At 41.0% G+C, this 56,553-nt stretch overlaps 1 protein-coding gene, 1 long non-coding RNA gene and 1 pseudogene across 4 annotated transcripts; 1 reads left to right on the top strand and 2 right to left on the bottom strand.

Annotated features, from left to right (window-relative positions):
* Positions 1-9,351: 9,351 nt before the first annotated feature.
* Positions 9,352-11,576, bottom strand: LOC122229879 (annotated as a pseudogene).
* A 1,023-nt stretch (positions 11,577-12,599) lies between these two features.
* Positions 12,600-20,313, bottom strand: TM4SF1 (transmembrane 4 L six family member 1). 3 transcript variants are annotated; one of them, XM_042955419.1, is made up of 6 exons: positions 20,022-20,307; positions 18,502-18,591; positions 18,268-18,413; positions 15,353-15,533; positions 13,392-13,450; positions 12,600-12,801 (listed from the first exon to the last, which is right to left on the bottom strand). In XM_042955419.1, the coding sequence occupies exons 1-5, from the start codon at positions 20,196-20,198 to the stop codon at positions 13,436-13,438; spliced, it is 609 nt and encodes a 202-aa protein (XP_042811353.1). In that variant the 5' UTR covers positions 20,199-20,307; the 3' UTR covers positions 12,600-12,801; positions 13,392-13,435. The 3 variants fall into 3 exon arrangements, with proteins under 3 accessions (XP_042811353.1, XP_042811354.1, XP_042811352.1); XM_042955420.1 differs by having other exon boundaries at positions 12,600-13,450; positions 15,336-15,533; positions 20,022-20,313; XM_042955418.1 differs by having other exon boundaries at positions 12,600-13,450.
* Positions 16,300-29,003, top strand: LOC122229882. Its single transcript, XR_006207168.1, has 5 exons — positions 16,300-16,344; positions 18,019-18,100; positions 20,566-20,799; positions 28,502-28,592; positions 28,928-29,003. It is a non-coding gene; the product is annotated as an uncharacterized LOC122229882 (long non-coding RNA).
* Positions 29,004-56,553: the final 27,550 nt, after the last annotated feature.

The raw sequence follows: 56,553 nt of genomic DNA, 5'->3' as shown, positions 1-56,553 counted from the left end.
GGAAAACCACTATATTTTACTGGGTTTCATTTGTTTGAGACTCTACTTTTATGAAAATAATAGCACTGCTACTCTGTGCTGGAACTAGGGGTGTGAATGTGTCCATCCCAGCCATCATATTTGCATTGTCTCTGCCTTCCTAAAGCACATGCTGGACACATAGTGAGTGATCCCACACTCCTTGAAATGGGTAACATTTCTATCCCAGAAGCCCTTCATGTGCCCCTTCCTACACAACCCATATCTCCCTCCCTTTTCTCCAAAAGTAACCACTCTCCTGATTTTACAGTAATCATTTCCTTACTTTTCTTCATAATTGTATTACCCAAGTGCATCCCCAAACACCGTAATTTAGTTTTTGCTTTGTGTGTGTGTGTGGAGGGCAGATGGAGGGACAGTTGGGATATATCTTACATCAAAGGAAAGGATTTTACAATGAGCAGTGGTTCCCAAACTTGAGTAAGCATCAGAATCACCTGCTTATTAAAACACAGAAGCCTCACTGGGCTCCACTCCCATGTGGGCTGATTCAGCAGATCTGAAGTGAGGACTGAGAATTTGCATTTCAAATCAGTTCCCAAGTGACGCTGATGATGCTGGGCCAGAACCACACTTCCAGAACCATAGATTTAGGGTACATGGGACAGGATCCAGGCCTGCTCTAAATTCATTTGTGAATAACCAGGCTTCTTATTTCCAATAATACTTGGAAATCAGGATTTGATGGCTCCAGAATTTTACAATCATCTGTTTATTTTTTTTCACTACACTGGCAAATGATGATTTGCTTAGCCAGTTTCCTTACATCCTAACAAAAGATTCTAGGTCTGAGATCCTGTGAGCTCTTGTATTTAGGCCATCATGTGGTGCCAAACCATCCCTCTATGAAGGTCAGAAGCCCTAAGGTGGCTGAGTTCTCTTGGATGATTAGCCTCTAAATTTGGATGCATTTTTTTATAAAAAGAGATCAGTAAAATCCTAAGATTCTCCATTTTGAACACAAGCCAGAAGGGAAGGTCTCCATCCCCAGCCACACCAAGTTGTCAAACACAGAAACTTCTCTTTGACATCTTTTCACTTTCATTACATTTGCCACTCCGGCTAGATAGCTGTGCAAACTGAAAGTATGAGTTGGATGGTGGTATAAACCTAAATGAAGACCCAATCTCTTCCAACAGAATTTATATGAGGTAAAAAGGAGAGTACTACAGAGGGAGAAAAACTAATATTTATTTCTGACTTTCTTTGCATCCTTCAGTGTGTTAGGTACTATGATAGTCAGTCTCCAAGATGGCACCCAGTGTTCCTCACCCTCCTATCTTGTAACAGTGTTGGTCTGTGTAACCAACAGAATGTGGCAGGAGACAGTATGTAACTTCCAAGACTAGGTATAAACACCTGCAGCTTCAATCTTTTCATCTTGGGCCTTTCTCTCTCTGTCTCTGTCTCTCTCTTTCACACACACACACACACACACACACACCCCACTGACTCTAGGATCAGCCAGATGCCTTGTCATAAGCAGCTCAATGGAGAAGGCTACATTCCAGGGACTAAAGCCTCCAGCTGACGGCTTCATGAATGATCTTGGAAGTGGATCCTCCATGCCCAGTCAAACCTCAGATGACAGTAGACCCAGTTCCCTTTGCAGCCTCATAAGCAACCCTGACCTAGAACCTGAGTTAAACTGCTCCTGGATTCCTGGCCACCGAAACCATGAGGAAAAAAAAAAGTTTATTGCTTTAAGCTGCTAAATTTTGGGGTTATCTGCTATGAAGCAGTAGATCATAAATACAGGTGCTTTTCCAATTTACTCCCTTTAACCCGCAAATAGTCCTGAGAGATAGCTATTGCTGTATTTCACTGAATCTGATGTCATCATTTGCAAGATGCTTCATTTATTCTGTGATGCATTAATAAAAGAAGGAAGTGCTGTTATTTAAACTGTGATAGGTCTAAGATGCACTCCAATTTCAGGTATGTTACAGTGTGATGAAAATGTGCATCTTAGAATTAATGAAATGTGTTATCTGTATTTTGCAGCAGGGATTTCTTCTCACACATTGGGAAAATGACAGCTTTGTTTTTCATCCCCATTATTTAGCTTGGTGTGGAGTAACCATTTAGTATGTTTTGAATAGAGAGGTCAGCTGTCTGAATGGATACAACCTGACTTCTAGAGCCATGCTGGGCTCATCATGGCTCTTGTTTTTAATTAAAGATCAATAAGGGGAATTTCTAAAAGAGTTGAGCACTCCTAATTCTCGTGTTAGTCAGAGAAAGGCTCTTTTCTGGATTTTTAATCATCACCATCCTCTGCATTTCCTCTTACTAAAGTGCAAATATACTGCTTGTGTCCCTCTATAAAATCAGCCCAAGCTGGCCCAACTCCTTAGAAGAGCTGACATCAAGTGTCTCTTCTCACATACATTATCTGAACCAGACGTTATCATTCCCATTGGACATAGGAGGGAAAATAAGCTAAGAGACATTAAGAAACTTGCTTAAGATAATAAAACTAGAAAGTGATAGATGCAGGAGTGCTACCAAGCTGTTCTCACCGCTACCCCTCCCACATCACCGAGCCTTCTCTAAAGAACAGTAGTGAGGCCTTGTCTCCTGGCCTTAAACGATAGTCACAGCAAAGCAAAAAAGGCAGCCAACCCCCGTGAGAATTTTCAGTAGCCTCTAAAAATGCCTTTTATATGAATAGCCTGCTGTCTTTCATCTTGGGAACACAGAGTGTTTCATCAGCATTATCTCATTAGTCCTCATAGCCCCAGACTTTTCAAATAAATGAGTTAATGTTTGCAGAAAGTCCTTGAGAGCTAAAGACTAAGCACAGTATGAAGGTACAGCTTTGTCCTAGAGCCTGAGCAGCCGTCACAGAGTCTGTTCAGCCTCTGTTGGAGAGCTTTCCTGTGAAAACACCAAACTTTTCAAGTCATGGAGAAGGAGCCAGGACTAGGAGGAAGAAGATCCAGCAAAGCCGACCCTGGTTTGGAGATGGGGTGAATCTATAAAGCAGAGATGACAAAGGGGATTCCATTGGCAAACTCTGATCAATTATTGATGCCCACCTGATGGGCTGAGAAGGATCCTAAGGCCATGTCTGGGCTCACTGGGAAAGAGTTTGGGAAAGGTCAGTGAGGTCTGCCATGGGTGACAGGACAAGTAAGTTTGCAGCATATATTCCAGAAATTTGCCCTTCTTGCTACAGATCAGTGAGCGACTTTCTAAAATCATTTATTAGTTCTAGGAGTTTTTTTGTTGATTCTTTTGGATTTCCTACAGAGACAATCATGTCGGCTGTAAACAAAACCAGCTTATTTCATCTTTCCCAATCTGTATGCCTTTTATATCATTTTTGTCTTGTTTTGTTATATTAGCTAAGACTCCCAGTATGATGTTGAAAAGGAGTGATGAGAGGGGACATACTTGCTTTGCTCTTGATCTTGGCAGAAAACACTCTAGTTATTCACTTAAGTAAGATGTTAGCTGTGGATTTTTGTAGATATTCTTTATCAAGTTGAGGAAATTCCCTCTATTCCTAGTTTGACAAGAGTTGTTTTGTTTTGTTTTGTTATCATGAATGGGTGTTGGATTTTGTCCATATATTGGTATGAGATGTAATTTTTCTTCTTTTTTAGTCTGTTCATGTGGCAGATTACATTAATTGATTTTTAAATGTTGAACCAGACTTGCATTCATGAGCTAAATCCCACTTAGCTGTGATAGATAATTCTTTTTATACATTGTTAAGATTTGATTTGCTACTAGATTGTTGAGAATTCTTACCTCTATGTTCATGAGAGATGTTGGTGCCTAGTTGCTGGGTGATTTTAACATACAGAGTTGAGCTCCTGTTCTAAAGTTCAAAGGAAGAAGAAGTTATATGCAAAGTCTTCACATGTTGGGTGGCTCCTGAATCCCAGAGTTCATGACTTGGGTGAGGAAGATGATGATGAGGCAAGAATTAATGAGAGTGATAATAGAATGGAACTACTATTCTAATCCTTTTATTCATGGACAAAATAATAATAATATGACACAAAACTTTATAAATTACAATGATCTCATATAGGATCTAGTTTGACCATCCTAATGCTGATAGGCAGTTAGAGATTACATTATTATCTCCACTTTGCAAATTAGGAAATTGAGGCTCAGAGAGAAAAAAAATGACTTCTCCAAGATCACCAGTCATAACCCAAATCCCAGGTTCCTGAGTGAAAACCAGCACCCATTCTGCATGGTTCTTTGGCTAATCAAATTTCTGTGGACCTTTAGTTATTCAAATGTGCTTGTTATTTGGTAAAAGTCAAAGTCGGAGTCCAGTTGTCATTTAATTCCCTGAGGCATTAAAGGGGGAGTGAGGGGCATCTCCATGACTCAGTCGGTTAAGTGGCTGACTCAATTTCAGCTCAGGTCAAATCTCATGGTTCATGAGTTCAAGCCCCACACTGGGCTCCAAGTTGACAACATGGAGCCTGATTGGGATTCTTTCTCTCTCCCTCTCTCTATCCCACCCCGCTCAAACTCATGTTCTCTCTCTCAAAATAAACAAACGAACTTAAAAAAAATTGTTTTTAATAAAAGGGGGGATGACTTCCAAAGAAAAAAAGAAATCTTCAGAAAGGAAAATAGAACCACCCCCTTGTGGTCTATGGAAACCATTTCATTTAGTTTGCTTTACCCTCAGAAACAGAGATGATGGGAGAGTAAAAGGTGTGGAGCCAAGAAAAGTGTGGTGCTCAGGGAAGGTCAAGGGAGCCTCTGCAGCCCTCCTCATACTTTCTCTGTATCTGGGTGTGGTTCTCCCACCTAGCACATCTACAAGCTTCCAAACCCTGATGTTCTCATCTGCATAGGGAGTCCTGAAGATGTGAATATGAATACTTCTCTCATTATACAAGATGAGACTCACCATTGCCTCTAGTGTGACACTTCCCTGGGCCAAAGAAACGCCTAATTGCTCACAGATTACCTGACTCACAGGACACCCTAACCCTCTAGCCAGAGGTGCTAAAGACTGAATCATCCAACTTGCCTTTGCAGAAACTGGTTACTAATATGTCATTTCATTTCTGTCTCTTTCTAACCTCAAGCTTTGCCTGCCTCACATCCATGGCCTGTCCTTGCTCCCCATACCTTTACACCCATGCACAAGAGGATGCATAGGTAAATGCAGAGGAAAGTTTCTTCTCAGTCTTTGCAAGGGTTTGTAGGTTACATATACCAGTGCCCACATTCACATACAAGCACACCCCACGATAAACACATTGGGACTTGGAAATGGAGTTGGTGGAAGATCTGGCTTTGACCCTAAACTATGGAGGGACGAAATGACTTATAATTAAGTTACTTATATCTCTGAAATTCTATTGTCTGTCCTACTCAGAGACATCTCCCGCTTGGAGGCCAAGACAGCTACAGTAGAAACTTTCATTTCCAAAATTGTGACATTGGAAATCGGCACTCCTTACAAACCTAGGGAGCTGGGGTCCTTGAAGGACACATAATATTCTCCTAGGGAAGTGGAGCAAGATCCAGAAGGGTGGTAACCCTGCATAGCTATTCAAGAACAGCAGATGTAGATAAAGCACATCAGAGTTTCTGTACATTGAACAGGCAGCAGCTAATTATATTGAGAATTTTTTTTTCTTTCATCCTAAGTTCCTGGTCATCATTAAAAATTTCCTCTGACCTCTATCATCTATTGTCCCTTTACAAGTTTACCATGTTTCCAAATCCGTGATTCTCTTCTTATCTGCTATTTACTTTCTTTCCAAAGCTGCAGCCCTAAGGTCTGTGAGTTAAATAATTTGGGAAGTTTTGAGTTAAACAGGTTTTACAAGAAGACTTCTCAGAGTTTATGGAATGTTAATGGGTGTGGTGAATCTTCAGGAAGATTTGTCTTGTGTGTACTATTTCCCAGACTTTTTCCAAAGAGGTCTCATAGGACATCTGTTTAGTTTAGAAGATGCTGATGAAGTCCCAGAGACAGCTAGTATTTCCTCTGTTGTGGGCTGAATTGTGTCCCCTCAAGAAAGACATGTTGAAGTCCTAATACCTAGTACCTCAGAATGTGACCGTATTTGGAAATACAGTTTTTACAGAGGTAATCAAATTAATCAAGAGGTTATTAGGGTGGACCCTAATGCAATTCAACTAGTGTCCTTCTAAGAATGGGAAATTTGGACACAGATATAGATATGCACAGAGACAAGTCTACATGAAGAGACATAGGGAAAGGATGTCCTTTTACAAGTGGAGGGAATGCCTGAGACTTCCAGAAGCTAGGGGAGAGTCCTGAAACAAATCCTTCCCTAGCAACTTCAGTGGGAGCATGGCTTTGCTGACACTTTGATGTTGGACCTCTGGCCTCTAGAACCGGGGGAAAATAAATTTCTGTTGCTCTGAGCTACTCAGTTTGTGGTACTTTGTTATGGCATCCCTAGGAAACTAATATATTCCCTAGTATCCATTCTTCTAGCTGGTTGGCCAGTAAACCAATTTCATTCTTTTCTCTCTCTACTTATTAAAATGTTTTTTAATTTCTATAATAAGCTTAAAAATAACAAAAATACCCATTCTTCTCCTGTTGTAATGGAAGTGTCAATTTTTAGTGAGACAAATGGCCATCTAGACTAGACGTCAGCAAACTCTTTCAGTAAAGATTTAGATAGTAAATATTTCAGGTCTTGTGGAACATAAGTTAACTTTCACAATTATCCATTCTGCCACTGCAGCAGGAAGGAAACCATAGACACTATGTAAACAAATGAGTATGGCTGTCTTTCCACAAAACATTATTTACGAAAACAGGCAGCAGACCAGATTTGCTGACCCACTGATCATTGAGTACCTGCTACCTGCCGGGCATTATTCTAGGAGCCATGAATACCAGGGTGAGCCACATGGTCAAGGGCTCTGCATACTAGAGCTTGTAAAATATTGTTTACAGCTGGGTCGTCAGCACCTTGTACAGGACAGGGCATGTAGTGGTCAGTTCAGATATACTGAACTCGTGACTGATTGAAAATCCCTTGGATGAAGAGATGAGCCAAACCTTTGGGGTGCTGGGCCAGGGGGAAACTCTGGGTTCCCTGGAATGCTAACTAGAGCACAACAAAAGAACCTCTATTGGCAGTTCGAGTCCTTACCAAGGCAAAAGCAAACAAACCAACACTGGTACTATATGCACCAAAAAAACACGTACAAGAATGATCATAAGAACATATTTCCAAAGATACAAAAGCTGGAAACACCCCAAATATCCATTAATAGAATCAGAGTAAATAAACTGTATTATTTTCAAATAATGGAACACTATACAGCAAAGGACAAGAACTCCTGCTACATAAGACAACACAGATGAATACCAAAATTATTACAAATTGAAACCACCTACCTTCCAAACCCCACTTGGACACTGAGGACTAAAACCATAAACTGCTCCACAGCTTACTGTCTATATTACCATGATTTTATTACTCCATAGTCTTCATTAACATAGCTTTACTATTCCAGGATACTCTTGCCCAGGCAAATAACTTTATTTTTCATTATAGAACTTCCCAAAAGACCCCATCATCTCTTCAATAGAAAACATCAAGAGTTCATATCTCAGGAGTCTTTGAACCTTTCACCTCAAAATCCTTGCCATGCTTTTCCCACAGTCCTAAATGATAGAATTCCTACAAATCCTATTTAAGTCTTCGCACTGAAAGACTCACCTGAACCAGAATCAAAATCTCAAATTCAGCCTTTTCCTTCTCCCTCCAATGAAAGTTCTTTCAAGGTGGTATTCTCCCTGATGGCCGTAAGCAATACATTCAGCGCTGTCTCATGAACAGATTGTTCTGCTGATATTTCAGGAGTCAACATTCAACAACATAACGTTCAGTGAGAAAAACCAGACACAAGGAAAGCATGCTTTATTATTCAATTTCTATAAAGTTCAAGCACAGACAGAACTAATCTATGGTGATAGAAATCGGAACTGTAGTTACTCTGAGTGTGTGTGGTGATGGTAGGTACATACTGTCTCAGAGAGGACACGAGAGAGTTGTCTGAGTGCTGGGAGTCCTACATCTTGATCTAGATGGTGGTTACATGTGTATAAACATATGCAAAAATTCACTGAGGTAGGGGCACCTGGGTGGCTCAGTCTGCTAAGCATCTGGCTTCAGCTGAAGTCATGATCTTGGGGTTCATGAGTTCGAGCCCCAAGTTGGGCTCTGTGCTGACAGCTCAGAGCCTGGAGCCTACTTTGGATTCTGTGTCTCCCTCTCTCTCTGTCACTCCCCCCCTTCATGCTCTCTCTGTCTCTCTCAAAAATAAATTGAAATTTAAAAAAATTCACTGAGCTACACATTTTTGTGTGCATTTTACTACATGTAAAAAATTTACATTTCAATAAACGTTTAAAAAGTTAAAAACTTAACCTAGGTGTCAGAGATTATTGACAGAACTGAGTGTAGTTTTAGAACATCTACTTTAGCCAAGGAATTAAACAATAGGGAGTTAAGTATTCTGTGAGATCCCAACCTGGCCCACTTTTTTAAAAAGTATCTAAATTGACAAAGATGAACAAACACAAAAATTATTTTGTGTTAAAAGGGGAGGAAGGACCATTTTTACTAGCCTGGGGTGGGTGACAATTTCTCTACATAATGTGCTGTGAATCATCTCCACAAACCAGGCTGGACCATGTCCTATAACCCCATTGTTGACCATCCCTCTCATCTCAGAAGAGGAAAATGAGGAAAATTCAAGCTATGCTACAAAAAGCCCTGATAAAAGGCCAATTCTCAAAGTAAAAGCATTTCATTGCTTTCATTTTTAAGAATGGAAAAACAGATATGTAACTGATATTTATAAAAATCTTATTTGGTAGCTAGACTAAGTAGACACCACGTACTTACATTTCCCAAACACAGAGTGGGAATTATAGCCTCCCCACAGTATTTTTAGCCTGTGGTTACTGCCTGTCTCACCTGGCCCAGCCCTTCAGCTAATTTCCTGCACAATTATTCTCCAGAGTTCACTGAAGAATGACTCCTCTGTCCACCGAAAGGAACAATGGTTTTCTCATATACTTGGGGATTTTCCTTCAAAGACTGTGGATGACTCCCTGAATGATTTCAGGAATGAATATTTGTTTTCTCATTTTTGCTTTCTTTCCAAATGTAATATGTGTTTATTGTAAAAACTTTAGTAGGTATAGATAGGCAAAATGAATCAAGACAAAAATCACCCAGAATCTAACCAAAATTACTTTTTAGTGCATATATATAATAAATATAAATATAAATAAAATTTTATTGTGCTGACATTTTACCAAACCAGTTCCTTGTTGGACATTTAGGCTCTTGTTATTTTTCTTGGTATAAATACTACTCCCAAAATTATCCCTGGAACTGAACATCTTTTTGTTTATTTGTTTAGGTTTTATTTCATAATCATAAATTTAACTTTTCAATCAAGCTACACTTAGAGGGGAATAAGGAAAATATGGAACCCATAGAACTGCAGTGAAAGCACAAAGATTATAGGATATTTCTAGTCGATGGGGGTGAAGGGATACCCTCCTGAGCTACAGAAGGAATGGGCTGGTAGTTAAGATAAAACACAAGCCAAATTATTAGATTTGTCCACAATCAGCACTGGTGATCTTCTTGCTGTGCTGCCATTGCTGGACCCAAAGCAGTCTATACTTCCAAATATTCATGCTCTCTCTCACTTTGCCAAAAACCACATGCCGACCACCCAATCACTCAGGTGTGGCAGTGCAGATGAAAAATTGAGAACTGTTTGTGTTGGGTCCAGCATTTGTCATGGACAAGATACCAAGACCTGTGTGATCCAGAATGAAATTCTCATCATCACATTTCTCCCCACAGATGGACTTGCCATTATGGATTATGAAGTCAAGTCACCTGGCACATAAATCCTGGAATAATCCTGTGACAGCAGGAAAATTTATAACCAAATCCTTTCTCCCCAGTGCTCAGAGCATGAAAGTTTTCTACTATCTTGGGAACTTTGTCTGCAAACAGCTCGATGGAGATTTGACCCAAGAGCTTGCCATCCATAGCAATGTTGAAGAACTCGGTGGAGTTGACTGTGGCTGGGAGGCTCAGGGGGCTCCGAGTGGTGGCATCTGTAAGGCTGAAATCAAATATCCTTAATGATTCTCCTAAAATAAATTACTAGAAGTTATAGATATATAGATAGATGATAGATAGATAGGGAGGTAGATGGTAGGTAGACAGATGATAGATAGGTAAATAGAATAGACAGATAGACACATACACACATACACTGGGTTAAAAAGGATATGCAGACCTTACAGATTGTTGCTTTTCTGAAAAGTTGCACCAAATCCCATACCTGTTCCCATGGTAGGTAAGCATCAGAGGAAACATAGTCAAAAGGGTCTCACATGTGTACAAGAAACAAACTGTAGTGAAGGTAATGCTCCATCAATTTCCTCAGACTTTACTTCAAGAGATTCCCTATATCTAGCAAGTTATTTATAAATTTGGCAACTATGGTAAATTTATACTCGGAGGGAACTATCTAACCTTTGGGCCATGTGTGCTATTCAGGTGACTCAGATTCTACAGTAATTGTATTGCTTTTATGTTGCCAGGTGATATAATAAGCTGTTTTGGTACAATCTCTGAGGGAATTTCCAGTCAAATTGAAGGGTTTGGAATATTATAGACCCACCATGTGAGCTATAAATATAAATAAACTAGGGTAGAAGGTGATTTATTTTGCTATTTCCTCTGGAAAATGGCAATGTCTACTATTAAAGAATTTACAAACTAGGGAAAACTTTGAGTCACTCAAACTTCAGCTCTGGGGTGGGATGACTGAGGGTCACAGGGACCTGTCAAAGTCCCCTTTGGGTGAGTGGAGAGGCTGAGTCAGTGTTGGAGGAGACAAGACCCCAGCACCTGGGCAGGGGTAGCAGAAGAGGAAGAGGGGGCCAAGGACAGAAACCAGCAAAGCATGGGTTTTCATGTTAGATTGACCCGAAGTCATATCATAATATGCCTTGGGCATATTACTTAACTTCTCTGAGCTTTGACTTTGTACAGTGGAGACAAGCAACACTTCCTAGGAATGCTGAGAGATTTCAGTGAAATAATATGTGTAGAAACTAAGTATAGTAACTGACCCATCGAAGGAACTCAATAAATGGTTGCTATTGTTACTATCATGATTAATCATTATTATTGTTGTTGCCTTGAGGATAAACTTTAAGAAAAAGAGGTGCTTATACCTGATCATTATGCCTCTTGTTTGGATTTTCTCTTTCAGGGGCTCTTAATCTGGTGCCCAAGAATTCCCAAGAGACCCAGGGATAGATACCTGGGAGAAGGGGTGTTAAACTCCAGAGAGGAAAAAAAAATGCCAATGTTTTTACTAACCTGTAAGGAAAATATAGTATTTCCTTTGTTATGACTACATGAAACAATTCACAGTAGTATCAGCAATGCTGATCATGCTTTGATTAACAATACAAAACATATATGATTATAAACAATATATAAATTATATGTTACTTCTGTATCAAAAGTACAGTTGTTCTTAGACCCACCCCCTAGACCACTGCCTGCCTTCCTGTCTACAGAGGCTGGTGTGATGGAGCTGGCTGTCAGGTAAACTGTATTATAATTTTCAAAAATATTTTGATAAAAATATCACAATATTTTATCAAAAACATTTTGATGAAATATCACAATTCGATTAAAGATCATGCTTTATTTTATGCACTTTTAAATGGCATTCTTCAAAGAAGTCTGTAGTCTTCATAGGACTGCCAGAGGGAGACAGAAGCACAGAAAAGATTAGAACCGTTCCATGGGGAAGCCACTGTAGGGCACCCAGCACACAGGAGGGACTCTGCTGTCCAACAGCCCGAGAAGCTCCTTTATTAACTCATCTATTACCCAGGCCAATAAACATGAAAAGCAGAAAACTTCTGAAGATAATTCCCAATAGATCAGGGAATCCTGTCTCTTGAAAGGGCCTAACTCTGTATAACAGATATAAAATATCAAGGGAGAAAATGTCTGTTACCCTCCCCAGGAGCCTGATGCCTCAGGCATCCAGTAGAAAGCACCTAAGTGGTGTAATGACCCCAAGGTAATGGCACAGCAACAGCAATGCACGGAGAACAGAGAAACGTAGAAGAAGGAGAGGATGAGGGAGAGAAAGTGGGATAAAAAACCCAGAAGACACAAAGCCCTAAGCAATAAGGGCTGCACACCCCTCAGGCTGTTAAAAAAAAAAAAAAATAGGGAGAGAAGTTTTAAGCTTATTTATTTATTTTGAGAGAGAAAGGGCGAGAGCACACATGCACAGCATGCACATGAGTAAAGGAGGGGCAGGGGGGTGGAGAGAGAGAATCTCAAGCAAATGCACCATCAGCACAGAGCCCGATGCAGGGCTCGAACTCAACAACCGTGAGATCATAACCTGAGCCAAAATCAAGAGTCGGACGCTTAACTGACCGAGCCACCCAGGCACCCCAAAAGGGGGAACCTTAAACAAAGGACAGTGAAACTAAACAAGAAAAAAAAACTTGTAGTGGATACTTTATTTTGTTCTATTTAAACCATCAAAGTTGGGGGGTGTTTCCCCATGGTCCTTCTGCCCTTCCTCCCTCTGCCCCATTTTCCCATGATGCTGATGAAACTGCTTTAGTCCGTTTCCCATCTTTTCCTCATCCAACTATCCAGGCCTTTTTCTTTGTCAATACATGATCCTTGGTGCTTGTCTCTGAAGGACAAAAAGTGTTCTACCTGTTAGAGAAACAGGACCTGCCAGTACTCTCGGCAGCATTGCATATTTTGATGCCTTCCTTTAGCTCAGGGCACTCTCAACCAGCCCTCCCTCTCTGGGCAAGTGTCTGTCTCTTATGAAACATGAAACACTTCAAAAAGGCCTCTTGCCAGAGATTTGCAGGTATATGAATGGGAAACACCATATAAACAGTGAAAAAAGACACATCTTTTCAAGTTTTTGGATTTTCTCCTTCACAATCTTAAAAAAAGCAATTAGAAATCTTTCCTTTAATAAACCCAGGCATAGATAATAGTAACTGGAGTGTGATACTTATCCTTATAATGTTTCTAAAAAACATCACTCAGGCCAGAGTTTGTCTCAGCTATGCTGAGGACCGACCGTCATTCAGTCTGTAAATTACCTCATGGATTTTCTCATTCCTAAAAAAACAGTTTGCTACGCTCAAACACTGACATCACATGAAGATGCCAGCTTTTATACACATTTATAAAAGTAGAATATACGGAGTATGATACACTAGTACAAAGTTTTACAAATTAATACAAGTAAAATATATAAATTACAATGAAATAAAGGAAGATCGTGGTTCTGTTGTGGGGTGGTTCTTTTAGCAGTCGTATCGCTGTAAAGAAAATGAAATATGCATTACGTTACAATCAGGCTAAACAAACAACGATGCCATGTTAGTCCTAAAAGTTCCTGTTTTAAGCAAACATAAAGTGGGCTGATCTCCACTACCCAGAGCTTTTGGCCAACAACACTGAGAGCTTGGACAATGTTCCTGAAATGTTTCCTAAACAAACCAGATCCATTGTCCTCTCTTAGGAAAAGCTGCAGGGAAGGGCCATGGAAACCACAGCTTACTGGTGTTTGCTTGGCTTCGAATGCGTTTGGGGTAGGCTTTTAATCTTAGGGATTTAAGAGATAATGCCATGGGAGTTTCACACAGGAGTGGGCTCAATATGGGTAACCTTCCCAATTAAGTGCTACCAAGTTACAGACTTGACTCATCTACACTAAAAACCTTGCCCTCTGAAAGCGTCTTTTGTCTTAGAAACAAAAATAGCAGATCTGCACTGTGGTGTTTGTGAAAAAGCCATCTCTTTGGTGACTCAGACGGGAAACCCCGTGGGACTACTTGCTCCCCACCCCCGCTCAGAGAAGAGGGTCACTCTGGCAAATCACTAGAGCAATTTTGGTCATTGACATATTATGCCTGTCCCCAAAATGCACAAGTGCTGATGTCCAAAGGGGCCTCACCTAATTTAAACTCTGCCTTGTATGAAATCCAAGGCTAAAGATAGGTCACATTAGAGTAAGTCTGAGAGGACTCTCCTCTGCCTCTCCCCAACCATATTGCCTGGAAACAACTTCATATTGAAGGTTTCCCACTGCGCTGTTTTCTTGGAAATTTGGCAGGCTCCCAAGGAAATTATTAATCTTGCTGTACTTGCCTGATAAGGAAAACTAGATTTTTCTTTTAACGTCCCCTCAAAAATTAGAAAGTTTCCTTTTATTCATAGCAAGGTTTTTCATGGTAGCCACATGCTTTCAGTTTTAATTAGATTTTGTCTTATTTTAAAAGACAGTTAAGAGACCTTGAACCAAAGGAGTAAATGATTAGGAAAATATAAATTAAATAAGTTTCTGTTTACCTAATCCTGTTTTACAGAATAAGACATAAAACTAACCTCCCAAAATTGAACCAAAGCTGGACTTCCATCAATTCATTACTATGTGTTTTTTTTTTTTTTTAGGAGGATATAGAAACAAGAACTTTCCCCACTACTAACAAATGCATACTTCTCTCTGAAATCATATCCCCAGGAAACAAGTGCTTCCTGGTTTTCTTTCACCATGAAAGGCTTTTTTCATGAGCTGCTATTCAAAGGTTATTAGTGATTCTCTGTGCTTAGCTGTTTGGGTATTTTTGTGACTCCTTATTAGAAGGCATTGTAGAAAATCCAACAGAACAGCAAGTGTTGCAGACAGGTTGAGAGCAGGAGCTCGCATAAAATGACCTACGGTTTGAAGCCTGTTACTTCCTGCCTAGGTGATCTTAGACATACTGCTTAATGTCTGACTCATAGTCTCTTCTGAAATGTGAGTTTAGCTCCGTGCCTGGTGCAATGAACATTGACCACTATTTGCATATACTAGTTGGGAACATGAGAGCAAGCAAAATTGTGTCTCTTTGGCCAGAGCAGGGGTAGTGAAAGGGGCAGTGAGTTTGCTCTTGAAAGGAAACTTTGGGTACGGGCAGCATTTTCCTATATACACAGAGCCAACTATAAAAAAAAAAAAAAAAAAAAAGATAACCCAGCAACTATGATATTCAGGAAGCTTATTACTGAAAGCAAAATTGAATGCTGTAAATGCTTTGCCACAAAGATGATGTAGGAACAAACGTTGGTAGTTGGAGCAGAATCTGATTTTGCCTTTTTTTTCTTTATGATGAAAATAACAGTGTGTTACAGTAATTGAATACCCCAGGGCCGGGCTGTGACATTTTCACAGCTCTTACCTGTTGGCGAGAGCAGCAATAGCCACATATGCCTCCCATCACACCATTTATTACTTGAAGGAGACATAAGATGAATTCAATTCCACCCAGGGCCAAGAGGATGGAAAACAGAGAGACGTTCCATTCTACAATATGCTTGGGTTCCGTGCACTGGGACCATGTGGAGGTATCCAGAAGGTACCTGTGGATGAAAAGAAGAAACTTCTGATATATGACCACATCTAAGGGGATGTCTCATAAGCTACTTTCTGTGTGGTGCTTTTTTGTTCAGAAAAAAAGAAACTAATTCAATGACCTGTGTCAAATTTTTCTAGTCTGTCATTTCACAAAGTGACAAATTCAGATCTTGCTGCAATGATAAACATAAAATTCAACAAAGATTATTGAGCACTCATTGTGAGTTAGACCTCAAGCCAGGGCCGGGGATATAATGGTGAACATGGCATGGGTTCTGCCTTGGAAGAGCATAGCATCTAAGGGAGGAGACAATATGCAATCTCAATGTAACCAGTACACTGATCAGGAAGACCAAGTGTGAGGAAGGGCATCTCCCCTAGGCCAGGAGAGTACCTGCTTATGTAACTATTCCACAAGTCTGAGCTCCATGAAGTCCGGAACCAGACCTTTCATCATTGTATAAATAGACCCTAGATCAGTATCTAGTACATAGTAGGTACTGAACACATTTTAAAAGTAATTGAATGATAAATAATCTGAGGTCACTTTGTGAAATGTTAGCAAACCACACTGAAGTCACATTTGACTATACACACACACACACACACACACACACACACACAGAAGTCATATACACGTATATATACAACTTAGGAGACTTTCTAAGTACCTGGATATTCTTACAGTCTGAAAAATTCTATCTCCGATTGCTCTTTTAGAATTTCAGCCTTTGCTACATCATAAAGCATTTGGATTCTTAATGAAATAGGATTCAATCGTGGGAAAACCTACAACTGACTTAATCCCACAAAGAGGTCTGGTATAAATCTTTTCTTATCACTTCTTCCTACCACAGCAGAACAAAGGGGCTTAGAATTAGAGACCTAACTTTGAATGGTTCGTTGAGCCAATCAGAAACTCAATGTGTTGATTAAAAAAAAAAGAATTCTGTCCTTATGACCCCATCTTTCTGCATATCAGGAGGTGGGGGGAAGTTGTAATTTTAGGACACAATGTAAAAAATTCCTTTGTCCCCATCTGGCTATTGAGCAATTAATCACTGGCTTGTGACCTTTAGTTATTCCTCATATTGAAATCCCTGGACAGGTTGAAGTGAGGAATGATATAGAAGCAGAAGGCTTCTTACAGAAGCTGGGGTGGCTGGTGGGAGGGGCATACAATCAAACAGCTGTAAAATGCTGAGTGATATTCTCACTTCTCCTTGCATTCCAGCTTCACCAATCATGATCTTTTTTGGAGGTGGGTTTGTGCAGTAGCTTGAATGTCTGTGCATATATAGCCAATTTCCACTCACACATTCAGTATGTTCTGAACAAAGTTGAATCACGATCCATAACTATATCGGCCACCCAAATTTCAAACCCCCGTAAAGCTAACATTTGTTCAGAGGCTACTATTGGGTTGTATTCATTGTCAGTTAGCAGATAATATTAACAGCCAACAGAGGTCAGCCTCAGAGTGTGTCAGCTTGTGTGATAAATACTTTACATTTATTATCTCATTTATCCTATGACAACTGCCATTGGTTTTATTTTACAAAGTAACTGAGAAACACAGAGCTCAGTTCACTGTTTCCTGGTTGCTGAGGGAGAAGTGCAGAGCTGGGATAAAATCCAGGTCCACATAATTCCATGTTCACGATTTTACAAACTCACTGTATGCTATACAATTCATGGGGGACAGTCTCGATAGGGTAAGGGCAATTGAAATTCATTATTCATATTATTTCCACTCATGAATCTCATAACGAAGCCTTTCAAAATTCAACGAAGGATGTCATTCATTTGCTGTCATGTACATCGGTTTCTATGAGCTATTTCTGTTCTTTTCTCAGTAATAGATAAGAAATAAGTACCGACATAAAACAATGGAGCTTAAATTATCCTGACGCTAAGATCATGTATAAGACTGTCTTATGTAGCCTGATCACTTTACTTTTCTTTTAATTTTTATTATTTAAAAAAATTTTTTTAATGTTTATTTATTTTTGAGAGAGAGAGAGAAAGAGAAACAGAGTCCAAGCAGGGGAGGGGCAGAGAGAAAGGGAGACAAAGAATCTGAAGCAGGCTCCAGGCCCCCAGCTGCCAGCACAGAGCCTGAGGCGGGACTCGAACTCACCAACAGTGAGATCATGACCTGAGTTGTAGGTGGACAATTAATGCACTGAGCCACCCAGGTGCCCCGCCTGAAGGTTTGTTGTACATAGCGATTATGTTATATTGTGAGTGTGTGTATGAGGATAGTATGATCAATCGGGGAGTTGGTTAAATTCAGATGCTTTCCATCCATAAGGATTCCACAATATTTTCTTATAAAATAGTAAAACCAGCCAATTGTTTTGGTATAGTGCACACACTACATAAGCACGAACCCTACAGCCAGGCTGCCTGGCTGTCATGTCCTAGGAATGTGCCTTTGGATAAATTACTTCAGCTCTCTGTGCCTCTTTTTCCTCATCTGTAAAACAGGAGCAAGAGTGGAGGTCAACTCCTAGAGTATCATGAGGGCTGAATCAGCGAATCCATTTAAAAGCACTTAGAGCTTCTCCAGGTCAGAGACTGGGCATCCACCCTCTGACACCACTGCCTGGTGCCTGAGTCACCGCCTGGCTGAGTGCACGGATACATGGATAATTGATGCCTTTCTAACTCGATGGGATTGCCCCTATACCATGCGGTGGACAAGAATGTGTGGTCGGACAGGGAACAATGACTTACTGTCCGTCGGTGTTGGCAAAGGTGTAGTTCCACTGGCCAAGAGAATCACGACATACTGGCCCTTCGGCCAAGCCCAGGGCTGCCACGATGACGCAGTAGCCAGATCCTGCAATCCCAATGAGGGCCGCCAGGACGGAAGAAAGCATCTAGGGAAAGGAGAGACGGCAGAAGTGAGCCGGAGCGTCGCACCTGCCTCCCAGGGACCCCTTTCACCACCCGAGCTGGAGCACCTACCGCGCATCTCTTGCCACAGTTTTCGTGGCCACAGCAGCCACAACAGTCGTCCTGCTCCAACCCAATGAATACGAATGCCGGCAGGAACATCTGGTTAGAAAACAATCAAATTAAAATCATCATCTTTCCCCACATTAAAGCCTGTCATAAGGGTCAGGCTAAGCATCTTTTGGTAAAATACCTTGCTTTCTGACAATGTGGAATGGCTTTGGGTTAGGTCGGCCCAGTATCACAAAGAATGTAAAACTATGAGGGGGAAAAAAACAACACCTCTAAATGAAATATCTGCTTGTTTTCATGTAATGTGCCAAAGCATTCTTTAGGGTGAGGGTGTCGTATGGGAGGGATAGAACAATAACCCATAAATATGTTTCTTCCACAAGAGTTCCCTAATGTAGTCCCAGAGGCAAACTCTGTTTCTGTTACACCCTGCCTTTAATTCGTTTTTTCCCCCCTTGTACACATAGATGATACAAGTCTTTAATATAATAATTGAAACGTTTTTGTAAGTGGGAGAGATGAAAGCAGCATATAATATATAAAAACCATTTCTTTGATGACGCGATTGTATGGTTGTTGCTTCACAATAAAGCTCCTTAAATAAAGTAAGTATGAAATACTCTGAGTTTGATCAAAAGAAGCCTAAACAAGGGTGACGTTATATTAAGGACAAACCATTGTTAACATGGCAGCGATACTTAAATTCAAAACCGATTTGCCATACCATAATTAGTGCATTAAATTTAAATGTTTTCAGGTCTTTTCTTGACTAAGAAAAATATTCTGTGTGGTATGAGCAATTCCACAAAATGTCTTTTTAAACTTCTCAATCCCAGCATTTAAAGTGGCAAGCTCGAGTTTGTCCACATTCTTTCCGTGCTGTGGTTGAAGCTAATACTTCCAGCTCCCAGGTTGGCAGGCAAATTCCTCTCACTTCAATTAAAAACAAACCTTGGAAAAAACAACACATTCCGCTGTTAGCTTCAGATCCTGATCTGCTGCTAACGGGAGGATTTTTCCTAGACACCACACCCAGGATTACATAAAGGAGAAAATTTATCCTTCTTTTTAAGTAGCAATACACTCATAACTGATAATTTTTCCTGTCACACATGTCTGAGAATAAACAGCAGATAATTTGGATCCGAAACTGTTGATTTAGACAGAGAACCAGTGACGCCCTCCCAGCTCCCTAGGGCAAATGTTAAATGCCTACCCACTTCAGTTCTAGAAACTCTAGACACTCTCAGATCTGATTGAAAAGCTAATATCTGTTTTCTAGCTGTAAAGTGAGAGAGCTTAGCAAAAAGGAAGTTCGTTGTTGGTTGAAAGAGGACTTTGTAAAACGTCTGATAAAATTAATACACTAGACGTAGCTCAACTTTTGTGCAATCTGCTTTCAAAAGAAGATGAACAAAAATAACTGGCTTTGGAAATAGGCATTGTAGAAAACTTTCCATGAAAACACCTCTTTAACAGAAGAGACTTTTTTAAGCTTGTAATAATTCTGAACAACTTACCAGCAAGCCCCCTCCTACGATGCCAGAAAAGAACCACACGAAGCGGCTGAGATGGTTTTCGGAGGCATATTTTGTTTCCCCATTTGGAAAGTAAAGCAAAATATTAGCTACAATGCACAGGATGGCCAGCCACACCAGAGAATGTCCGATGCACCGTGCACATTTTCCATAACACATGGTGGTGGCAGAGGCTGCGAGGATTTCCCTCTTCACTCTGCAGCTCAGTGATGGCCAAGTCAGAAGAGAGTATGCCTGTCTGTGGAGAAAGCAAAAGCAGTTCTCAGCCCATTCCTGCAACCTCTTAAATACTCAGTTCTTAGTCACCGGGTTGGGGGAGGGGGAGGCGGTGAGGTACTTGGCTTTCATTGGTCCTGATTGCAGGCTCTGGTTGGGGTGGGGGGAGGTAGGGGAATGTCCCGCCCTTGCAATGAAATCCTTGAGACAAGCGAAACCAGGGTAGGGATGTGGGAAACAGCCTCAGTCTTAAGCAAGAAAGAAAATGATTAATCTTCACCGAGAAATTCACAGTGCTACTCCTTCACAGGATGAAGAATTGACAGGAACGCGTAATACAACTTTCCAGTAACTGTCAAGTGTCCGTAGTGTGACCGTGCCGGTTGAGGCTGTGAAAGGCAGCGAGCTGTGATCCTGCTCCATGCAGCTGTTTGGACAGCTTCCAGTCTGAGGGCTGTGTGTTCACTTCCCCTGCTGCACTGACTTAATTCCAGACCTGGGGCAAGTCTCCTGAGCTCTGAGGTTGTCTCCTTGTCTGTTAAAGGTAAGGTGTCTAAAAGCCATCACCCACAGATTTGAGGTGGCTGTTGGGAAAATTACCAACCAGGCTTCTTTCCTCTGCCTACTGCTTGCTCTGTAGGACCGATCCGACCGTCCAGCTTTCCTGGATATCTGCCTCCAAAACAAATCTGGTACCAAAACAAAGGTGGCGTTAGTCAACACAAAGGGCTCCGGCACCTGTCTATTCCTGAGTATTACTCTCAGGCAAAGCAATGCCAGGAAAGGCCAAGGGAGGCCTAAAGCACGGGAGAAGGATAGAAAGAAAAAGACGAGAAGGAAGAAGAAAGAGACAGAAGAGAAAGGGACTTGGCAAGCAGAGCAGGGAAACAGGACGGAGAGAATGCGGAATGAGCGGGAGAGCCAGGGTTGTTGATCAGGGCCCGGGTCTACCTGTGGTCTACCCAGCCAGCTCCTGAACCAGCTGTTGCAGGCTTACATGTGAAGGCAGGGAAAGGGTATTACTTCTATCTTACAGAAGGAGGGGTCGGACTGTGAGTAAGTTTAGCCCTTGAAGAGCAGCTTGTGCAAGCCAGGTAGGCTGGGGAAGGACGGGATGGCCAGGTGGGGCCAGGACTGGAGGGGACGTGTGCCCAGGACAGAATAGTGAGTGCAGAAAAGAGGCAGAAGTCCAAGATGGGGTACTGTTGGTTCAGAAGAGGAAGGTGAGCAAGGCTGTCGAATCCAGCAGCTCAGGCTGAGACTGGAGTCTGAAGGATTTAGGCCAACACTGGAGGGCAGGATGCATACCAAATTTGAGGAGGCGAGCTGGGGTTAGTCACATAGAATCTGGACTGGGAGGAACATACTCACAAAGGTGGGGCCATGATCCAGACTGGCCTGAGGAAGTAGAGGGATGGAAAACTGACTGTAGGTGGAGAAGCCTGGAACTGCCCAGCTGCTCGGGCATAGGTGGGCAGATCTTCACAAGAACGTTGCTCTGTTTCCACCATGCATCCAACAACCGGGCACATGCACCCTCTGTCCCTGGCTTTAGGTCCTAATGGAGAGGAGATGCCACAGATAGCAAGGCCTGGGGTGGCATACAGGTGAACGCCTGGGCCCTTTGTTAAGGCATCATCATTGCAAACCTCCTCTCTGCCGATCCATCCCACCTGGGGCCAAAATGAGGGTGAGCAATCGTTTGACGACTTTGCTCCTGAGTGCTTAATCACCTTTCCCCTTCTCCCCCACCCCTACGATCAACAGAGTGTGGAGAAGAGAGTGAGGGTCATGCAAAAAGTCTGGAGTGACAGCCTACCTCTGCTGTTTTCCAGTTTTGTGGATCAGGGAAGTCATCACATTCCTGGGACTCTGGTTCCTCCTCTCTAAAGTGTGGGACAGGATTGGATCAGTGGGTCTTAAGTTTTGAGACGCTTGTGATGGTATGGATTCTCTCCCTGCCCAGAGAATGTGCATGTATGCAAGCACACACATTTTTCACTCACTTTCAGGGTTTCATGGACTCCCTGAAGCCCATTAGTGGATTCTCTTCCACATTTCTCCGGATGAATCCTGTCTGGAGACCATTTGCATCACAGATGCAGATACCTGGTCCACCCTCAACAGAATAAATAGGAATTTCTAGGGATGAGGCCCAGTCATCTGAAGTTTTTACAAGTACTCCAAATGAGTCTTATGTTAGCTCAGGTTGGGGATCACTGGTCCACAGGCCGGGTAAATACCGTTTGTATTACATGTTCCCTGAGGCCACTGTCACCTCCACTGGCTCCACAGCTCTAGACAGACATACACCATATGCAGGAGTGGTGGGGGGACAAAGTGCCACTCGATGTAGGCCACTTTCAGGCTTCACTTGTAATATGGAGTCTGTCCACCTTGCCCACACTCTTGTCATTCTGCATGGTACCCTCTGCTTCTGCCCCTCATCTGGGAACCTAAATCAGGGTCTTTTCTGGTTTGGGCTCCTCGTTTAATATCAGATATGCTTTTGTGGACAATTGTTTAACTACTTGGTTCTGGTCCTAGCCAGACTCTGTCCCACAGATGACCCTGGCTTTTTTCTCCTGGCTGTGAACTCTCAGTTTCCTATACAGAGCTGCCATCTCCATGGGCATGTTCTGGGTTTCATCCCACTTTCCAAATCCCACCCCGGGCCCTCCCCACCACCCTCCCGGGCCTCCCTGTCCTCCTTGCTCTAAGCATTGCCTTCTGGAGCTTCCTGCTGAAGGATTCTGCTTACACATCCCCTCAAAGAGGCCCTCTCCAAAGACCCCATCTAATGACATTATGCACCCTCCCCCAGTTACTTTTCATCACATCATGCTGCTCTGTTAGCATCCAAGAATTTATCATCCCTGAAGTTAACCTATGTATTCACTAGTTTCCTTTTCTATTGTCTGTGCAGAACACTTTCTGCCTCACCCGCCATTATTTCCCAGGGCTTGGAACAATGCCTGGTGTGTGGTAGGTACTCAGTAAATATTTGCTGAAAAATTGAATAAATACGTGAATCAATGTCTTTTAAAAAAATTTTTTTTAATGTTTATTTATTTTTGAGAGAGAGAGACAGAGACAATATGAGCAGGGTAGGGGCACAGAGAGAGAGAGAGAGAGAGAGAGAGAGAGAGAGAGAGAGAGAATCTGAAGCAGGCTCCAGGCTCCGAGCTGTCAGCACAGAGCCCAACGTGGGGCTCGAACTCACAAACCACGAGATCATGACCTAAGCCAAAGTCAGAAGCTTAACTGACTGAGGTGGCATTAACCATTCTGTACCTCAGTTTCTATCATTCTTTGTTCACCAATATTTATTGAGCTCCTACTCAAGTTTTGGGTATACAGCAGGAAACAAATATCTCTGCCCTAAGGAGAGTCTGTTCTATCAGAAAATCATATTAAAATACACATACAAAATCATATTAAATAAATATAATACCTTGTTCATTAGGTGGTGATAAGTGCAGGAAAGGGGAATAGACGAGGGAGGGAGACGGCCTCCTGAGACAGGATAATAATAGAACCTACATCACAGAGTTGTGATGTATAAAGTGAGTCAATGTTTGCAAAGCATGAAGCACCTGGCATTTAGTAATAACTCAATAAATGTTACTTGTTATTGCTATTTTCATCAGCCCCCTGTCCCAGGCAAGATGTCTCTACTCCCTTTATGATATATCTACTTCTCTAGGATTCCATTACTCCATTATGTACTGGATCCCTTTATTATCATTTGTGACTAATTTTTAGACACTGGAGCTCCCACAGTTATATTAAAAGTTCACTTTTGGGGTGCTTGGGTGGCTCAGTTGGTTAGGCAACCAACTCTTGATTTCAGCTCAGGTCATTATCTCACAGTTTGTGAGTTCGAGCCCCACATCGGGCCCTGCTCTTCCAGCGCAGAGACTGCTTGGGATTCTCTCTCCCTCTCTCTAAGCCCCTCCCCGGCTCATGCTTTCTCTCTCAAAATAAATAAATAAACGTTAAAAGAAAAGGTCACTTCTATCTCCATCATTCTCTCTGCAATTAGCCCCAATGCACGAACACCTTTGAAAAGAGTGTTCTTTACTTCATCCTAGGACTGCAGGCCTCTGAGCTCTGGACAGTGGTTGTCAACCCCGTGTTTTGGGTGTGCTGCCCCACTGCCAGAAAGGCCCTGATCTTCCTTCTTATTGTAGCCCACCCCACCCAGCTTTGTTCCCTTGGCTGAACTCATCACTTTTTCCATGACACTTTCTACCACACCCCTGCCTACCTCCTAGACCTGCTGGTCACTCCCACATAGTCCTTGGACACACCCCCATTCCCCCATTCGGCACCAATCAGATCACGATGTACTAGTGTGCACTCTCATCAGCCTCCCCGGCTCTGCAGAGGTCCCAGAGAGCAGGTTATCTTTCCTTTGAGGATACAACAGCAGGCACAGTCGCAGGCATTTCCCTAGCTCTCAATAAGTGCTTGCTACATTTTGTTCAAATAAATAGGGGAGCTGAATATGTTCAGGTCTAAGGTTATTTGCTTTTAAGCAAAGCCAAAATGTCTTATGGAAAGCTGGGCACAACAGGCACTTATTACACTTACATTTTTAAATGTTCAGCTTTACCTGTCATTTATAAGAGCAGCTGGTATGGCTCCTTATGGTTAGCTCTCCTAACCATTTGATGTGCAGAATGTGGCTTCAAGAATAATTCCAGGGGAAACTCCTTTTGATAATATCGTAGGTTTAAATGTTGGAAGAAGCCTCAGTAGAGTGAATGGTTCAGCTCTCACCCCTTTACAGAATCTTTATGGCCACTTTATAGTTAAGTTCACAAGTGTTAAAAACTCTTCCCAGTATCATCCAGCTAGTGGGCAGTGGAAATCAGTTTCCTTTAAGAACTAATGTCAATAGTCTATGATTCTATATGGTTGTGGGATTCTAAGAGGAAGATTTAAACCCAGACCTCCTGCCTCCTGGTTGCTTTTTTCCAAATGTGCTTTGCCCTTCCTTATTGGGAAAACGCTAGTTTCTCACTCATTTGGACATGAAAAATATAATGATCCATACATAGTAACCATACCTGTTAGAGCTTTTTTTTTTAATTATAGCTGGCTCTTGGACAACACAGGGCTTGGGGTGCTGACACCCCATACAATTGAAAATTCACATATAACTTTTGACTCTCTAAAATACTAATAGCCACTGTTGAGCACTAGCTTACTGATAACATAAATACTCAATTAATACATATTTTGTGTTATATGTATTATATGCTGTATTCTTATAATAAAGTAAGCTTGGAGGAAGAAAATGTTATTAAGAAAATCGTAAGGAAGAGAAAATACATTTACAATATTGTACTATATTTATCAAAAGAAAATTCAAGTATAAGTGAATCCATGGAGTTAAAACCCATGGCTGTTCAAGGGTCAACTATATAAGTAGCAGAAGCCAGTTCTAGCTGCCCTAACCAAAGGGACATTAATTATGAACTAAAAAGTAAGAATGCAGATGGACAAGGGGAACCAAACTCCATAGGAAATCCAGAATGTCTTTACTTTCCATCTTGGCCTCTTTTTGACTCTTCTGTCTGTAACTTCATTCTTCTTAATGCAGACTCATTTGTCTCTTTCACAGTCCACACAAGAGAATATGGCTACTGACAGTTACCAAGTTTACATTTTTCTCTGTTCAAGAGACTCATCAACCTCAGATTCTGAAGGAAGGGAGTTACACTGGACAAGGATGCGCTCACATACGTGGGGACTGAATAAACATGGCTGCTGGGAGCCATCTCTGTACCCATGTAGATGCAGGAACAGGCATTCTAAAGGAAACATGAGCATAGAACCAGGCAGAGAGGCTGGGAGCTGTGCTTTATTTGAAACTATAATCAGGACATACAACTGCAGGAAAAGAAAGGTGGAGAGAAGGAGCAGTGTTAAGTCATCTTAGCTACAATCTCCTGGCTCTCTCCTCACTTTAGACTGTGGCTAATTTTATTCTTGGGTTAAAAATAAGCTTCTTGGGACGCCTGGGTGGCTCAATCCATTAAGCGTCCAACTCTTTGATTTCCACTCAGATCACGATCTTACAGTTCATGGGTTCGAGCCCCACATGGAGCTCTGCACTGACACAGCAGGGCCTACTTGGGATTCTTTCTCTCCCTCTCTCTCTCTGCCCCTCCCCACTTGCACATGTAGGCATGCACACACACTCTCACTCTCTCAAAAAAAATAATAAAATAAAATAAATATGCTTCTTGGCCCAAGATTAAACCTGCATTGCCCTTTCTCTTCCATGCTCCCATCCCCATCTGGTAGTTGTAGTTCAGCATCTCACAGTGGCCATTTACCCCCTCATCAAGCCAGGGAATCTCCTAGGTCTCATTGTCATGTTCAGACAAGGTAGCTCCTGGGATGCCTGCCCCATGGTCTGAAGCTCAAGATGTGGGTCTGGCTGCTCCAAAGGGCTGGCTTGCTCCCTTGAGGGATAGGGGAGCTGAGGACTTCCAGAACATGCCTGTGACAATCAGCACATGAATACCTGCTTTCTAGTTTGAGTATCTTTTCCTTGGGTTTTATAAGAGTCAGACACGTGAAATGGTGGAAGGCCTCAAAGATCACCTGAGTCTCAATGGAGAGTGGCCTGTGGGTTTCTAAAACCACACACGCTGATTCAGCCCTAAGGAAACAGGGAATCTCTAAGGGTGGGGACAGGAATCTCATTTGAAGAAAACTCTCTACGTGATTCTATTTGCACAGCCAAAGTTGAAATCCACTGAGGTAGATGGTCTGACTTCCTAATTTTATAAATGAAACCACTGAGGTCTAGAGAGATTAATTTCAGTTCAGAAGCAAAGCCACAGATTAAATCAAAACAAAAACAAACCCTAAACATGGAAACTCATTCCTCTGCTTGTGTATTTTGAACCTGGTCAACCAGGTGGTTCTCTGTGATTCTTTTGCTTCCCCAGATCCCAGCTGCCTTTGGGGAGAATAGCAAAAACAAAAACAAACAAACAAACAAAAAAAACCTGTTATCCAGCTTCTGTACATTTAGGGGAAGGAAGAGAGGACAATTAAATAGTATGCAGAATACAGACGTGTCAGTTTCTCCCATGTTGTAACTGAACTTTGCAGCTCTCCTGTGTGGAACCATTTCCAGGTTAAGAAAGGGAGACTCAGATGGGTTAAGTACGTAGGCTAAAGTCACAAGGCTGGCGGGTGACATGCTCTGGATTCCTACTCAGATCTCTCTGACTCAGACACTCATATTCTTCCTTCACACATCTGGCTTATTTATACTACTTCCCAATACTGTCACCCATGAAAAATGACTTACAGGATTTTTTATTTGATATTTCTGAATCACACAATTCCAAGACACTAATCATTTGGGCTCTACTTTAATTAGATAAATGATTTTAAAATCAATCTGGGGGCACCTGGGTGGCTCAGTCAGTTAAGCCTCCAACTTTGGCTCAGGTCATGATCTCACTGAATGAGTGTGAGCCCCGCATTGGGTTCTGTGCTGACAGCTCAGAGCCTGGAGCCTGCTTTGGATTCTGCGTCTCCTCCTCTCTCTGTTCCTCTCCTGCCTGCATTCTGTCTCTCTCTCTCTCTCTCTCTCTCTCAAAAATAAAGATTTAAAAAAATTTTTTTTGATTTTTTTAATTTTTTCTAAAAATCAATCCGATGTTTTTCAAATAGGAAGACTTTACACCAATGTGAGTGAAATTACCAGAACTCTGGTGGGCACAGTACTAAGGCTATGGTGGTATTCAATAAACTTGGTTTTACTGTAGCAAAATAGAACTGTCAACAATTAAGATATGAGCACAATTAAAAGTAAAAACAAAAAAAAAGAGTAATTTTTTTCCTACACTTAGTACAGAAAAGAAACAATAAAGCTTATTTTCATTTTCTTTACTCCAGTCTAATGTGGAAAAGGATTTCCCCACCTGGCCTTGGACCTTAGATAAAAAATATGCTTGCCTTTTTTCAGAAAAGTGGGGGTGAAACTCTCCCCCTCTTGCTCTCATGCCAATTAAAACTTGGTTCCATGGGGCTTCTGTCAGTTGGGAGTCAAAGATCACACAAAGATGAGAAGTGAAGGCAGTCTCAGAGCAGATTTTTAGATACCACTTTCCAGGGATCCCTGGTGACAGAGGAGCTTTTATGTGTGTGTGTGTGTGTGTGTGTGTGGTTGAGTTCTGAATAACAAATCTTCCTGCTGTACATTTGTTTAGTCGTTTCTATGACTTCGACACTCTTGGAGACTCAGGCTGAAGCATAAATAAGAGGCAATGTGAGCGTTCTCCAAGGAACCATTCCAAGTTGGTGAGTTAATACTCCACTCAGACCTCGTGGCCTTGCCACTCTCAGTCAAACTGGTTTTTTGTGACTGTCAGTCAAAGTCCAACATGGCACGCTTCCCACTGATACTGAATGAGCTGAGAACTCAGGTAACTGTTGATTTTGCCCTAGGAAATTTTACTGAGAAGGGCATTACAGCAATGGAGCAATTGAGACTCCGTGTGTGTGTGCATGTGTTGTGTGTGTGAGAGGGACAGACAGACACCAAGGAAACATGACAGATTTGGGTTGGCAACAATGCTTGCTTGCTTCTGGCCAAGGTGGCTGGTTGACCTAACTTCCTATCTCCTCGTTCATAGTCTCTGCCTGGCATTGATGGAGGAGAATTGAAGCATTACTGTCCGGGTAAGCACTACCCTAGCACCTAATATAAACACCATGCCTCAAATTTCCTCCCCAGAAAGGGAGCTGAGATTCTAACTAGCTGAATCATCCAGTGACAACGCCTTTCATTGTGTTAGGTTACAAAAACACAGTAGTAGCCTACTATGGGAATGCTGATGTGAAATCCATTCCATTTTTATGTTAAATAATTAGTCTGCCCCATTTCAAATGACTAAAAGATTCTGCAGAGTCATGGGTTTTCAAAAAAGTGGTTTGGAAGTTACTTTTTCAGATTTACAAGATGAGGAAAAGACTTGAGCAAGAATTGCAAAGGGACTGAAACACCAACTTGAAGCCTAAAAATTATCTAGAATACCTGTAATGCATTAATTCCTGCCCAGTAGGAACCAAATAAGCTTCTCTGGTGAGATCCTTTAGAGTGGCTCTCCCTATGAGTCATTGAATCAGGAATCGGGGATAGAAATGCCAGTTGTGCAGGGAATGCTATTAAAAGCAAGCTGGGGATGTGGAATCCCTGCTTTGCCTTGCATCTCTTTTTGCACATGCAGGTTCTGGCAGCTCTCACGCCCCCTCAAGACAACACTGGGGAGAATGACTGTAGGGCCTGCTCCTTCTAGACCGCCCTCCTCCCCCACCTTCCTGACCGCCTTTCCGGGGTTCCCGGTGTGTTCTGCCATGACTTGATACTTTTAGGAATCAGAAGCCCAGATACAGCATCACATCTACGTTGGCACCAGGCTTGTGTGTTTCTTTCGACTTTTTTTATAATTAGAAAAAAGAACATGAACATAGACAAGTGGAAAGCATTTTTTCCCTAAAATCATGTATGTGACATTACATAGGCATGTCCTTTCACTGCTCACAATATATGAAAGATAATTTAAAACTTATTATTGGGCACCTGGGTGGCTCAGTAGGCTAAGCGTCCAACTTCGGCTCAGGTCATGATATCATGGTTCCTGAGTTTGAGCCCTGCTTCAGATTCTGTGTCTCCCTCTCTCTCTCTGCCCTCTCCCTGTACGTGCTCTGTCTGTCTGTCTGTCTCTCTCTCAAAACTAAATAAAACATAAAAAAAAAACAACAACATTATTGTTGGAGGTGGGAGAGGTGCCTGGGTGGATCAGTCAGTTAAGCGTCTGACTCTTGACTTCGGCTGGGGTCGTCATCTCCCGGTGGTGAGATCTAGCTCATGGAGCCTGCTTAAAATTCCTTGTCCCTCTCCTGCCCCTCCTCCACTCATGTGCGCACGCATGCGCTCTCTCTCTCTCAAAAAATAAAATACAATTATTGTGAGGAATTTTGAAGGAAAACATTTTTAAGGATCTCTGACAAATTCATTTTTTATTCATTTTCTGGAAAGGATATGAATCAGAATTTTCCTCTCATTTTCATTCTTCTGAAAGAATTTCTGATCAGTGAATGAGGATCATTCATTCCACAAGTATCAATTGAGTAATTCCTGTGTTTCCTGCATGCACGTCTGAGAACTTTAGTTGTCTAGCTCACTAATTTTCACAACAACATTTTGAGGTAGGTACTATACATCATCATACGGGTGATAAAATTGAAGGGCTTAAATGACTTTCCCAAGTCCTCAAACCTTGAACCTGATGGCTAGGATTTGAATTCAGGCAGTCTGAATCCAGAGCCCCCTCTCTTAACCGCGACATCATACCGCCTTCAACCTGGTGGGCTTGGTCAGATAAGAGCAAATATTGACAAAAGCATTGTACACTGTACATAAAATATACTTAGTGCTCAGATATTGGTTTCTAAATACCATTCTCCAATAAAAGGAATCAGGACTCCTTGAAGACATGGTTGATTCTAGAACTGAAGGAAGGGAAACACAAGATAATTCTGGGATGTCTTATCCAGTGTTCTGTGTTCTTTTATGCGATGGTCAGTCGGATATGGCCAGAGGAGACAAAGAAGTTTGGGGAAACAAAATAGATTATACTCACAGCCCTAGAGACAGGAAGCACAGGGCCACCTGGAAAAATCACCAGGCAGAGGGGCAGGAGTCAGCAGAGCCTAGGCCACCTTTATTGAAGCTTAAGGGCAAGTCAAAGCAGGGCTGGTTAAATAATTTAAAATTTGGCTAGTTTGAATAATTTCGGTGAGCTCTCAGCTGTAGGAATGGTCCCAGGTTGCCTGGCAACCTGGGATGGTCAAGGCAGAAGAATGTGGCCTCCCAAAATCATGAACCTGAGAGAAGAGGCTCTAGATTGGCTAGTTTGCCTATCAAAGTCATGCTCCTGGCTGGGCCTTTGCTGTGTCCCTGTGTGACCAATTGTCCTCCCAGTGTGACCAATTATTTTTTATTTTGTATACTATTTCGGTTTAGTATTCTGGTTTGCACTTCAGGCCATGGCAGTTATTATCCGTACTGATGCTCAAGATGTTCCCTCTCAGGTCAAGTTGAGTCCTGTGTCCTTTTGCTATGACCTACTAGTCTTTGGTAACTTCTTGCTATCTGGTATAACATGAAGCACCAGGCTCATTTTGTACATTTCCTGCCCTAGACCTGGAACCCGTTATTTCTCTCAGAAGCCCTGGATCTTTGTAGTGGGAAAACGTATTTCAAAATCACAATTTGGGCTCAAGGAACATCCCCAGTGTAATTGTTCTTAAAATTCCGATGTTGGAGTGACACTGGGAAAAGAGATCCTTTTACTGTTCTTTTCATACTCCTCTGTATTATTTGAATTTTCACCACGTGTATTCATTCTTATCATTTGTTTGTTGCGTACATAATTACAGAGTTGAAAAAAAAAGTCGAAGTAAACATTCTTTCATACCTTTTCCATGACATTTCCCTTGCCAGCAATAACTGCATTTATGAAATTGCTGTGACTTCTTTCAGACTTTATCTTAGACCACACTGTTCCCTAAATATGACTAGTGCCCGAAGGATTCCACATTCTATTTTAATCTATTTGGATGACTCAAAGAAACAATAACCTGAGGTAAAAATACAATGGATAGCAATGTAAATCTTCACCTTGACCAGTAAAGTAGGGTCTCCGTGCTTAACTCCAGGGGGCGCTGTTTACATCCTCGTCGTGGTGATAGATGCAGCAACAAACCTGCAAAGGAACCGATAAAACCGTAAGCAAAAGACGTGAACAGATAGGAAATGGCTCTTAAATATACGATAAGATGCTCAGGTTTGCTTTTAATAAGACAAACCCAAAATAAAACTACACCAGGATACTGTTTTTCATCTCTCAGATTGGCAAAGATGAAAATGCTTGCTCACACACCTTCCTTTAATGCTGGTGGAATGCCTGTATTTCCGGCAGTTTGACAGCAGGCATTCAATGACAAATGTGTTCATATCTGCTCATTTAAAACACTTCTGGCAACTTACAAATATATACAAAGATACTTGACTATTTAGAAAATGATGCATATATACACTAGGGCTTCTTGATAAGGGCTGCACAGAAAAATCTAGGGGATTTATTAGATTGGAAGGGGGAGAAATTGTGTTTTGGTTTTCATTACGCTCTAACCGAAATTTATCATTTCCTTTCATTATGAAAGTAGGCAGGAAGCCACAATAGTGTCAACCTGAGCCTTTGTTACCAGTAAAAATCAGATCTTCCATGCATACTTCAGTTGTTGCAGCCATTCTGCAATATCATTTATTTCGTCCATACTTTGATATTAGAGTAGTTATTAGGCCCACCACTAGATCTTGCGTCTTAACTCATGAATAAATAAGTGCACATATTTTTAAATAAAAAAAATATTTTGATAACTGTATTTCAGTGTAGTTGATTTCCTTTTAATCTCAAGGATTTTGTTTTATACATTATGGTGAGAAGAAATGCATCGGCTTTACCAGACGACCAAAGGGGTGCATGGCACAAAGTAAATTAAGAACAGAGTAGTTCATTGCATTGCATTGAACAGCATTGCCTTGCTGTGATATATAACATGGGATGGGAGGCTTCCAAAAGTGTGACCTGGCTAAACAATATTTGTGCGTTGCTATAGTGGAATACTTTGCAGCTGCAAAAAAAAAAAAAAAAAAAAAAGAGGAATCTCTTTAATAAAATGAAACAATATCCCAAATATTGTGAAGAAAGACAGTAAAGCAGCACTCAGAACAATGTGTGCAGTGTTCTACCACTTGTATAAAAAGTGGGGGGGGGGGGCATTATATAATATGAATGCCTATCTGCTTGTATGTGTGTAAAATACCTCTGGAAGACAGGCAAGCAGCTGGAAATAGTGGTGGCCTCCAGGGATGAGAACTGGGTGGTTGAGGGCCTGGACTGTTAGGGAGACTTTTTTCCCTGATGCAGTTCATACTACATTTAATTTTTGAATGTTGTGATGGTATCATCTATTCAAAAGTTAAATAAAACCCGGCATTTAAAAATTCCGTGCTAGCATCTGTCAAGGGGGTTGCTATACACAGCCACAACAGAACTTCTCAAAGTCCAGTCCCCACCCTGTCTTTGGAACCACACACAGCCTGACCTGGAGCAAAGCCCTGAGGGTTTTATCATTTTAACCTCCTACTCTGTCCAAACCCCCAGTAAAACGTTCCCAAGGCTTCCTGGGCGCCTGGGTGGCTCTGTCGGTGAATCGCCCAACTTTGACTCAGGTCATGATCTTACAGTTCGTGGGTTCGAACCCTGTGTCGGACTCTGTGCTGACAGCTCACAGCCAGGAACCTGCTTCAGATTCTGTGTCTCCCTCTCTCTCCCCTCCCCCTGCACACGCACGCACTCGCTCCCTCGCTCTCTATCAAAAATAAATAAGAATTAAAAAAAAATAATTTAATAAAAATTTAAAAAACCTTCCCAAGACTTCCTTGGCTCTTGCCTTTCCTTATACCTTTAGCATTTGCTATTCCAGAAGTAAAATCTAGCCTATTCCAATTCAAAGCAGACACTGCGGTCTCGTCTCTACTTCCGCTGCATCACAAATGCTCACGAAGCGAGCTGGCACTGGCAGAATTATTCCTACCAGGCAATGAAGAGAAGCACATGAATGTTCACCAGTTATGCATTTTTAGTCTCCAATATTACTTGTTCACGTTTCATAATACACTTATTTTAAAATGGAGTCTTACTCATTGAATGGGGTAGATTTTTAGTGTGTCACAAGTGCAGCCTAATTACTACTATTTGTAAGAAAGCACAAATATTATGGGATTAGATCACTGAAAGATTCCTTCTTCCCAAAACTTCTGTCGTGAATTTCCTACCATTTTCAAAATGAAGCCAAGTTTCAGTACAATACACTGATGACCACGCTTGTCTCGTGTGTCTTCAGCAATACAGGGAACATTTATACTACCAAAGTAAAATATTCTGAAGAAAATATTAATGCTGAGTCCAAGTAACAATACTTGTATGAGTGTTGATTGCCAACAGCATGCAAGTTGCAAAACAATTGTGTTTGTAAGTATTTGTGTGGAGCATTATAACAAATGCTGATTCTCCTTGAGATCTGGGTCAGCAGAGGGAAGCCTGCGTTTGTTTTTGGAAAACATTTTGTTTAGAAGCAGACTCGAGGCTATTTGCACAACAAGCAAAACTATAGCAGAGTCTTGCCACAAGAAGTCGAATAAATCACTTAAAAATTACAACATAACCTTATTTTCATGGCGGACTCTGGGAAAATATTTGAGGTCTCAACAGAAACCCCTGGTTTGTTTTTGAGTCAGAAATGTGTTTTCTTTGGAGTCATGAACAGGATGAAGAAAACCGGGACAACCGCCAAGGCTCTGTGCTTTGAGCTCTTCGACGCTGAAAGAGAAAAAGTGGCTGGATCACCAGTGGATTGGGGCGGGGGCCAGGGGACTTCGGGAGGAAGGAGGGAGATAAAACTTCCTGTTGCTTCTGAAGAAACTGTGTAGCCAGGTGAGTTGTTAAGAAAGGAACAAGTGACATTTCCAGTTCCTTTTTTCCCCCGATTACACCCCGTACAAAAAATGTCCCCAGAATGTGTTCCCCAGAGGAGAGCATGGAGGTTAGGGCTTTGGAGTTGAAGGCACACAAACCACCTAATCAAGGAAGCCTGTTTTTCCTCAGTCTTTTTGGAGACTCTGAGGTCTTGAGGGTCCCTGCGGGCCTGTGCGTGGTAGAGGAGCGGACCAGCAGGACGAGCATCCAGGTCTTCCTGGAACACATTGCCTGACCAATACCTTGGAAACTGACGAGTCACAGCAAACGGAGGAGGTGATCAGGACTCTGCAGAGTATGGCATCTCAAATACCAGGAGATCCTTGCATGAACCCCTGGAGGATGAGAGAGAATTCCCAAACACGACTGAGGTTGAGTTTTTCTGCCAGTCACGTGGGTGGAAGTACAGAACCAATTTCTCTGATTTAGAGAAATGTAGCATTTGCACGTCGGAAAGTGGCAGTGTGACATTCGTATGGCTACATTGGAAGTATCTATCTAGAGTCAAGTATAAATCTCACCTCCCCTGTACTACCACTACTCCCATGCAAACATGGATGCCTGTGCATGTGTGCATGCATACACCACACACACACACACACACACACACACACACACACACACACACATGCTTCTATTGGCATCTTGGAAATGAGACTGCCTAGGACTGACTTGCCTCTCCACCCTTCCCTATCCACCCTTCAGTCTTCACGTTTCCTGTCGCATTAGTCTTATTTGTTGGCTACATTAACTTATTATTTCAATTAATTCTACAAAAAATTATTGAGTGCCTAATATTCGCCTATAACTCAAAGGTGGGATTCCAGTCCTCCAGATGTTCATAGGCTAGAGCATAATGTTGAGCACAGAGTAGAAGGTATGGGTAGGGGGAAGTGACAACAGTTCATGTCTCTAGAAGGAGGACAGAGGACTTTAATGGCACAGGGGGGCAGGTAACCCAACCTGGAATGAGAGGAAGGATCAGGGTAAGTTTTTGCAAGAAATGATGACTTAGCAGATCTTGAGTTTGCAGAGGGTAAATGAGAGCAGAATAACGTTCCTGGGAGAGGAACCAGGGCAAATCTTTGGGGACATGAAAAATATGGTCTATTTATGAACCATAGAGTTTGCATCATAAAAATATAAGCTATAGGGGCGCCTGGGTGGCTCAGTTGGTTGAGCGTCTGACTTTGGCTCAGGTCATGATCTCACAGTTTGTGGGTTTGAGCCTCACGTCAGGCTCTGCGCTGACAGCCCGGAACCTGGAGCCTGCTTCAGATTCTGTGTCTTCCTCTCTCTCTGCCCCTCCCCTTCCCCTCACGCTCTGTCTCTCTATCTCAAAAATAAATAAACATCAAAAAATTTAAAAAATATATAAGCTATAAAGGAAGCAACCACATATTGGTTCTGCCTATTGCTCTTTCTACACATTATGCTCTACATACTGTCCTTAATGGTTATCTAATTTCTCAAAGACTCTGCTCAGCTGGAACATATGTCAGAAGAAATAGCAAGCCAAGCAAAATGATTTCCAGTAGCAAAGTAAAAGACTACACTATCAGGAGGGTTTAATCAGAAAAATCATATGGAAGTCCTGAATTCCTCCCGGTATATATATGAATCATCAAATTATATTAGTCGGATGCTTAGACCTTTTCACTTCCATACCTAGGTTAAGAATTGTAATATAATATATTCTGAGAATAGCACATAATAGGAGATGTTACTGCCACAAATATCTTCCCATATGTGGACAGATTTAACATGAAATTTAGTGCTTGCCAACTGAAAATAAAATTATTAAATTATTTCATGCATAATTTGATTACCTCTGGTTGAGGGGACACAGAAAGGTTAGGTCATGACATGCTTTCCCACATGAAGAGAAATGTGGTTTTCAGACTCAGTGCAGAAGGTCTATCATGTAAGATTTTGTCCTCGGCTAACTCCCTGATGCAGGTATTTCCCCCCCACCTTCTGCTTTACTCTCCATCTTAAACCATCTCTCCTTTTGGGAAGTGTCCCATGAACCAGACTCAGTGTGTTTTTAGCAGTCCGTTCATTCCTCCATGAAGACAAAGGAGCATCATTCTCTACGAATGTTTATGGCACAAATTGACACGTTTTTCAGGAATTCAGTGTGCCAAGTAGAGACAGAAAATGCAACGAGACTGAGGAATTGTTGCCTCAACTTAGTTCCTTCCTCCAAAAATTTTTTGAAAATGTTGTTGCCTGGGAATAATTTAAGATTTTTTTGTTCCTTCAAAGCAAGTTTTTAAAACTTGTACTTGTACCACGCACCCCTCTGACAACATGGTGATACCTATACCCCTTCTCAGAGTACTGTTTCTAAATGCATAAAATAAAATACATATGATTACACTGAAAATAGATAATCCACATGTTTATGTTTTGGTCAATATTCAAAAATTTTTCTCTTTTTTTTTTGTTTCAAGTTTTTATTTAAATTCTAGTTAATTAACATATAGTGTAATATTAGTTTCAGGAGTAGAATTTAGGGATTCATCACTGACATATGATACCCAGAGCTCATCACAAGTGCCCTCCTTAATGTCCATCACCCATTTAGCCCATCTCCCTGCCTACCTCCCCTCCAGCAACCCTCTGTTCTAGAAATACAATTATCAAAATGGCTTTCTAAACTTCATAATAAAATAATATGTGTCTTTATTAACACGTTAAATAAAAAGATCCAGCTGCAGGTCTCATAGCCACCATATTTTGAAGTAGTGATGAGTATAAAGGATATTTCAAGATATTTGCAACAGTCCTAATGTGATAGGAACAAGTCTTTGATTTCTCCTGGTGGCAGATTCACAGGAACAGTTAATAATTATGATTCAGAATCTACATTTATAATTGTGGAGACTACTAGAGGTTCAAGGAATTTTTAAAAAATATTTTTTCTTCAGGGGTGCCTGAGAGGCTCAGTTGGTTAAGCATCTGACTCTTGGTTTCAGCTCAGGTCATGATCTCATGGTTTGTGAGTTTGAGCCCCACATGAGGCTCCATGCTGAGAGTGCGAGCCTGCTTGGGATTCCCTGTCTCCCTCTCTCTATGCCGGTCCCCCACTCATGCTGTTTCTGTCTCTCTCAAAATAAATAAATACACTTAAAATATTTTTAATCTTTAAAAAAAAACAACAGTATTTTTTCTTCATCCAAGTGCATGGGCTGCTGAATTCTATCCCTGCACCCAGACAAAGAACACTTATTTAACCCTGGAATCAACACATTGACTCTATTTCTACTGTTAATACAGGGATCATCCTAATAAGACCCATCCCTCCATGAGAAGACAAAGGACATCTTCATTTCCAAGGAGGTGAAGAGGAGGTACAAGAAGGAAGAGAAGGTCTACTATTGCATTGTTCCTTTAAAATACTTCACTGTAGGGGCGCTTGGGTGGCTCAGTCGGTTAAGGGTCCGACTTCGACCCAGGTCATGATCTCATACTCTATGAGTTCAAGCCCCGTATTGGGCTCTGTGCTGACAGCTCAGAGCCTGGAGCCTGCTTCAGATTCTGTGTCCCTCTCTCACTCTGCTGCTCACCTGCTCCTGTTCTGTCTCTCTCTCTCTCTCTCTTAAGAATACATAAGACATTAAAAAAAAAGTAAGTTTAAAATGCTTCACTGTAAACTCATTCCACACGTTTTTCCTTTATCCTTTATAATTTCAGAATTCATTTAAGAAATAAAAATAAAAGCTTTAGTCCAGAAACAGCCCAGAAAAACAAAACAACTATGTTCCTTCCAGAGGGCTGGGTCCCAGCCTCATCTCCTGCATGACCTTGATAAAAGTGTCTTAACTTTGATCTTTGGTTCACTCACCATAAAACCGGCACAATAATACCCACCTAGCCACGTTATGGTGATGGTCAAAGGTGACACCATCTCCGAAATGCTTTGTAAGTTCTGATGAGCAGTGCAAACACAATGGAAGGCCACCACGCGTTTATGGAGGACACGGTCTCCTGTATATCTTCTTCTCGCTGTTGTACAAGACACTGGGGCCAGAGAAAGGCAAAATCACTGACAGCACATTAAGGAAGTGGTGTCACTGGCCAGAGCCTGGTACAGAGCATGAGAAAAGTAGTTTTGTCCTGCATCTGGAGCGTCTCAGAGCTGCGTTCCCTGCTACTTTGTGACTGTATAAACACTCCCGGCCCCACCAGCCTCTATGAGAACCGGAAAAGCTCCCCCAGGACGCTTTAACCAAATACATATTACCCATCAACCCATAAATAAGAATGAGAGGATGTTAGAAATGGCTTTGCAGGTGCCAACCAATTGCAACTGTAGAGCCACCAGGGAATACAATGGCCCTTCTGTTTTGGAATAAATATTTAAACCTACAAATGTTTGTGGGCGAAATTTGTTACATCCCAGGGCACACTTCTTGCTCTTCAGCCTATACTCCACCAAACTCTACAAATACTGAAGCCATATCTCATTTCAAGGGAATGGTTATTATTTTAAGATTTACATGTACCTTTTAGAGAAACACGCTGCGGTATCTTGGAATGAAATGAGATTGGCCACTAGTTAATATTTATTGAAGCTGCATGATGAGTGCATGAAGTTTTATCCTACTATTTCTTCTTTGTATATGTTTGAATTTTTCCACCATAAAAATATTTAGAAGCTTTACCTGTCCAAAAGGAAAAACAAAGGTATTCCGTGTTTATGTTAAATGAATGCAAACAGGGGCGCCTGGGTGGTTCAGTCGGCTGACCATCCGACTTTGGCTCAGGTCATGATCTCGTGGTCTGTGAGTTCGAGCCCGCGTCGGGCTCGGTGCTGACAGCTTGGAGCCTGGAGCCTGCTTCCGATTCTGTGTCTCCCTCTCTCTCTGCCTATCCCCCACTGGCACTCTCTCTCTCTCTCTCTCAAAGATAGATGGACATTAAAAAAAATTTTTTTTAAAGACTAAGATAACTATTTATTTTAAAAATGTATGTGGGTGGTCAACAAGGTGATCGATTTAAGGGCCTTGTGTCAAAAACACATAGTATATATTTGAAGCAGAAATAGGATTCATAATAGAGACACTGTATTACATACTGAATGCTTGAGGGCATCATCATATCTTCAATTCATGAGGCACATATGGTAGCCTCAGTGCAATAAAGATATTTTCAACAAGTTATAAGTGAATCCACAATCTGAGATAATATATCTTTACGTAAATAATTCACCACTTTATCTTACAGTTAAGCCATAGAGCCATTTTGAAAAGAGTTATCTCGTAAGAAATATGAGAGTGGTGATTACAGTTTTACAGGGCAACACTGTAAAGTGGCCGTAACCTATTTACACATGATCCTGACGATCAAACTTGAAGAAGTTTTCAAAATAGCCCCCTGGAAATTGTTCCATTTCTATTTTCCTCAGGATCATTAAAACTTCACATTCGGATGAATATTTCACATTTAGGAGTAAACGCTAGAAGCACAAGGAAGTGACTTGGTTTCTTACTTTTTAAGTTATAAAAAAAGGAATATTTCTTCTGTCACTTTTGTAAGTGTCTCTATGAATGTGTATTTGTGAATTTGGTTCCATATTTCCACAAAAACTGGTTTTAAGATTATTTTATCATGCGATACCATAAAAGCAAAAAAAAAAAAAAAAAAAAGAACACCTGTGATCACGGCAATGGTGACTGCTACCACAAAGACCAGCTCCCTGTGTCATTGGTCCCCCTTCTCTGAGAATGGGGAAAAGTCTCTCTGCACCCAGGGAGCCGATTCATTATAGAAATAAACAAGCTGTGAGACAACATTTCTTCATCCTGTTCAGGGTCTTCCTGGGGCAAATTGGGTCAAGGGTAGTTGCCCAAGTTTTAACTTCTGTAAGAAAGCCTAATGAGTCAGAAAGAAATCACAACTTCTACATCTTTATCAAATGCTGCCTTGATTCCACTCTGAGTGCTTTGATCCAGTTTATCACATAAAAAGTGTCCAAAGAACAAGTCAGTTTTGCTATGGTCTAAACAGTTTAATCATGCGGGTGTAGCATTCAAGGCTATATTTGCTTGATTCCCTACAGTGACATTTTGCTCAGTGCAAAATAAATAGATAGATAGATAGATAGATAGATAGATAAAAATGAAGAACTTAAAAGTAGACATACTCCTCACTAATAACACCTCCATTTGTGTAGATCTTTCAAGTCCCTTCTAAATTCATAACCAAAATGTTGAGAATATAAATTATTACACTTACTTACCAGCATTGAGCTATTTCATTTGATGCTCAAAACACTATTATGATATAGGCAGAGTAGGTATTATTGTTACCATTTTACAACTGGGAAAACTATAACTTTGTGAGGTCACATGACTGACCCAGGATCACAGAAAATTGGCAAGTCTAGAAGCAAACCTATATCTCCTGGATCCTAGCATTTTCTCTCCTGGCATGCCGTGTAGTTTCTAAGATAGCTATGCCTTCAGAAAGTGATTTTCTCCCATGATCCCCAGCTGCCTGGCACCAGCCCTCTGCTCAAGTTCTTAGAGTCATGATTAACTGGAGGGGAACAGGTGGCAGTTTGATCATCTGCCATGTATAAAGACCAGGTCACTTCTTCGGGTGCCTGGGTAACTTAGTCAGTCAAGTGTCTGACTTCGGCTCAGGTCATGATAGCACAGTTTGTGAGTTCGAACCCCGGGTCGGGCTCTGTGAGGACAGCTCAGAGCCTAGAGCCTGCTTCTGATTCTGTGTTTCCCTCTCTCTCTGCCATTCCCCCACTTGCACTCTGTCTCTCTCAAAAATAAATAAACGTAAAAAAAGAAAGAAAAGGGGCGCCTGGGTGGCTCAGTTGGTTAAGCGTCCGACTTCGGCTCAGGTCACGATCTCACAGTCCGTGAGTTCAAGCCCCGCATTGGGCTCTGTGCTGACAGCTCAGAGCCTGGAGCCTTCTTCGGATTCTGTGTCTCCCCCTCTCTCTGAACCTCCCCCGTTCATGCTCTGTCTCTCTCTGTCTCAAAAATAAATAAACATTAAAAAAAATTAAAAAGAAAGAAAGAAAGAAAGAAAGAAAGAAAGAAAGAAAGAAAAGAAAAGAAAGAAAGAAAGAAAATAAAGACTAGGTCACTTCTTTTTGGTAAAGGGTTTCCAGGCTCACCTTTGTCAGGCATTCTAAAACAGAAAGAAAAACAAATCCACCTCTAAAGCAAATGGAAAAATAAACACTAAAGTCAGTATTTTGGGTCCCCACTGAAAGTGTCATTCTAAAGATAATTAGTTATTATTTTTAGAAAGAGATATTAAAACTTCAGCCCTCTGTACCAAAATTATGGCTTCATCCATTAGGGACGCTGATGCAGAAGCAAAGTAGAAACTATCCAAAGTCTATAGTTCCTATATGAGTAGGTAATGCGTGAATAAATAATCAGTTCCCATCATACAACTCAGTGTTTAGCCAATTCCAAACATACTGCTGCCAACAATTTTAAGTCAACACTGATATCTAAAATAAACACAGGGTGACTAACACACACTGGTACTCTAACGAAAAAATATTGTGAAATAGGTCCTTGCCAAGAGAAGTTCTTGGGCTCTTTCTCTGGGTAACTGTTTATTAGTCATAAGGGTATGAAGTTCCCTAAACACTTTTTTAATTCATTCATTCAACAAACTTTTTGTTTTTTGAGCACTTTTTCCCAAGAACCATGAAGGGTATGAGATCTTACCCTACTTTCAAGTTAACAAGTTAACTTTGACACAGTTTGAAAGCTGGGAGGAGTCGTGAAACTCCTAGGTCAGAGACAAAGGACTGCCTTACTTAGAGCAGGAGCAGTACTCAGTGTCTGCGTTTGAGAGCATTGCTAAGCTTAGAGAAATCAGGTCTTTTGTCCTGAACAGTTAGCACACCTGCTTAATGCTGTTGAGGGAGACGCTCCCGAGAATGCCTCTATTCAAAAGATGTGCAGAAATGCGAGAAATCCGCGGAGAATCGTTTTCTGACACTTACCTCTCCAGACACTTGATAGACGCTAAAGCTATGAACATGAGAAGAAAGAACATGCTATCTTGTTCCTGATAAGCCTATTATTGCTAATAAATTCACCCATAAAATTGAACCATCAAATTCTGCTCATAGAAAATGTGGGAAGTATAGTTTGTTCGGTGTCCCTCCTTAACTTGATTTTTATAATCGAGAAAAGTGATGGAGGATCCACCACCCAGAAATCCTGCTCTTCGGTTCCCAACTTGTTTGCTGGTCATGACGAAGTCCTGAATGCCACCAAAATGGAACTAAAACATTGTGTTTGCATTAGAGCATAATATTTCAGCATTTCCATCCAAAGCATCCAGTCTGTAGCATAATGACTCAAATGACAATAAAGGTAAAGGTCATTGGCAGGGGAAGTAGATAACGATGTTTAATGAAAGAAGTGAAAGCTGATAGAAAAATATTATGAGGGAAACCTGTCTTAATTATACTGGTAGGACTTTGTTATAAAAGAAATTAGAGTCAAGCCACACCAAAATAGTTGGCTCTAGCAAATAAATCAGCCACAAATGACCTTTAAAATAGAATTTAGAGGCAAGTTTTTCTATGGGGAGTTGAGAATTACCACCAGAATGTATTAAAAAGAGAAGGTTTAAAGTTCTGCTGAAAATATACAGCTTGAGCCGCTGAAAAAGACACATTTTATCCAAATTGTTTCAATTTTCATTGATTCTTTATAATGGCATTTCTCATTAAGATGATCCAGCTCCCTTTATTCTGACTTGGTTTTTACGAAGCATTTTTTCATAGTTATTTGACTTCCGGTAGACTTCCCTACAAATAAGAGAAAATATCTTCCTGAGAACATTGAAATTCCAGACCTCTTAATAGCTCTATTTTTTTCCACCTCAAATTAGTTAATTGGAAACCTGTTTTATCAATCAAGCCCTTATAAGTTTAGTTAATACAAGCCAGTTCCATCAGACTCTGATTTCCCCTGAGCAACATGAAAATAACTAATGGAGTTTTTGAAAATTCAAATATACCATCGAGAAATACTTATGCTCATCAGTGGGCTCATCCTGGGACACTGATGAATATATGTATTCTGGAAAACTCTGAATGGTTAACCAAATGATTTTCTCCCTTTGACATCTTTTCAATGTAATAATCATTCTATTTGTACTTTTTCCTTGATTTTTCCATAAAAGTTAAAATTTAAGAACTTGTTGAGCATCTGTCTGTAGTCTTTAGTACACAGCACCATTTTCTACACTTCAGTATTGCCTATCAGCTAATATTATTTTCTTAGACTGTCTACAACAATGACAATCTCCAAATCATTTTATATAGTTATATCTGTAATTCTTTGATCTTATAACTATTTCCTCTAAGATATAATATATAATATACAGTATATTATATATATAATATATGTATATGTGTGTGTTTGATTTTGAGACATAGTAGAATAATATTGGATAAAAAAGGCCTAAATGCATGGAAACACAATGTAGTTTAGATGACTTAGGTCCATTTCATTATAATGGTGCAATTATCCCGCAAATAGTTTTATCATTCCAAAATATGTTAACACTTAAGAAATTACAGGAAATTGTTCAATTTCCCAGGGTCTCAAACAATTTTTCTATGAGTATTGCCTCTAATGTACTTTGATTGTGGGTAAAGGACTGTGAGGGAGTCATCTTATCACCATATTTAGATGTACCCAATGTTCTGAATTTCTTAGGGAACAGAGATTATAAAAATCATGAAATTCTGGGTGTGCCTGGTGGCTCAGTCAGTTGAGTGTCCAACTCTTGGTTTTGGCTCAGGTCATAATGTCATGGTTCAGGAGATCAAGCCCCGCATTGGGCTCCACACTCACAGCTCGGAGGCTGTTTGAGATTCTCTCTCTCTCTCTCTCTCTCTCTCTCTCTGTCAAAATAAATAAATAAACTTAAAAAAAAAATCATGAGGGGCACCTGGGTGGCTCAGTCAGTTAAGCATCCAACTTTAGCTCAGGTCATGATCCTATGGTACATGGGTTCCAGCCCCGTGTCAGGCCCTGTGCTGACAGCTCAGAGCCTGGAGTCTGCTTCGGATTCTGTGTCTCCTCTCTCTCTGCCCCTCCCCCACTCATCCTCTCTCTCAGTCTCTCAGAAATAAACAAAAAAAATTTTTTAATGATGAAATTTAATCACTACAAAAAAAAAAAACCAGTAATAAATATCAGTTGTAGTATCTACTGACTGTGTCTGAAGGAGTTACTCTGCTCTATGTAATGGGTGTGAGGTGGGGTTCAGTGTGAAGGGATAAGAGGCCCTGATGAGACACATCCATGAGACCCCACCTAGTCAACTCCTATGCTCATTCATAGCGAATTTTTCAGAGTAAAAGTTCCTTGGATGTGTAAGGAGGAAAGAAGAAAAAATATATCAGAGTCAAATTTGTTTCTCTATTCTTTGCTCTTGGGTCCTCATCAGTTAGCAAGTGTGTGCATTTTCCCAGTTGTCAGTATCCTGAGTAATGAGAAAGGTAGATGGCAGACCACTCAGAGGAATTGAAAAGCCATAAGCCAATCCATTTAAGCAAGGAGAGCTGTGGGCATTTCATTTGGAGGCAGATGAGATTGTCCATGCAAGGTAGGGGTATCTACACCCAAATGGAATTTCTAAAAGTTGCACTTTCTAGGACAAAAGTTGCACATCTTAAAAAGGTTTAATGTCTCTAAGGAATTACTTTGACATTACATTAGCGACGGTTATGATGAGATAAGACCGGAAGGAGCGTGAAAGCAGGAGCCTAGGATCACGGAAAAGAGTGGCACCTTTCTGTGCTCTGTTTGCTCCCCAACAACCAGTATCAGGCCTTGCTTTCCAGCCAGGGCCCATCCCCAGGTTTGTAGCCTCTCAAGTCAGGTGCTCTGTTTATTACCTTGAGCAAGAACTCAAGGGATGGAAACACACAAACCAAAAAAAGCACGTCTACCTGGTAAAGACTTTTTGCTACCACTCTCTATCTTGACTCAGTTACTTAACTTGGTTTTCTCACCTGTAAAATGGAAATTTTAACACCAACTTCACAGATCGTTATAAAAACTAAATAAGATAAGGTTTGTGTCTTGGTTTGGGTCCCCAGAAAAGACCTGAGTCACGGGTTTGGATGCAAGTTGTTTATTTGGAAGGTGAAGGGAATACTCAAGGAGGAGGGGAGAAAAGCTAGAAAAGACAGCAGCCCCTGAAATGTGTGTCCGGAAGCAGGTGCTGCTGGGTGCTGCTGGAGCTTAGGATGTCTCCAATAATTCTGTGAAAAAAGGGAAACAAGTCAAACTGGCTCTATGGCACAGGGTGAATCCTACAGAGATTCATGGAGCTGGAATTTTCTCTTTTAAATCGGTTGCCATGTGGGTCCCATAGTTCAGGGTTTTTCCTCTATATTTTATATAACTACAAGCTACCTAAAACAAGTATGCAAATAGTATAAGCTAAGATGTCAGTTCTGATGTGTTATTGACATAATGGATTATTGACCAGAAGGGAGCAGAGCAAGACTCATGCTTTTTGTCAGCCATCCCTAACCTGGCTGGCATCCATACTCTGGGTATTCATTTACCCAGACCCAGCAGACCTTCATCCTTGTAATGATCTCCCTTCCTGTGAGGACTTTAAAACAATAATTTAGAAATCTTTTAAAATAATACAGCTGGAATATCATGATTAGTTCATAATAAGAGAAAGTAAATTAATTAAAACCACTGGCTCACTTTTTTACATACAGATTGGCAGGTGTTAAAAAGCACGCACAAGCAAATGTACGTTGAGGTATGTTCGTCACAAAAACATCAGTAATAGCAAAGATTGGAAGTGACCTAAACACCCATGGCTGGGGAAAAGGTTATATAAATTATAGTACGTTCAGACAATGGAACACTAAGTAACGGCAAAGAGTCTAGGTAGTGATATATAGGGGAAATTTTCATGATCCGTTGTTAATAAAGGTGCAAAATGATTTACTATGCTAGCATCTGTATAAAAAAGAGGAGGAAGTATATACACACAAAATATATATGTCTATTTATTCACAAAAAAGGATATATTTAAAAAATGTGTTAACAGAGGTGCCTATGAGAGAAAAAAAGTGGAGGGCAGGGAGACGTGAGTGGAAGAGATATTTACTCTCCCACTCACTACTTTTTCACTTTTTTTAAACCATGTTCATGTATATTTTTAAATGAAGAAAATTAACCATTTTCTTATTCTAATTGTTCTCTGTCCTACTTCCTTTTCTTCATTAATCTTAATGAGAAAGGAAGGAAAGAAGGAAGGAAGGGAAGGAAGGAGGGAGGGAGGATCACTCTTACTCCCACCACACAGGGAAAGCCAACATTAAATTTCTGGGTTAATATTTTGGCATATTGACATTACCATTCAGTCTTTTTTCTCCACATAAATATTTCTCTGCCTTTTTAAATTAAGAAAAAAAGACTTCATGTTGCACATATGCTTGTATCTCCTGCTTTGTTCTCTTAATATATCAGTTTTTTGTGTCATTGAATATTTTTCTACAATATGATGTTTTAATGCTATATTGTACTCCAGAGCATGGATCTCCTATAAATTATCCAATTGCTCCCTTGGATACCTAGGCAGGCAGAGCGATTGCTGAGAGCTGAAAACGTATGGACTATAATAATGAAACTGATTTTTGTGTGTGACTTGAGGTAGGAGTTTCTTTCCCTTGTAGTCAACTTCATTCATGGAGAGTTAACACAGCTCTCTCTACTTTCTCACAAGTGTACCTCCCTTAGCTGAAATCACACATGGAATATTTTATTTGTAAAGAAGCCTTTTGCAGAAGGAATGCGTAGCTGGAAAACAATGCGGGGCATTAAAACTATTTTGCAAATGATTTACTCACGATTATGACATCAATTGGACCGAGGTTATCTTTTTAAATGTTAAATTGAAGAGGTTATCTTTTTAAATGTTAAAATATAGGATCATGTTCCTCTGATTTTACAGAAGGCATAATAAAGTTAGAGTAAATTTTTCCAGAAACCAGAACGTTTGCAGGGCAGAAATGCTGGGAGAAATAGAGCGCGTTTATCAAATAATGCAAATAAGGTTAGCTGTGGTTTTCAGCGTATGAAAACAACACGACAAATTCTTGTGTTTAACAAAGGCACTTCAGCCATTTGTTCACAAACCACAATTCCATACAAGGCCAGGTTTATGAAGGTATAAATGGAAAGGAAGTCGATAGACTTAAATTCCCTCTTTTCTACAGCATCTAAATCCCACACACTTGAAAGAACGCTAAGGTCCTCAGAACCATCTCAGCAAGTGGGACTTGAGCAGATCAGACCCTGTCCTTTTGTTTGCAGACTTGAAAGGTTGAGGAGGTGCCTCTCCGGCGAGCACAGTGATGCCCTTGGGGCTAACTTGCCAATCCATAATAGAAATCATTATGAAAATAAGACATTTTTAGAAACTTGATATCGCAATCAACATTTTCATATATGTTAAACTTGACCCAACTGGTTGTAGATCTTTTGATGTGTTTTGCACCTTAATGTATGTTATACATTCAATAAATATTTATTCAGTGTTTGGTGCCAGACACCCTTTCAGCTCTGGGGTTATGAAGATGAAAAGAGCATGGACTTACATTCTCAGGGCAGGAGCTGTCAGTAAAATAAATAAGCCAACAAAAAAGCTAACTACAACCAAAAGCAACGAGTGCTATGAAAGAGACAAATATGAGCTGAGGTTTAGAAAAACCAAGGGACAACTCCTCTAGGAAGGCAGCCAGGGAGGAATGCTCCAGAGAGGTGATGCTTCAGCTGAGATCATCCCCGGAACACACGGGGGAGCCAAGCTTGGGATCATGGGAGGAAGGACAAACCAAGGAGAGAGTGCAGCCTCCAAGGGCTCTGAGGACAGATAAGACTTGGTATATCTGAAGAATAGAAAGAAGACAAGCACGGCAGAGCGTGCTGATGTAGGAGGAGAAAAAGATGAGGCTGAAGACTCAGGGGCAGGGGCTCCTACACAAGATCTTGTGGGCCATAAATCGGGATTTTTTTTTTCAGGGTGTGATAGTGATAAAGTAATAATGCTTTACTAAAGGTCCTGTGCCAGAAGTTAAATAAACTCACAAGTCGGTGAATTGTTTTACTTTAAGAATAATGATATGAGAGGGTTTATTTTAATGACAACTCAGGAAGATGACAGTGTCACGTAGCCAAATCTAATGAGAAAAAAAATGGGTCAGGCTAGGGTGATCGCACGTACCAGTTTGCTCAGAAGAGTCCCAGGTTGCATCTATATTCTCAGCATTACTTTGGTGTAGCATTTGTCTCAAGTACTTCATTTTTCAGTGAAGTGTTTTTATTAGTAGTTTTGTTAAAATGAGCCAGAATGGGTTGGGCAGACGGCCACTTTATACATCCAGCTTCTGCCATAGTCTCAGTGAGTAGCATATGAGATGCTTGGGTGATGTTGAATTTTCACTCTAATGTATGGGAAGATCTGAAAAAAATCAGCAATGACCCATTTCTTTTTTCCCAGCTCTTCCCAGAAGCAAGGGAGCTGATGTTTCCTTGTCAGGGCCACCGTGCAGGGCTCCCGCTGATAAAATGAAGTGTAGCAGTCATGAGCTGCTAGGGACAAATAATCCCTTCCAGTCTCAGGTGGTGGTGGGAGAAATGTTCTGCTTGCTGACCCTGCCAACCACCTGGTGTATCAGCTTGTGACATTCTGTGTCGATGTACAAAGTCACCAAGTCATCGACTCACCAGATTAATGGGAAACATGTCAAATTATGGGTTAGGTATGTACAGATTACGTCCAGGAAACAGAACGTGAGCAGTCCTGCCTAGAACTCATTGTGTAATGTGAATGCTGTGGTGCCTTGGCCAATTCCTGAATGGTGTAAAGCCACGACTGCTTATTTTATTGTTTGACAATGCTTTTTTATTTTTCAATAGATGCTTTCAATAGCAATGACCTCAAGGAAATGAGTTGAATGGAAACCTAAGTACAAAATTTCTATTGCACAAGAAAGTTAGTTAAGAAATTAAATCTTGCACAAAATGTAAACATCTACCATCACTTATGGGACCATAGTGATATCACTAACCACTCGAAAGTACGGAGATACAAGTCTCCTGGAAAATCATCAGATTCGACCTCAAATGTTAATAATTTAAGAAGATTGGAACTGATGACAATAGTTGAGCGGGTGGAGCTTCAGTAAGTCTATCTACACAACCCCTTTTGAAGCATGTCTTTGGATTTAGAGCAAATGATCACTGTCCTATTTTAATTTTGTTCTTCTTTAGTTCCAAGTTTGCTCATGTACATACACTTGTAAAGTGAGAGCTGAAAATTACTCCATTAGTATACAAAGAATTTGCCAAACTATGAAATGATGCCAATTTTATATCAATGTCATCAGGTGATTGGCATAAAAATACAGCTAACTCTAATAGTTGAACATTTTCATTCCATTTTTCCTGCGATCAAAGTGAAACTTTTAGCATTTTATTTTGTTGAAAATAAAACATCCTTCAGAATGGCTAACATTAACAACTCAGGCAACAACAGATGTTGACAAGGATGCAGAGAAAGAGAATCTCTTTTGCACTGCTGGTGGGAATGCAAGCTGGTGTAGCCACTCTGGAAAACAGTATGGAGGTTCCTCAAAAAATTAAAAATAGAACTACCCTATGACCCAACAATTGCACTACTGGGTATTTATCCGTGGGATACAGGTGTGCTGTTTCGAATGGACACATGCACCCCAATGTTTATAGCAGCACTATCATCAATAGCCAAAGTATGGAAAGAGCCCAAATGTCCATCGATGGATGAATGGATAAAGAAGATATAGTGTGTATATATATATATATATATATATATATATATATATATATATACACAATGGAGTATTACGCGGCAGTCAAAAAGAACAAAATCTTGCCATTTGCAACTACATGGATGGAACTAGAGGGTACTATGCTAAGTGAAATTAGTCAGTCAGAGAAGGACAAATAGCATATGACTTCACTCATATGAGGACTTAAAGACACAAAACAGATGAACACAAGGGAAGGGAAACAAGAATAATATAAAAACAGGGAAGGGGACAAAACATAAGAGACTCTTTTTTTTTTTTTTTTTTTTTTTTTTTAATTTTTTTTTTTCAACGTTTTTTATTTATTTTGGGGACAGAGAGAGACACAGCATGAGCGGGGGAGGGGCAGAGAGAGAGGGAGACACAGAATCGGAAACAGGCTCCAGGCTCCGAGCCATCAGCCCAGAGCCTGACGCGGGGCTCGAACTCACGGACTCACGGACCGCAAGATCGTGACCTGGCTGAAGTCGGACGCTTAACCGACTGCGCCACCCAGGCGCCCCAATAAGAGACTCTTAAATATGGAGAAGAAACAGGGTTACTGGAGGGGTTGTGGGAGGGGGGCATGGGCTAAATGGATAAGGGGCATTAAGGAATCTACTCTTGAAATTGTTGTTGCACTATATGCTAACTTAGATGTAAATGAAAAAAAGAAAAGAAAAGAAAGTAAAACATCCTCAATTATTGTGAATGCTCTTATAAATTCAGTTCCAGAGTTCAACACGAAGGATTATATTATTGCTTTTTGCAGCCACAATATGCTTACAAATTTTGGTGGTATATGGACTTGTGGAAAAAAAACAATGCACTTACTAAATTGAAACTATGAGGCAGAAATGTCCTGAAATTGATTGCCATGCACATGATTCATAAATGCATTCAAACAAGCTGTGATATTCTACCGATTGTATCAGAAACTATTATCAACATTTACAAATATTTTTACAAATACACAGATAAAATTACTGAACTACATAATTTTCATGAAGACAAGGATGTTGAAGCAAGAAAATACTTTAGTCTGGCAGTCTGTGAATTTACTCTTTGTGTCCGATATTAATTAGATTTTAGAAACAGTGGAGTCTAACAAGTGCCCTATAATAGCATTGAACATTTTTTGTAAGTGTATCCTTTAAATTTTGGTTGCATTTTGTTCAAAATCAGTTGCAAATCTCTAATGAAAGTGATGAATGGAGCACTCCCAAACTTCAGCTTTTACATTCTAGCAAACTGCAATCATTGAAAATAAAGCTTGCAAACAGGAAGATAATGAAAATAAGCCATACAAAAACAAGGGAAGAACTGAACAAAACAAAGAAGGAAACTTTAAATGGTTTACAAGATTTAATTTTAAAATTCCATAGCTATACTTTGGACTATTTGACTTAACATGAAGAAATATTTGGTGGACCTTTTATTTTTAATTGCCTGAATTTGTATTCTGTACTACAATAGAATGAAATGGAAAATGTCCATATTTCTGCAGCACCTATATTCGTTAAACCACTTCTGAATAAAACTACCTTATAAGTTCAATATTATAATAAAACTAATTTGCAACTCAAAAAATTTTTAAACTGTATAGCTTTAATTATTTTTAACAATCTCTTTTATTCTTTTTTGCTTTCCTCATTCATTCTTAAAAATGTCCCAGACTGGAGTGCCTAGGTGGCTCAGTAGGTTAAGGGTCTGACTTCAGCTTAGGTCATGATCTCCCTGTTTGTAGGTTCAAGCCCCTTGTCAGATTCTCTGCACTGAAAGCATGGAGCCTGCTTCAGATCCTGTCTCCCTCACTCTCTGCCCCCCTCCCCGCTTGCATTCTCTCTCTCTTTCTCTTTCTCTCTCTCTCCATCTCTCTCAAAAATAAACTTAAAAAAATGTCCCAGGGCGCCTGGGTAGCTTAGTTGGTTAAGCATCCAACTTCAGCTCAGGTCATGATCTTGAGGTTAGTGAGTTCGAGACCCGCATCAGGCTCTGTGCTGACAGCTCACAGCCTGGAGCCTGCTTCAGATTCTGTGTCTCCGTCCCTCTCTGCTTCTCCCCCTCTCATGTTCTGTCTCTCTGCCTCTCTCAAGAATAAATACACATTAAAAAAAAATTTTTTTTTTAATGTCCCAGTCTGTATGATAAATAAGATAATCACCCTAGTCAGGGCAGTGTCTCCTGGCAGGAATGAGTCTAAAGTGCAGGGACTGAAATTTCTGGGTTACCAAGCCAGCTGGGAGCCCCTCCATGGAAGTCAGGCCTCAGGAGCACAAATGCTCAGCTCCTACCTGGTCTCAGGCTTTCTGCATTTAAAGCATCCTTCTACTAAAGCTTCCCTCGGTGCATGGTCTATCACAAAGAGGAGGTCAAGAAATACTGGTCAACCTTTGTCTCTGCAAGGTTGGACTGTAAATCTACAGTAGATATAGGTCACATACCCTTGAGTCTCATTAATTAAAGAGCAGGTGGTAGGCAGAGCTGTGTTCCAGTATCAGATCTCCATGCAAGTAAAGAGAATGAAAGAAAGTATGCCAATGAAAAGCACGTAAGAATCCCACGAAAATCCAATTTTGAAAACATGAGCAAAAAAGGATTTTGAAAAAAGGCCAAATATAAGAAAAAAAAAATTAATCACGGGAGCGCATTGCTGATCCTTGCTGAGAGCTTCTGACCTGAGTTTGGAAGCAATTAAGGACAGTGAGGAAAACATAATTTCCCTCTTAAGCCATTTCATTTATTCAGAATGTCTCGCCCCACAAATCACACATGACTCCAATGTTTTCTCCACTCCAAGAAGTCAGAAAGTCTTCCGCAGAGTGGAATTGTACGTCCTGCTCTGCCCTGAAATAGTAGAGTTCAAAGGTTCTTTCCGCTTCGCATTTCTCACGGTTTCTGTCTCTCAGATAGATGAGTCATGATTCTTATGAAGGAAAACAGAAATTAGCTAAAGTAAAATATTCAGGGAAGTCAGATAAATCACGTCTAAATCCTATTTTTAAAGAAAAGGAAAGATCCAATACACCCTTAATCAAGTCATGTCTACAAAATTATTCCAACTTCCTTTAAAATATGACTTCAGAGACATTATTTTTCCACACTTTCCATAACATGGTCCAAACAATTTCTGCACCTTTGTGTCCTCCTCTTGTGTGTGTGTTTATTTATGTTTGAGAGAGAGAGAGAGAGAGAGAGAGAGAGAGAGAGCGCCATGGGGGAGGGGCAGAGAGCAAGAGATGGGGAATGAGAGGATCCCAAGCAGGCTCCATGCTGACAGCAGAGAGATGGACACGGGGCTCAAATTCATGAACTGTGAGATCATGACCTGAGATGGAGTCGCCGAAGTGGGATCTGAACCGACTGAGTCACCCAGGCACCCCGTGTCCTCCTAACTCTTAATCATGAACTTTCACTGTCGTCATCTGGCCTCCTCACGGTTTGTCCTCACTTAGGCCATACTTCTCTCTCCCTGACTGGAAGCCCTGCTCCTGACAATTTCGATTCCACCTCACTACTACCCTTTCTGCAAGTATCAACTCCGATCTTTTCCACCACAAAGTCTTCTCAGCCTACTCCTGCTCAGAGGGATTTTTCATTTTGGGAAATTTATGCCACTTTTTAACTTCACTTCTGGCGAAGTCTGGCAGTCCTATTTCCTTACACCATCTATGTCATTTCTTAGGGTGGTTTGTGAAGACAGAATAAGATGACACAGACACCCATGACAGGCCACGGTAATTATCAGTGTTTGCCTTTGCACTGGGGAGAGACTGATACCGTGGAGGGAGAGAGTAATATTTTTTTTTTAATTTTTTAATGTTTATTTATTTTTGAGACAGAGAGAGACAGAGCATGAATGGGGGAGGGTCAGAGAGAGGGAGACATAGAATCTGAAACAGGCTCCAGGCTCTGAGCTGTCAGCACAGAGCCTGACGCGGGGCTCGAACTCACGGACCGCAAGATCATGACCTGAGCTGAAGTCGGCCGCTTAACCAACTGAGCCACCCAGGCGCCCCGGGACAGAGTAATATTGTGGAGAGAGTTTTTTCAGTCTGTCAGCATTGGATTCTAATATCATTTTACCTCCTGAGCTTGTAAAATAGGGATAGTAATTCCTGTCTCCTACAGTTGTGTGAAGACCAATGAAGAGAATGGGGGCAGAATTTCTGCGGGCCCTCATTCACTCAGGTGGTTTTTCCCCCTTACTGCCTCAGTGGTTATTCATTCATCCACTCATTCCCTAAGTATTTGTTGAGGGCTTGGGATGCAACTGTGAATGAGGCATAAACAGTTTCCTCTCCCTTGACCTGACAGTGGCAGTGCTATAAAGAAGACACTTGTGATGCCCTTAGGAAGGGCATCTGATCCAGACTTGGGAGGTCAGGAAAGCCACGAGCTGAGGGAGGAAAGGAAAGCTGTGTGTCCCAGGTAGAGGCACTTTTATATTATTTAATTTTTATACTTGCATTGTTTATCTTCTGCAAGTTTAACAATCAGCTCTTGTGAGCCTGTACAAGTCAGCTCTCGGATGCTGCTGCTTCTATGGGAAGAGGTCACCTGAGGCGGATAGAACATCCCAGAATATTCCCTATAGAGGCATGTTAAGCATGTTACTGATTTCCAATAAAAGGCTATCAGCATTTAGCTAACAAACAAGCACTTGCTGACTTCGCTCTGAATAAAGAGAAATGGCTAATTCTTGTTGACCACAGTTCAAATCTCAACACCAAAAAGTTTTTAAAATCAGAGAGAGGTGTCCTAATAACCCGGTCAGCTCAAACATTCTAACAATTTATGACGCTGTGCTCCAACTCCTGTGTATGCATCTTGGCCTCTCTGAGTCTCCATTCCATCATCTATAAAATGAGGAGAAAGAATGACTTATGAGATGGTTCTGAGGAAATAAAATTACAGTGCTCAGTGGTTCTGAGGAAATAAAATTACTGTTTGTCAGAAACAACCCAGTGTCCATCAGCAGATGAAGGGATAGACAAATCCTAGCTTATGATATCATGGCACATACAGTGACAAAAAAATGAACTCTTGGGGCGCCTGGGTGGCTCAGTTGGTTAAGCATCCAACTTCAGCTCAGGTCATGATCTCGCAGCTAGGGAGTTTGAGCCCCATGCCGGGCTCTCAGAGCCTGGAGCCGGCCTCAGATCCTATGTCTCCCGCTCTCTCTCTCTCTCTCTCTGCCCCTCCCCCACTCACACACTGTCTCTCTCTCTCTCAAAAATAAATAAACATTAAAAAATAAAAAAAAAAAAAGAAATGAACTCTTGATATATGCAACATGGAGAAACCTCAAAATCATTATACTGAGTTAAGGAAGCCAGATTAAAAAGTGCCTATACCATGTGAAACATTTTTACAAAATTCTAGAAAATGCAAACTAATAAACTAACGGAACGCAGATTCCTGGTGAGGGATGTAGGAGAAGGATTACAAAGGAACAAGGAGATCTGTTTGGAAATGGAAATGTTTGTAGTCTCAGTTGTGGTAGTGGTTCCGTGGATGTATACATGTGCCAAGACTTATCAGATTGCCTTTAAAATACAGGTAGCTTATGATATGTGGGTTATATACCAATATGCTATTAAAAATAGACCAGATCAAGAAGCAGTGTTTGGCTCCATGATTCTGAATCATAGTGAATCTCAACACTTAAGAGGACGCTAACAGTTATGAATCAGTTTTCCTTAGCCATGCTTTCCCACTGTGAAGGGAATGCACAGTTTTCAAACAGCGCAGGCCCTTATCACGTCTCATGAGATCA

Source organism: Panthera leo, chromosome C2 (genome assembly GCF_018350215.1).
Source record: "Panthera leo isolate Ple1 chromosome C2, P.leo_Ple1_pat1.1, whole genome shotgun sequence".
NCBI lineage: Eukaryota > Metazoa > Chordata > Mammalia > Carnivora > Felidae > Panthera > Panthera leo.
This window is presented reverse-complemented; position numbering and strand designations above follow the sequence as displayed.

Bases quoted from the DNA above. Each gene is read 5' to 3' on its own strand.
- TM4SF1 (XM_042955420.1), bottom strand. From the start codon at position 20,198: ATGTGTTATGGAAAATGTGCACGGTGCATCGGACATTCTCTGGTGTGG. The intron at 18,592-20,021 runs GTAAGTTGTTCA...TTTTCTAACCAG, and splicing joins TCGTAGGAGGGGGCTTGCTG to ATGTTCCTGCCGGCATTCGT. The intron at 18,414-18,501 runs GTAGGTGCTCCA...TCCTTTCCCTAG, and splicing joins ACTGTGGCAAGAGATGCGCG to ATGCTTTCTTCCGTCCTGGC.